The 72,089-nt window shown below is 36.5% G+C and overlaps 2 protein-coding genes across 3 annotated transcripts in view; both read right to left on the bottom strand.

Moving 5' to 3' along the window:
• Nucleotides 1-383, bottom strand: part of ccdc3b (coiled-coil domain containing 3b) — a 24,503-nt gene extending 24,120 nt beyond the window's left edge. The window contains exon 1 of the mRNA XM_048173214.1: nucleotides 1-383. This exon is cut by the window's left edge and continues 399 nt beyond it. The gene's annotated coding sequence lies outside the window, so the exon portion shown is untranslated.
• Nucleotides 384-12,743: 12,360 nt separating this feature from the next.
• si:ch211-236d3.4 (protein FAM107B) lies at nucleotides 12,744-59,910 on the bottom strand. 2 transcript variants are annotated; one of them, XM_048172821.1, is made up of 5 exons: nucleotides 59,769-59,910; nucleotides 36,342-36,399; nucleotides 27,532-27,763; nucleotides 14,396-14,552; nucleotides 12,744-14,179 (listed from the first exon to the last, which is right to left on the bottom strand). In XM_048172821.1, exons 1-5 carry the CDS (start codon nucleotides 59,790-59,792, stop codon nucleotides 14,063-14,065), a joined length of 588 nt encoding a protein of 195 aa, XP_048028778.1. In that variant the 5' UTR covers nucleotides 59,793-59,910; the 3' UTR covers nucleotides 12,744-14,062. The 2 variants fall into 2 exon arrangements, with proteins under 2 accessions (XP_048028778.1, XP_048028779.1); XM_048172822.1 differs by lacking the exons at nucleotides 36,342-36,399; nucleotides 59,769-59,910 and adding an exon at nucleotides 34,307-34,509.
• Nucleotides 59,911-72,089: the final 12,179 nt, after the last annotated feature.

Here is a 72,089-nt window from a genome sequence, read left to right as displayed (position 1 = left end):
AGCAATTCCACGCGGTTCGCTCTGATATCCCTCTAAAACAGACTTATCCAGGTCCGCGTAAAACGCACACCATTAATATCCAAACTCTCAAATGCAGTGAATGATACGCGTTGATATAAACGACCGTTTATCTGCTGTAGGTATAATGCATCTCTGTGGATTTAAACTGACCTATAGGTCTTATCCCTCTCCATTCTTCCCTGTGAGCCGTGTGCATTACGCGCAGCGGTTAGTGGAGAGCCTTTCAGTGACGCTCAGCTCTACTACAGACCTGCAGAAGAAAACAGATCAGTTCAGCTTTCATCTTATGCCTGAGCAACGCGGGCTCCAAGAAAGCAGAGCAAAACAAATTTAAAACATTTTTATTAACAAAGTATAGTCTGCGTTTTCAGTAGGCTACCCTCAGAAACGGCAACATGAACTGCTGATGTCACTTTGTTATTAATATACATAACGCTAGGCAAGACTAAAAAGTCTGAAAATGTATTCCAAATTGTTCAATATGTTAATTTCAGTGATTTGGGAACTGAAAAGTAATTCCAAGAAATGTCATGAAACCATTCATATAAATATTAAAGCAATTATAAAATGTTACCAGACTAAACAAATTCGCTGCCCGTATGTCATGAATATGAGGTTGCCACATCTTTAACTCGTTTTGTTTCCAGTTTGGATTTGCTGTGAGGAAACAAAGAGTGACAGACTCATATGTCTGCCAGACCAATAATCCTCCAATAGTTGGCCATTTTTGGATTATCCTCATGGACAAATAATCATGAACGCTTGGATGATTAACAGAAGTGTCAGTTTTCTGTTTCCAAATATTTTTTTTCTTACGACATTACATTGTGTAACATCATACGTCTTATCATATAGGTTATCTGCTTTCTAAGTACTGGCACCTGGCATGTGGACTCCTCATGCAAACATTTGCCAAATGTCCATACACTACAAAAAGTTATTGAGTTTTAAGGTAGTTTTCAGTCTTTTGTAATAAGTATTATCTATAAATAATGAGTAATAAAAATAAACTTTGTTCATGATGTATGTGAAAAGAAGTCCTAACGTAAATTGTGTGTGTGTGTGTGTGTGTGCTCGCATTTTTGTGACATATCAGGACACAAATTTGTATAATGACATGGGTATGACATAGGTATTACAAGGAGAGGGTGACTTTAGAGGACATTACCCCATGTCCCCATTTTTCAAAAGGCTTATAAATTATACAGAATGAGTATTTTTGAGAAAGTAAAAATGTGCACAGTTTCCTGTGATGGTTAGGTGTAGGGGTAGTTGTAGTGTAGGGGGAGAGAAAATACAGTTTGTACAGTACAAAAACCATTACACCTATGGAATGTCCCCACAATTCACAAAAAAAAAAAAAAAAAAAAACGTGTGTGTGTGTGTGTGTGTGTGTGTGTGTGTGTGTGTGTGTGTGTACAGATTAGGATTTGACCAATTAAACAAAAAAAGATATTTCTAAAGCAAATCATTAATGCATAACATGTAATGACGCGCAGAACATTTATCACCCTACAGGACAGCAAACCTAAAGGAATCACATTTCTAATCCCCCCCCCCCCTCTCATTTGCAAGAATGCTGTGAGAAGGTGTTTTAGCTGTTTTAGCTTCTTCCTGCATGCAGAATGTCTTTCTTTCAGACAAGTTCTTCACATTGGTGTCATCATCATCCTGAGTCATTTTTTACTTATTTATATCATGCTTTTAGCAGCCAGTAAGATTGTAGTACTATTAGTTTCATTTAAAGGTGCCGTAGAACGTCTTTTCAAAAGATGTAATATAAGTCTAAGGTGTCCCCTGAATGTGTCTGTGAAGTTTCAGCTCAAAATACCCCATAGATTTTTTTTAAATTATTATTTTTTAACTGCCTATTTTGGGGCATCATTAACTATGCACCGATTCAGGCTGCGCGACCCCTTTAAATCTCTCGCTCCCTGCCCTCCTGAGCTCTTGACTATAAGAGCAGTTATACAGTGCATAAACAAAGTTCACACAGCTAATATAACCCTCAAATGGAACTTTACAAGATGTTCGTCATGCATACTGCATGCATGCATCGATTCCTGTGAGTATAGTATTTATTTGGATGTTTACATTTGATTCTGAATGAGTTTGAGGCTATATGCTCTGTGTCTGACGGGCTAATGCTACACTGTTGGAGAAATTTATAAAGAATGAAGATGTGTTTATGAATTATACAGACTGCAAGTGTTTAAAAATGAAAATAGCGACGGCTCTTGTCTCCGTGAATACAGTAATAAACGATGGTAACTTTAACCACATTTAACAGTACATTAGCAACATGCTAACGAAACATTTAGAAAGACAATTTACAAATATCACTAAAAATATCATGTAATCATGGATAATATCAGTTATTATTGCTCCATCTGCCATTTTTCGCTACAGCTGTTGATTCAGCTGTGCACAGATCCAGATGTTAATACTGGCTTGTGTAATGCCTTGAACATGGGCTGGCATATGCAAATATTGGGGTCATATGTATTAATGATCCCGACTCTTACGTAACAGTCGGTGTTATGTTGAGATTCGTCTGTTTTCCGGAGGTCTTTTAAACAAATGAGATTTATATAAGAAGGAGGAAACAATGGAGTTTGAAACTCAACGTATTTCTTTTCCATGTACTGAACTCTTGTTATTCAACTATGCCAAGGTAAATTACATTTTTGATTCTAGGGCACCTTTAACACATTTTACCAAATTTAAATCCATTACAATGAATTCAGATTCCAGATTATCACCCTAAATAGGAGGCTTTAACCCTAATGCACATAGCTCGCTAATGATTCAATACTCGCTTAAGATTGAATAAAAATCACAAAAAATAACACATTCAAAAACTGAATGAAATTATGCATTTTAGTTAACTAGCCAAACATCTTTCTGTTACTATACCTGCAGGATGGACAGGATTGATACTATAGCGATAGAATGACTCATTTAAAAAGGATGCATTTGATTTTGCCACAAATTTTGGTCAAAATAAGATGTTCTTGCAGTGACACACCTACAGTATGATGTCAAGGCAGGCTGCTCTGAGTCACAATAACTTGAACTGTAATGTAACATGTTTTGCAAGATGACCATCAGTGTTTTGACTGACTTTCTTGCATCTTTAAATAAAATAAGTTTCACTGGAAAGAAATCTTTGTGCCAAAAATAAAAAATTGAGCATAAAACCTAGGACAAATAACAGTTTTTGGATAATCCACTGTTAACTCTTATGTCAAGATGGTAAAATCCATCGTTTGTTCATGTCTAATCCAGTCTGCGCTGGCTTCAAAGAGATTTAGATTCCTGAAGCTCAGATCTAACGCACAAAATAGACTTTCACGCTGGACCAAGATACCCGGACTTTGATCAGCCACGCGGCTCATTGATTGGATCTAGCTGCAGATACACACACTGCTGTGAAGCTTTTATTTCTGGCTGAAGGCACAGTCTAATTCCAGACTGAAGCGATCAATGTCATCTCAAATTATTTGCACAAAATATCAGCACATTTGTTTTCAATTGCAAAGAGATCTAATATAGAAAACGACTCATTGCATCTAAGACAGTGGACTACAGAGTGTGAAATTGTTATTCTGAGCTTTACTGCCACCTCTAGGTGTGTCACCATTATGCACACTTGAAATATCAAAATGTAAATGAAGCAAACAAATATCAGTATAAAAGTAACACATGTTATATTTCATAAATGCTTTTTTATTCCAACTAAAAGTCTTATTTGTTAAATTGCATTTGTTCATCAAAATAGCAGTAGCTGCTGTGTTCGAAATGGAATACTAGCATTCTGTTTACTGCATGCTGCACAGTATGTACTGTTTACTAACATAGGCTGTAAAAAAAGATGGATGACGCATCTTCTCTTCCATTGTAGTAAGTGAAGGTGCCAGTGTGCCAATATGGTGCTGACATCTTGAATCTTGAGTCTGCACAGTAGTGAGTGCAAAGTGGAGCCGCGATATCCCATCCACACTCCCGCAGAATCGGTTAATACTGCAGAACAACTCATTAATTAAAATGAGTTTAAGAAATTAAAGTTAAAGCTCCAATATTCTCCTGAAGATCCAGAAAAAAAGTCAGTTGATGCTTCAGTGAGGACTTCACTCAGAGAAGCTGTCAATCTCAGCTGTCAATCATGACATCAAAACACGCATTTTTATTGCATCAAATAACTAACTAAAACCAAGCGTATTTAAAGAATGAACACTTCAGCTAACATCAGTGTGATAAAAACTGCCATCTTTTGACGTGTAATTTGACTGTTTAGTTTGTCTCGTGTCCCATAACATTACATGGTGAGGGCAGGGTTTGTGACCTAACATACAGCCACCTGAGGGCGAACAAGATGCTTTGGCTTCGCTTTTCAGGACTTGATTGGCACATTTGTATACTAACTTTTAAATTAAGAAACTTATTTATAATATAATGTGTCCTGAGTATTGTATTGTATATATGTGTTGTTTTGCTGGTCCTCTCTCTTTCTCTCTCTCTCTTTTTCTTTCATTCTTTCTTTCTCTCTTTCTCTTGTCCTGTCCTTCCTTTAACAGGATTGGATTCTACCAAAGTGATCTCCGGATCTGATTGGTGCGAATGGGACCAGGGAGCAGCAATAAAAGGATCTGGAAGGCCTGAAGAGGGAGCTCTGCTCAATTTGTGATTTCCTTTTGTTCAGTTGCACATGCTATTGTGTGTTTGCTGTGGCGTGTTGTTTCTGTTATCTTGCCTGTTGATCTGCCTGTTGTGTGCAGTGTTATTTTTTTGGGTTTGAGTTGATATGTTGTTGTCAATATCATTTTCTTTTTGTATATTTTGTAAAGTATTGTATATATCTTTTCCACATCTGGGAGCTATAGGGGGTGAGTGCCATTTCTTTTGTAAATACTCTTTTCTCCTGTTTTTCATTAGATAGGGAGATTTATTAATTTATTATTAAGTAATTTATTTTATTTTCTTTTGGTTTTTCTGTTAGGAGTTTGTGTGGTGTTTGTTTGTTGTTTTGGCCTTTGCTCACCCCTGAAGTTGTGTTTTCACTTGTGGTTTTGTAAATAAGTGTACAAAGGATCTTTGATTTCAACTGCAGTTTATGTTGCGGCCTCACCCTAGACGGGGTCGTAACAAGTGGGGGCTCGTCCGGGATCCTGTAAAACTAGATAACTAAATCAGGCCTGAGTCACTGTGTTTGATTAGATATTTTCATTTGGTGTGGAGGTAGGTTAGTAATGGTGTTTGATCTATCTTCATTTCCTCAAAATCCAACTTTGGAAATATGCAGGAAAGATGACCTGTTAAACATTTGCAGATTTCTTTCATGTTTTTGTGTCTCCTAATGCTTCTAAACAACTATTAAAGGCTGAGTTGTACAATAGATTGGTCAACATGCAGATCTTGCCAGCCAAGCCAGTGGACAGAGGTGTTGAAGCGGTGGCTGTAGCATCAATGGTGGCTGATGTGAAGTCTTCCTCTGACTTGAGTCCTTTTGCTGCTTGTTGTGATCTCAATCAGGTTAAAAGAAAGTATGCAAAGATAAACATTTAAAACGGTAGCATACTACATTATTGTCCATTATTGACCACATTGCACGTTTAATTTAGCAAGTGGCATTTCAACGAATATTGAAGTTTGTGTAAAAATGTCTAAACTTTCCAAAATGTCCAAAATTGTACTACATATACAATACTTTTCATTTATAAGAGCAATAAACTAGATGAGGAACAAATGGTACAGTGCTGTTGGTTGAAAACAGACTTGTGTAGAACTAGCCTGCTGGATTTACAAACATCTGTAAAGCATTTTAGTGTGTTTACAGCTGTCTTGGAAAGCTATACCTTCATGGCACATTTATATGAACAAATATCACCCAGCTGGATATTTTTATTTCAGGTTTTGCATTGTCCTTTTTTTTAAAATGTCAGACTATTGCTTTTTGTCTCTTAAAACTACTCTTACAAACCATTTATGTTTCCGTTTCTTCACATAAACCCACATCTGTTATAGTGTTTATACTCAATTTTCCCTTTTAGCCTGTCCTATGTTCAGCATTTGTGTAATTTGGCAGAAGGATAGTATACAGAAACTTCTCTGCAGAGTTTGTATTGCTCATTTTATTGTGGGGCAGGGTGTTCCATTTCCTCCTGAAATTCGTTCATATGGCCCCGGCTTGCCCTCCTGCCTTCTGGTTCCTCAAATCACTGAAGCATTCTGTCTCCCACGGTATAGCTGACACCTCACCATGTTTACATGTCTGGCATCGCCTAGCAACCTGCCACCAGGGACGCCACACACAGTCGCAAGAAGCGGTGTCAGGTGGGCCGAGGTTCTCTGGTGTTCCTGTGAAAAAGCTTTACCTGTCAACATTCTTAAACATTCCTGCACAGGTAGAAGCAGAAAGTGTCCTTATTTGTCCCACAGAGCAGGTATATATATCAAAATTGCAAGTATAGTTTTCCTCTACACAATTTTCACCCTTTTCTCTCCATGTTGCACAACCTATGGAATGCCAAGTGACACTCACTGGTATTGCGGTAGTGCCATATGAATTACGGCCAAGAGGTGGCAGCATAAACACTTTAAAGACCATCTGAAGACAATCAACACCTTGCAAATAGTTTTTCAGCCAAACTGACAGTCAAGGTTAATATTACTGTTAGGCAGCATAAAACACATTTAATATAGTTTTCTCAATAAAATGTTCCAGCAAGAATACAGATAATGCTGTTTATTCGTGTTAGCGTTTCAGCAAACTTTTGAATATAGACATTAAAACCAGAATACAAAGCAGAAAAGGCAAATATGTAATATTTCTAAAGCATTTAATCTTTATTTTTAATTTGCACTGAGAAAAAATCAATAGGAAGCAAGAAAAGAAATGTGGTAAAAATATAGTCTTTGATGATTTTACACTGTAAAGGAAATATAGTATGTCTAATTATAGAGGTTGTATTGTATGTGTTTTGATAAGATGACATAAACAGCAACACAGGCCTAAACATGATAGTATAACATGGCAATACCTTGGTACTTTGACATATACCATGGTACTGAATGATTAGCATATTCATATACCATGGTGTTTAAATTTTATTGTAATGCATTTCAAAGAATATTATTGTATTGCATTTTCCATGACACATTTTTTTTTTTTTTACTACAACCTTTTTGTAAAGTAAATTAAAACATGAATTGATGGTTATGCAGCAGAGATTTCTTTGCATCTGAGTAGGCCTATGCTGAATAGGCTATATTAACACATTTGCCACCAGAAAAAAAAAGTTGTATGTCAGAGATGTAAAGTCCAGGTCCAGAAAGTAAAAGTCCTCCTCAGTATTTTGTTCCAATCACCCGGATTTGCTAATTAGCACAGTTTTTTCAGCCAGGAGGTAGAACTAATTAATGAAATCAGCTGGCTGAGTTCATGGGTTGAATAAACATATGGCAGGACTTTTACTTTCTGACCCCTGGACTTTACACCTCTGTCATATGTAACATGGTAGCACTGAGGTACCTTTTTTTTGTTAGTGAAGTTATATTGTTTTAGATTTATGCATTATATTTGTATAGTATATAAATACTGTCCTCTAGAATGAATAATGTCAATTTAGCACCATGACTATAGTGTCATAACAGGTTGTACAACAGGTAAAGGCTTTCAGCAGCATTCTTTATAAAGCACCAAAGTTGGCATCACCACAGCTATGTTAGAATTACATGAGGAACTTATCCATCTCAGACTGAATAACATTCAAAAACACTTTAGGAGTCTATTCTTATATTTTAAGACGATTCATTCTAAGATGTTATTATAGTATCTGACTTTATTCCACATTGGAAGACCTGTGCTTATATCCAATGATGCAGTATAGAGGAGTTTCCCCCAGGCTTTTTCTGTCTTTCCCACCGTGCGGACACTCACATCCCTGGAGCCATGAGCCGCAGGGCTACATACCTGAGCCCTCTCCCTGTGGCTCACCGTCAGGCCTCTGAGAGTTAGGCAGAGAAAAGGAAGAAGTTCAGCGAAGCCCCAATGGATGGATTGAGTTCCATTCCACTTTACATGTTAATAACTGAGACATTCGAGAAAGCACTGGACATACAGTACAGTTTTTTTTTTTAACCAGGGAACAATATCCATACATAAATTATCCATCCATCCATCCATCCATCCATCCATCCATCCATCCATCCATCCATCCATCCATCCATCCATCCATCCATCCATCCATCCATCCAGTCTTACCATCTGCACCCCTACTTGAGATCCACCATTAAAGAACATCTTTGAGTTGTCCTGCTCCTGATGAGTGAAAATAGATTAGCAGTTTTCATAAGGTGCTTTTCAGTTTCAAAATGAACAAAAACTGATCTTGCATCACATCAAATACATCTTTCAGTAAAACAGAGTTCAGACCCTTAAGATTGGCTCACTAAACCACCAATATTATACAAATAAAGGGTTTGGACTGGGCTGATATTTAATGTGATATGTAAATATTAGTAGCTATAATGTAAAAAAAATAATATAAATAAAAAATAGATGATATTAGCTTCTGTGCGTTTGTAGTCAACTCACGTAATCTGAGTTGGCCTCCAGTAGTTCTTCTGCGTCACTGTCTTCAGAGCTACAGCCTCCGTGTTGACATCTCACTGCACGCTTCTCTCTCCCAGACCTCAGAAAATCCACTGCAGAAGACTTCCGGAGCAGTGCTAAAGCAAAACAACCCAATGAAATGACCAGTTTATCGTAGGAAATCTTATACACTGTAAAAAATCTCAAATTGTCCCGCCCCCCCCCCCCCCCCCCAAAAAATCATAAAAGTTGAGACAACTTTTAAAATTTTGTTAATTCAAATACATTAGTATGGAAGAGGATTAGGGCTAAGAAATAATAAAAAAAAAAATAAAACCATCTCGGGATTAAAGTTGTTAAATTTTGAGAAAAAAGTTGAAATAAAATGTTGAGAATAAAGTCATTAAATTACGAGAAAAAAGTCGCTAGATTATGAGAATAAATTCGTTAAATTATGAGAAAAAAAGTTAAATTTCGAGAAAAAAGTCGAGATAAAATGTTGAGAATAAACTCATTAAATTACGAGAAAAACTTGTTAAATTTCAAGAAAAAAGTCGAGATAAAATGTTGAGAATAAACTCATTAAATTACGAGAAAAAACTTGTTAAATTTCGAGAAAAAAGTCGAGATAAATGTTGAGAATAAAGTCATTAAATTACGAGAAAAAAGTCGCTAGATTATGAGAATAAATTCGTGAAATTATGAGAAAAAAAGTTAAATTTTGAGAAAAAAGTCGAGATAAAATGTTGAGAATAAAGTCATTAAATTACGAGAAAAAACTTGTTAAATTTCGAGAAAAAAGTCGAGATAAAATGTTGAGAATAAACTCATTAAATTACGAGAAAAAACTTGTTAAATTTCGAGAAAAAAGTCGAGATAAAATGTTGAGAATAAAGTCATTAAATTACGAGAAAAAAGTCGCTAGATTATGAGAATAAATTCGTTAAATTATGAGAAAAAAAGTTACATTTTGAGAAAAAAGTCGAGATAAAATGTTGAGAATAAAGTCATTAAATTACGAGAAAAAAGTCATTAAATTACGAGAACAAATTCCTAATTTAACGAATTTATTCTCAATATTTTATCTCGACTTTTTTCTTGAAATGTTAACGAGCTTTTTCTCGTAATTTAATGAGTTTATTCTCAACATTTTATCTAGATTTTTTTCTAGAAATTTAACGAATTTTTTTCTCGAAATTTAACAACTTTAATCTCGAGATGGTTTTATTTTTTTATTATTGCCTGGCCCTAATCCTCTTCCTTACATTGGACAAGTCAAATGGATAAACACCAAATTAAATTTAGTTAGTTTACTAAACTCAAAAATAATTTTTACATATTTGGAGTTCAATTGTATATATATATATTCTGAAACAACTAAATATATCTAAAAATTCTGAAACAACTTGTTCCATGATTATTCTAGGTTACTGATAGTTAAAATATGAATAATTGTGTGTGTTCTTTCCCTGTTAATCATAATGATCACACTTTATAGTAGATTTCTTTAATAAGAATGTACTTGAATGTAAAAAAAAAAATAAATAATTCAAAACACATTTGCATTTCAAAACACATTTTCATTGAGGAGGGATAGGGGTAAGGTTAGGGACAGGTTTGGTGGTATTGATAGGTTTAAGGGTGGGTAATTTTAAATGTAAATAGAGAAATTATTACAGCTGTAATTACATGCAAGGATTTTTTAAATATAAGTACAATGTAAAAACATGTTTGTACACAATAAATGCACTGCACAAATGATTAATTGAAATTAATAAATTAATGTTATTTCAAATACAATAATATATATATATATATATATATATATATATATATATATATATATATATATCATTTATACCTTTATAAATGATAAAAACTGTCAATTCATTATCATAAACAAAGAAAAAGATAAACTAAGAAAAACATAAAAAGGAAAAGTTAGTTTCCCATACCTGCCTCACAGATGTAGGTCACAAACATCAGGACGAGTAGCGTTAATATCACCTGTCTGTGTGGCCCCATGTCTCATCTCAGCTCTGAGTTCAGATTCCTGCTGCTTTGTACCTCACCTGAGACTCAAGTCCCTCCCACAGCAGCCATCTCAGAGGGGTGTGACCTTCAGCATCTGTCCTGACAGATGGAACTAGGACCAAAACAGGAATGTTCATTTACATAAACCAATGCTCAGTTTAGCCAACACTGGGCAAACTACTGCACATCTTAAGATGTTATCAGAAACTATGAGAAGTAAACACTGGTCACAGGGCAAGCCAGCAGCAAGAAACAGACAAGAAGCCATTGTCTTAAGATGTCTTACTGAACGTTATACTACTTACAGTCTTTTTAGATGTGGTGAATCGGGACACATTATGCTAACGTAACATATTTACTTAAAGGATTAGTTCACTTTAAAATGAAAATTACCCCAAGCTTTACTCACCCTCAAGCCATTCTAGGTGTATATGACTTTCTTCTTTTTGACGAACACAATCGAAGATATATTAATAATCACCCTGATGCTCCCGAGTTTTATAATGGCAGTGAATGGAAACCACCTGTTTGAAGTTCAAGAAAGTGCATCCATCCATCATAAACGTACTCCACACGGTGATGCGTTTGAGTAAGAAAAAAATAAATTTTTAACACATTATAAAGTAAAATAACTAGCTTGAAGGTGAGTAAATCAATTTTCATTTTATAGTGAACTAATCCTTTAAAGGTAGGTAGGCAATTTGTGTTATCTTCACATCCTGATAGCCATCAATAAAGTGTACATATATCTTCTGTGGAAAAAAAATGTTTGTGTAAAAGTGACAGAAATGACATTTACATTGTTACAAAAATATCTGTTTCAAAAAATGCTGTTGTTCTGAATTTTCAATTCATCAAAGAATCCTAAAAAAAGTGTCATGGATTCCACAAAAATATTAAAAAGCACAACTGTTGTCAACATTGAATAATAAGAAATACCAGCATATTACAGTGATTTCTGAAGGATCATGTGACACTGAAAACTAGAATAATGGCTGCTGAAATTTCAGCTTTGCCATCACCAAAATAAATGACATTTTAAAATATATTGACATAGAAAAGTTATTTTAAATTGTAAAAATATTGACCATATTTTTGCTCAAATAAATACAGATTTAGTGAGCATAAGAGACTTTCAAAAGCATTAAAAAATCTCACCAACCCCAAACTTTTGAACGGTAGTGTAACTTTAAGGTTTTGTGTAAACATAAACTATCCTTCAAAAATAAAACTTTGAGATGACAGCAAGCTTCTTTTTCCCCCTTTTTACATTTAATCTTAGTAATGTCTGAATGTGCTTCACAACTGATTATCCTTTTTGTGGTTTACATGTCTTGATTCCAATAGATCAATTATTAATTTGGTTTAAAATTAAAATGAATCATATTAATGATTCATAGCAGATGCATCATGTGTTGGCCTGGTAGGGAGCATCTCCCTAAAACACTGTGTTCATGTTCAGGCTGTTGTGTTGCCTGTAGTTCAGGTGTGCCATCGTTCAGTTCAGGTTCACAACTGCCTCACGTCAAACAATTTAGCCCTTGTTTACTAGAGCACAACAAATCGGATCCTGAAGATTCTTAGGGATTAAACAGATTAGAGGCGGATAGCGTGTTTTTGTGGACAAAGGGTCTTGTGATTCGGGATATAGTGTTACCTGTCCCTCTAATTAAGAAGCTATCGAGAAGCTGGATGGAGGGCAAGATGGAGAATTTCCATCAGTGGAAAAAAAAACTCCTCCGAGGACCCATTAATGTGAAACCGAGCATGATAACCCTGAACCGGGCCCTGTGACCTCCTGTAGCATCACGCCACTTCACTTTTAGAACATCTAGTTAAAATTCACAACACACACACACACACACACTATTCTCTACTGTTTCACTAGAGGTTTGTGTTGTGAAATTCCACAAGCGGGGAAGTCTGGATGCTTGGCCCTGCAGACACGGAGCTGGCATTATCTAAATAGAACAGAGCTGAACTTGATAGCTTATTGTTAACGTGTCAGTGCATGTAGATGGTTCAGATTTTTTTCTTTGCAAGTGTGTGTTTTGCAAAAAGCTGATATTTTTTGTATTGTTTTTTTCTTATGAAGCACGTATACTTTTTTCTTTATTGTGTAAGTTCTCTGTTTATTACAATCAAAAGGTCATGACTAAAGCTACAAAAAATATAAGTAGCCTACTCTTATATATATATTTTTATAAGTAAATTAACATTGAATTGTAGTAACAAATTGACTGTTGTATTATCCAATGGCTTTAGACAAGGCAGCAATTACATATTATTTCAATTTTACTTTGTGCTTTAAAAGCCCATACATTCTAAAACAGTTGATTTATTTTATAGCACTTTAAAAATACCTTTCAGTTCTGAAACGGTTTCAGCCATTAGTGCTTTATGCTTCTATTTCTCATTTGTAAATGTTTGTTTAAACAATCATAAATCAAAGCAGCAAATAAGTTGAAAGAAACGTCACTTTTTCTGATACACAACCAACATTTCAACATTTCATGAAGATAAGACTATGAACAAAATTCTCTGCAACATACATTGAACCACATCAACAGTCAGGCAGCCCATACTGTTGCATTACTTAGACAAAGGCACCGGAATAAGCACAAACTAGACAACTTCTCTATTTTTTACACAAGTAAGTGCATTTGATGTGTCGAATTAAATAGTTAACTTCATGTAATGGTGCATCATCATTTTAGCCATCATTGTAGTAATGATCAATGTTTAATGGTTGCTGTTTTTTTTTCTTTCTGAACTTAAAATCAAGGGCGATGAAGGCTGGAAATAATAGTAGTTGTTATATTTTCATTTAAAAGTGACAAGTGCTGATTGTTAAGTATAAGAGACAATATTTAAAATTAGGCAATGAACAAATATTTGGCGATTTGGTAAGCAATAAGCAAAAATGTTGTCTGTAATACTGATATGTTTGTCTAGTTGTCGCCTTATAAATGTTCTGCCTTTCGGTTAGAGAGCAACAGACTGTTTATTCACTCTGAAACTACTCCTTGTACCTTGTTTTCACTTTTTCAGAACCAGAACACAGCTGTCCATCCATGCATACACACAAACAAACTCATAAGCAGCCTGGAAAGTTAAACTTTAACCCAACAGGGCCCATCTGGAGCAGAAAAAACAACACACACTTTCTCTCTGCAGTCTCCTTAAACCTCTTGAGCATCAACCACTTTGTGACGTGAAGGTGTAGCAGAGGCTCTTTGGGTCTTGTCCTTATCTCGGCCCTCTCTGAACCTGCTACAGAGAGCGGTGAAGGTGTTGTTGACGTGAGACAGGAAGTAGAGAAGCTCAGTCATGTGGGTGGTGTTTAGGAGCTGCAGCAGGTCTCTATGTTACTGGCTGTGCACAAATACACACATATGGATCCAGTCTGTGTCCCTACACCTCCTTCTCTCCAGAACTTGTAAACGATGTTCGTCTCAGGTTCTCCTTCACTTTGATGAACTCCGGGGCGCTGCAGTTGCTCTCCTCCAGTCTTGCTTGTTCCTTCTCCAGCTAAAGTACACACACACACACACACACACACAAAACAGATAAGAAGAATAAACAGACATACGTCAGATATTCAGCACATATTTGGTTGGTGGTTTGCAGCTAAATAGGATATACATAAAAACAGATGGTTTAGTATGATAAGACACTAAAAAAGGATATTGACCCTCATTAGTCCATGTCCGTATGAAATATTGTATGATCATATGGTTTCTATACCTCCTCTAGTTTCTGTTGTCTCTTGAGAAGCTCCTGTTCCAGTGGAGATATTTTCCTCCTGGCTTCCTCCTCCTGCTTTCTCTGTTTAATCATCTGCTCTCTCTTCCTTTGCTCCAACACACGCTGCAGTTCTGGCTTATTCTCCACACTAATACCTCTGAGTAGTATATAAAAAAAGAAGAAGAAAAATGGAAAAGAATTAACAAGAAAAATAATTCATAGAACAGAATAGAGCACATTTGAAAACAAAAAATAGAATACAATAGAAATGAGAAGACATTAGATTAGAATAAAAGAATAAAACAAAAATTAGAATTGGAATAGAAATTAAAATTAGAATCAGAATATAATAGAACAGAAAACAATAGACAACAGTAGAATGTAAAAAGCAAAGATTGGACAAATAGCAAAGAATAGAATAGAATAGAATAGAATAGAATAGAATAGAATAGAAAACAGCAAATGAAAATGAAAAGCAAATAAAAGAAGTATCACAATGCAAATACATGTTAAAAACAATAACAAACAATAAAATAGCAGATAGAAAAAGAATATAGAATACAAAACAGAAAACAGAATACAAAACAGAATAGAAAAAGCAGCAATTATCTGTGTTCAGTCGCTTTAAGGCCTTTAATCACATTTGTAAAGAGGTATTTTGTTTCATTTACCAAGCCTATAACCATCTCAATCATAGATGGAAAAGACCATTTACAGCCAACATAGGCAGTTTATCATAGGAATTAAAAAAAAAAAGTTTTTAAAAGCTTTTTAACAGTTATAGCGCCACCTATGGTCCGATCTCCATAAAAGTTGGCATGCTTCGTTAGAGTCATATGCTGCATGCACTCACCTATTTTCGTGAAGTTTTCGTGAGTTTTCGTTTAGGATTTATAGGCTTTTGGTTATATGTTGCCAAACCCTCAACTTTTTGATAATTATTGATCAAGAGGGTCCAGAAAATTGCACTGCACTAGTTTGGTTCTTATCAGGAGAAAAACCTAAGACTGGTTCGCAAAAGTAGGTTTTTTCGACATAATCGCGAATATTTTAATGAACGATTTGATTGACAGTAATGGATCTTGAGGCAAAGTTGTTGGCCGATGGCGGCCATGTTTTTTGAAATACGCCAATGTCCTTATAGACTATCATGGCACCTTGGACCAAGACATTGCATACCAATTTTCAAGTCAATCGGACTAAGGCCCTGACCCAAATGGCGCACTTCATGTGGACTTTCGGTCTTGTGAACTTAAATTGCGCGTGCTCGCCGAGTCTACGAGTCCGTAGGCCGTCCCATTCAGCATTTTAACGCTCTGAAGTGTGCTCAGCAGCACCCCCTTTGCACCCTTGAAGCGGTCTTCCGCGAAGCCCACATAGATGCAGGCTCCGCACACTTTAACTACCCAGGAATCCTTGCGAAATGCCAATCAGACAACAGATGGGAGGAGATTTCGCTCAAGAGCAATTGATGACATGGCTGAGAAGAAAATATTTAAGTGTAGGTTTCATTACGGTTTTTATGACCTAGGTGTACATTTTACCAGTTGTTACCTACAGTTTATACAAACATAATCATCGACTAGTGGTTGATATCTCAAACATAATAATAGCGTGTTGAATAATACGATCGCATTATGATTCATTAAATAAATAGAACCGAATGTCAGGGCTTTACTGAGTCATATGTAAACCTAGTATTTATATTTAAACCTGTAAATTCATCTGAAACTCACGCACATGTTTATTATGTGTTAAAATTGTAATCTTAGTTCAAATGGAACATTATGTATTATTACAACTGTATACATTATTTAAATAAGTATGTATATATTGTCTAATGCCCAGGTGGCATAAGGAAAAGTAGGCTGTGTAGTTGACATGGAGATAATATTTTGCAAAAGAAAATAAACCTGTTCTTGATACTAAATATTATCCCCGAACCTGCAGCTCTTGTCAAAAATCAACCAGACCGTTATTTCCGGCATGACGATCGAGTCTGTCCCAAAAATACCTCTCAATGCGCCCTCGTGGACTTGCGCCAAGGGCCCAATAGGTCTGCACTACATGACGTCACCAAAGTGTGGACTCTGAGGAAGTGCCATTTGGGACAGGACCTAACAGTCAGGTGGTTATAGCCGTTTTCATTTTTTTCCTGTTATAGTGCCACCTAGTGTTCAGTCGATATGATTTTTTTTTATCGTGACCAAAGATTGAGCCCATACACGTGTACCGAGTTTGGAGTTCAAGAGTTATAGTCATTTTAGCAAAAGTGGCTCTGCCCATTTTGAGAGTTTTGGCGCTCCTTAGTGTCCATGAAGCAAAATTTCAACTTTTTTTTTTTTTTTTTTTTTTTGATAAGTATTGATATTCAGACTAGAGAGAATATTTCCGAACTGGTTTGGTTCTGATCGGGCAAAAAAAAAAAAAAAAAAAACTAGGACGCAAAAGTAGGTTTTGGACAAAATCTAAGATGGCAGAATTTTTTTTTTTTATGGCAGAAATGAAATTGGAGATATACATGTTGTTTGTCTTGAGCCAAGGATTCCAATGATATAAGACACTTAAGACATATAAGATACAATCCGCGACAAACAGTCTAGGAGTCATGAGAAGTTTCGCATTTTTGATCACTGTAGCACCACCTATTAGCCAATTTGGACAAGTCTGGGTATCTGAGTAGTATGGAAGCCCGTTTCCGCCACAAAAAAAAAAAAAAAGATGAATTGTGACTTTTTATCTCAGAATTCTGACTTTTTAACTCGCAATTGCGAGTTTATATCTCGCAATTGCGTGATAAAAAGTCAGAATTCTGAGATATAAAGTCGCAATTGCATGATAAAAAGTCAGAATTCTGAGATATAAAGTCGCAATTGCGAGTTATAAAGTCAGAATTCTGAGATATAAAGTTGCAATTGCGTGATAAAAAGTCAGAATTCTGAGATATAAAGTCGCAATTGCGTGATATAAAGTCAGAATTGCGAGATATAAAGTCGCAATTGCGAGTTATAAAGTCAGAATTCTGAGATATAAAGTCGCAATTGCGTGATAAAATGTCAGAATTCTGAGATATAAAGTCGCAATAGCGAGTTATAAAGTCAGAATTCTGAGATATAAAGTCGCAATTGCGTGATATAAAGTCAGAATTGCGAGATATAAAGTCGCAATTGTGTGATATAAAGTCAGAATTGCGAGATATAAAGTCGCAATTGCGAGTTATAAAGTCAGAATTCTGAGATATAAAGTCGCCATTGCGTGATAAAAAGTCAGAATTCTGAGATATAAAGTCACAATTGCGTGATAAAAAGTCAGAATTCTGAGACATAAAGTCGCAATTGCGTGATAAAAAGTCAGAATTCTGAGATATAAAGTCAACAATTGCGAGTTATAAAGTCAGAATTCTGAGACATAAAGTCGCAATTGCGTGATAAAAAGTCAGAATTCTGAGATATAAAGTCACAATTGCGTGATAAAAAGTCAGAATTCTGAGACATAAAGTCGCAATTGCGTGATAAAAAGTCAGAATTCTGAGATATAAAGTCGCAATTGCGAGTCTGAGATATAAAGTCAGAATGCGTCTGAGATATAAAGTCGCAATTGCGTATTCTGATAAAAAGTCAGAATTCTGAGATATAAAGTCACAATTGCGAGTTATAAAGTCAGAATTCTGAGACATAAAGTCGCAATTGCGTGATAAAAAGTCAGAATTCTGAGACATAAAGTCGCAATTGCGTGATAAAAAGTCAGAATTCTGAGATATAAAGTCGCAATTGCGAGTTATAAAGTCAGAATTCTGAGATATAAAGTCGCAATTGCGTAATAAAAAGTCAGAATTCTGAGATATAAAGTCGCAATAGCGAGTTATAAAGTCAGAATTCTGAGATATAAAGTCGCAATTGCGTGATATAAAGTCAGAATTGCGAGATATAAAGTCGCAATTGTGTGATATAAAGTCAGAATTGCGAGATATAAAGTCGCAATTGCGAGTTATAAAGTCAGAATTCTGAGATATAAAGTCGCCATTGCGTGATAAAAAGTCAGAATTCTGAGATATAAAGTCACAATTGCGTGATAAAAAGTCAGAATTCTGAGACATAAAGTCGCAATTGCGTGATAAAAAGTCAGAATTCTGAGAATAAAGTCACAATTGCGAGTTATAAAGAGAATAAAGTCTTGCGAGTTATAAAGTCAGAATTCTGACATAAAGTCGCAATTGCGTGATAAAAAGTCAGAATTCTGAGATATAAAGTCACAATTGCGTGATAAAAAGTCAGAATTCTGAGATATAAAGTCGCCATTGCGTGATAAAAAGTCAGAATTCTGAGATAAAAAGTCGCAATTCTTTTTTTTTTTAAGTGGCTTTTTTTTTTTTTTTTTTTTTTTAGTGGTGGAAACGGGCTTCCATAGAGTAGCAACTACTACCATTTGACAAAGTTTCAAGTCTCTAGTCTAGGCCTTACGGTTTGGTCTGCCCGATCAGTTTTAAGGCAGAAAAAAAATAATAATAGTAAAAATCCTTACAATTACAATAGGGTTTCAGCACTACGTGCTTGAACCCCTAACAAAAATGAGAATAGAATAGAATAGAATAGAATAGAATAGAATAGAATAGAATAGAATAAAATAAAATTGAATGGAAAACTAATTATTAGCTGTTGCAGTCCATAAGTCATCCAGCAGGTGGCAGTGTTGTCATGTTTAATCAGATTAGTGTGCTTTGTAAAACTTATTTGTTTGTTTTTAATAAAAAGAAAAGGTGTGAATGCACACACAAAAAAAATGTATTATTCATATATGGTAATCTGTTATAATGTAGCCTGCTGTGAAAATATGTAGAGATGTTTGACTGTAAAAGATTGTAAAGGCAGAATATCCATTAGTTTCCTGCTGTTCTTTCCCTTCATGTCACTGATGTTGTGACTTTACATCTTAGTCATAGTCAAGGCCAATCCCATTTATAATAGGCTCATTTTGACAGACCTGACATCTGAATTGTGTGCTTGTTTGTCTAAGTGCAGCTTGGCTGAATATATATTTCATCAGTTCTGACCAATGCTGCTTAAGCTCTCACAACAGTTTCTCAAGGTGCCAAGCCGCTGCTAACACACGTGATAATTATTAACTTTAGTGCCAGGATAGACATATGCACACATACATACACACACACACACACACAGACTGATAATTAAATTACGTGTGAGCTTGTTCTCTCCACAGGGAGGTGGTGCCACGGGTGCTGAGAGGAGGGAAAGGAAGTGAGTGTATGTGTGTGTATGGAGTTCAGCAGATTTGGGAGTTCCAATTAGCATCTCTGTTAATTTAGATGGTGTCCTTCAAGCTGAAGAGACAGCCAGACAACAACAAATAAACACAAGGGACATTTAATGAAGATAACAAGAGAGACACCAGGCCCCCGGACAGCTCCTGAAAGCCCTCATAATAATAACATGCTGGTCTTCGGTCCTATCTCAGCTCTCGGCTATGAATAGTCACTTGCTGAACCTTGCTCGGATCATTGGCATCGACCTGTTCCTGAAATGATCCATAGATGGTGTCTTTTTTCCTATCATGGCTAACAGTGACATATGAGCCAAATTTGTCTCTCCCCTTTTAGGTTCTTCTTTTAGCATCACTTCTTCTGGCTGATTTTTTCAGTGTTTAGTTTAACTTTTCGTAAAGAGCTCTTGTGTCATCACTGCCGCATAAAAAGCTTATCTAGAGAAGGCTTGAGAAAAGAGGCACTGTTCTGAAAGTGACCTATTTTCTCTGCCACCCTTGCGTGCACTGTGCCACCTTTGATGCCCGCGCCGTTATCTGTGTGGATGTGAGATCTCCATCCCTATCTCTCTCTTTTAAAGTCCTTTACAGATTGACTGTCTTCTGCAGGTCTCTCAGCACCAAAGAGGCAAAAGTGCCAACAGTAACTAAAAGAGACTTGCTTAATGGCCGACACGGCACTGTGCCAGTAGGCTCTCTGTGGCTTAAAGTGTTTGATAGTGGTAGAGTGCACACACTAACGAATGTATCCACACAAACAGCGATTTCTTCTCTGTAATGAAAGCCTCTAATAAAGAGGCCCTCCATTCATGCTGTTTTTAACTCCATTAGTCTTAGCACATGAGATAGCTGCATTAGTACTGGTACTACATGTTGGTCAAAGTCAAGGGTGTCCAATCCTGCTCCAAGAGGGCCACCTTCCTGAGAATTTTAGCTCTGGCAATTATTATATAGCCTGCAAAGCTACTCATAATTGAAAGTAGCTAAACTAATTTGATGATTCAACCTGCTGGACAGATGACTATACCCCTCCTCTTAAAAATTATGAACATTATCAATCCAAAATCTGACTTGTGATGAGGTTTGGAATCATAAATGACAGCTTTTCTTTCTCCATTTCTGTCGCCTGATGGAGTTTGGGTTGCCACTGTCACCTTTGCTTTGTTTGGGTTTAAAAGATGCTTAATATTCAGTTGTATTGCATTATCAATGTCAGAACACTGACACTATTGGATGAGAGCAAAACTGAGCAGGGGTGCGTTTCCCAAAAGCGTTGTTCTGTCAACGTTCTGTCGTTATCGGCATAGTTCGACAAGTCAGTGTTTCCTGAAACCGTAGTTCCAAAGAACATTTGCAAACAATTTCGCAAAGTTGTGTGGTTGAAACTACAGCTCTCGACCTGTGGTTAGAAGCATAGTTTACTGTTTGCATGACATGTGGACCTAATAAATTCTTATCTTGAGCAAAATAAGCAAACTGACATTCAGTAAAATTTATATCTTTTATTTAGAATATATACAAATTTCATATACGTCTTTCAGTTTGTCAAGAGATATAAAATGCCGTTTGTGAAGAGTGTGCATGTGCAAGAAGGAGCCTATGTTTGAGTATGGAAATAAAGCAAAATAACTGAGAAAAATGAGAATTAGTACTCAGTTAATACTCAATGTTATGTCCGTAATTTATAGCAAAAAATCTGGAAAAGGAAACATCTCAAAATGGATTACTAAGAAGTTATTATTCCAACACTTTTGTGACATCATTAACCAATGTGGTTGAATGACAAATTTGCAACAGTACAGTTTCTGGAAACAGTCATGACTAGCTAGTTGATTTCTTGAATGATGCACAATGAGTTACATCATTATACAGGAAAGACTTGCTCCCCTGGAAGATGACACTACTGCTTTACAGCTGAATCAACTTTATTTCATAATTGAAAAATTTGACACTGTTACTGAATTGAATTGAATCAACATTGAACTGAAGTGAGCTGAATAACGACACTATTGTATTCTGCAGAGCTGCTTTACAGCATTTTTTTTTGCATATTTGATGAAGTTTGCTTCATTGTTTGATTGCTATTTCCTGTTCTTGAGCAAGACTTGGGAAATTCTCCTCTACCTAAAGTGTTGAGCCCACATGGATGATGCATCAGAACTATCACCAAACATCAGTGAAGATGAGACAGAGGCCCTGTCCCAAATGGCACAGTTCATGTGCCCTTGCATCCTTGCAGACTTACAATGGCTGCAGCATGTGTGTTAAGTCCACAAGACCGTAGGACAGGGTTTTTAAATTCTTAAATAAACACATCAGAACCAGCTAATCAAGGTCTTTAGGATTACGATTATTACAGTCAGGTGTGTTTGTTTTAGGATTCAACTCTGCAGGTCATGGCCCTCCAGAAACAGAACTGAAAAGCCCAGAAACACCCCGTTTATCATTTTAGGTTTCAGAAGGATGCTCACGAGTGGCCCCTTTGCAGTTGCTATCCGCCCTCAATGCATACTCCACAGTCAAAGCAGCTTTAACAAAAGTATAGAGGAAGACCATGAGGGCTTAGGGTGCTGTTTGGGACTGGAACACTGTGATTTAGCTGATCTATATGTACATGGAAATGATTAGGAAGCCATGATAATAGAGATGCCCAGTGGGCAAATTTTTCCAGGAAGAAGATCGAGAAACAACCTATACATTGACATTTTTACAATATTTGCCCTGGTTTCACAGAGAGGGCTTAAGCCTAGTCCCAGGCTAAAATGTAACAGTAATACTTTTTTTTTTTGCTAAGGCATTTTTATAAAAGCTACTTAAATGGCCTACTCCTGGCTTAATCTAAGCCCTGTCTGTGAAACCAGGCCAAAATATCTCCTTTGCTAAGAGGTCTCCCATCCATGAAATGACCAGGCTGAATCCTGCTTAGCTTCATTTGGAAACCACCTGGGAACTGCATGAGGATATGCCACATTTAAGCCTACCTGGAAAGGTCCTGTATGATATTTAACTATGACATGGCAGGCATTCAGGTGATTTTGGACAAGAGATAAAATGGATTTGCTGGAAAACTTTATATTCATCTTCACTTCCTGATAAATACAGGAAGCGTATTTTGCTAATGCAATGGAAATAAGAAAAAAAAAAGATGCATATTATTAATTGATGCTTTATATCTGTATTTTATCATTTTTGTGTTGTCACTGAGAATAATGGAAAATGTAATTTATTTACATTTGTTTCCTCATAAACCAACTGAACGAGCTCTGGCTAGTTTTAACTGAGCTACAAACTAAATGGTCACATCAACATTATAATTAGAATTCATTATGACAACTCAAACAAATAATTATTTGTTGTTACCAATAGCATCTAGCAAAAAAAGTATTTAGCTACACTGCAAGAATGCTAAAATTAATCCGAATGTCCATTTGCCCAATTCTGAATGTGATGTTTTATTGCAATACAAATTAGCGATGCTACTTTTAAGGCTACATACTGCCATGCATTTACCACTTGCATGATTAACCAAAATCTGTGTACAGAACTAGATTAAGGGGTGTGACAACAGTATGTAACCACAATATGTAAGTCTTAAGCCAGGTTTGCACTGTGCGATTTATAATAGCCCTTTAGGATTGTTGCTTGTCAGACTGTACGAACATCATTCCTCATATCACACTTTGGGATCTCAGCCATCAACGACAGTCAAGACGCATTAAAAACGGATGCGAGCATGAAAACTCGTCCAGAAGTTTTACATCATCAACACATGCATATTCGGTGACTGAGAGCTGCTGCATTACACGTGGGACTGAAATGGTGGCTAACAAAGACATCTCTAGAGTTAATTTTGATCACGGCTTGTCTTGAAAATGAAGACAATTTGACGTTTGTCGCAGGAGAAGTCACACTGCAGGACTGTGTGCCAAATATCCTGGCACTGCCAGAATTTCGTCTGAGGTAAATATTTGATCGCAACGTTCATTAATCGGCTGTCGGTGAACGTCAAACTAGCGATCAAAGACTACAGATTTTAGCCTAGGATTATAGAAATCTTTAAGGATTCTCAAAATTTGTCTCAGACGACCAAATTGCGGCCAAAATTGCACAGTGTGCAACCAGCCTTTAGTTAATTACTCTCCAGCACTGATGACAACGCACTCATGAGCACTCTTAAGTTCTTGGGTTTGCTGTGTCACAGGATCTGGGGCATAAACAGCAAAGCTATATTGATGGTCACTTTAGATAAGTGCTCATATTCCTTGTGTGAAAACACAATGCAGACCTGCGTGGGATGTGAACACTATATCTCTAATTGGTTGAGCCTTGCATTTTTTTAAATCTTAAACATTCTAAAGTATCTAGGAAAGAGAGGAATGGAAAGAGAGGCTCTGTTGCCCAATCCTGAGGGCTTTAGACCCCTCTGCTCAGACAGAGAGAGTGTGTTCACCTTTACCACATTTACTGGTATTATAGAAGTGGGGGGTGGCATTGTAGTGTGCTGCTACCAAGCAACTGAGCAATGCTAATCAAAGTGTTAGCACAGACAGCATGGAATCTGAGAAAAAAATAAATAAATAAAAACTGAAGGCCCTTTGATTCAGTACTTGGAGAATTCGGTTGATTTTTTACTTACTCATTTATTCTTACTGAAAACTTTTTAGATGCACAATTGTATGTTAGAAGTTAAAAGTATTATTAAATTATTAAGTCATATGCTCCAAATAATTTTTTAAAGACATTTAGTAAGTTTGAAATTATTTAGTAAGGGTTGTTCAAAATAACAAAAATGTTCAAAATATCAACCAAAACCTGCCCAGATGTACTGAGAAAGTAAATAGCCAACTGTTGACCATCATTCCAGCACATGTTTGCCCTGTCCAAAAACACAGTCCTAAGCATATCCTTAAACTGTTAGTTCACCCAAAAATGATTATTCTGTCATCATTTACTCACCTTTGTGTCATTTCAAACCCATAAGACTTTCATTCATCTTTGGAACACAAATGAAGATATTTTTAATGAAATCTAAAAGATTTCTGTATGTCCATTGACAGCTACACAACTACCACTTTGAAGCTTCAAACAGTTCATAAATAGATTGTAAAACTAATCCATATGAATTGAGTGGTTTAGTCCAAATCTTCTGGAGACACAATGCTTTATATGATGAACAGATTTAATTTCAGGCTCTTATTGACATATAAACATTCATCAATTCACACATCAGTTATGGTAAACGGAAGCTCAAACATGTTCGCTTGACGTGCGAGAACCAATGAGGTTCATTCTCATGTGTTACGCAGCACGTTTGAGCTTCAGAAATACCTCAATAGCAAGTATGACTGAGTTTCTGTTTGCTGATCAAGGTTTATATGTGAATAAAAGCCTAAATTAAATCTGTTCATCATATAAAGCGATCGAGTCTCAGAAAATTTGGACCAAACCACTCATCGGATTAGTTTTACGATCCCTTTATAAACTTTTATAGACGTCAAAGTCATAGTGGAGGGACAGAAATCTCTTAGATTTCATTAAAAATGTCTTCATTTGTGTTCTGAAGATGAAAGAAATTCTTACAAGTTTGGAATGACATGAGGGTGAGTAAATGATGACAAAATTTTCATTTTTTGGTGAACCCTTTAATTGCAAAACCTTAAAATCGGAGGAAAAATAAGGTTGATACAATTGTTGTCCCAAACTCCTGTGGTATCTCTAAACTTAAACCGTTAAAGGGTTAGTTCACCCAAAAATGAAAATTCCGTCATTAATATTTTTTTTTGTGCCAAAAAATCTAAATAACGACTTTATTCAACAATATCTAGTGATGAGCGATTTCAAAACACTGGTTCATGAAGCTTTACGAACCTTATGTTTCGAATCAGTGGTTCGGAGCGTGTATCAAACTACCAAAGTCACGTGAACCATTGAAATTTCGAAATGTTTCGAAACACTTATGACATAACGAAAGCCTCGTTTACTGAAATCACGTGACTTTGCCATGAGTGCCACACCAGTCTCGAGTCTCGTAGGAGCTCTGGAAGGATAAAAGGAGGAATGACGACAGTGAAGGATAGGATCAGGCCTGGACTTTACTGTATATTGTTGTTTTGTTTCCGTTTATATATGGCAGTCGTCCATGAGGGGCTGCCGCATATAAACAAAAACAACAACAGAAAGTCCAGGCCCGTTCCCCTCTCGTCCTTCACTGTCGTCATTCTTCCTTTTATCCTTCTGGAGCTCCTGGATGTGGGACCTGGAATGGAAGCTTTTTAAGGAGGGGCAGCTGCCATCCATGAGGGCAGGGGCGCTGTTGGCACGGGGGACAGGGGGGTCAGGACCCCCACAGTTTTGAAAAGATAGTAAGTCGACCCCGCACTTAAATGATAAGGGCTGCTTACGTAATCAGATCACACTATATCATCTTTTAGCTTAGAGATATTTATACTGAGACTACAGTTTTCACGTTTCTGTGAGCTTCCGTTCGTAAATAATCAGCTGTTTTGTCGTGGATGTGAACAGGAAATGCACTGTAAAAAAATCCCAGTTTTTTTTAAATTTATAGTTTTTTCAAAAAACGGCAGCTGTGGTTGCCAGAACTTTACCGTAAAAAATACATCAGCAACGTAAAAAAAAATCTGTTAAATTTACGGTAAAGTAACGTATTTCATTAACTGATATAATGTTAATTTACCAACCTATGCGCTCTCGAACGGAGAAACACACGATCTCCAAACCATCGATCAAAGCGTGCTAACGTTTTTTATTCAGTGTGGTACTATCAGCAAACACTAACAGGTACATTAGTGTTAGTAATTTTGAAGTATCATACATTGCACTTTAAAACCGAAAATTTGACACTTTAAGGTGAGGCTGATCTTCAGGTTGACGTGCGAGCTAGATTATAAAGTTTTTGTGAGAATATATATTTATGGACTTTGTTGATCTGTCGGTAATAGTACATCTAGATTATCCTACAGTATGTGTGACATCAAATAAGGGTTAGCACAAAAGTAATCTAAATGTAATCCAAAAGTAGTCAGATTACATTACTAAAAAAGTGCAGGATCTAAGAGATTATATTACTTATTACAAATTTTGTCATGTGTATACTGTAATCAGTAACTGATTACAATTCATAAGTAATCTATCCAGCTCTGCATGTATAGCCAAGTATGAATACTCTGAATTTTTGCTCTGCATTTCACCTATCCAAGTGCGTGCACACACACAGCAGTGAGTACACACCTGAAGCAGTGGGCAGCCATTTTTTGCTACGGCACCCGGGGAGCGATTGAGGGTTAGGTCCCTTGCTCAGTTGTGGGTAATGAGAGTGGAAGAGAGCACTGTTCATTCACTCTCCCCACCTACATTTCCTGCCAATACAGAGACTCAAACCCACAGAGGAGCGTCCAGTACCATCGCACGGCACCGTGAGTGAAAGCCTCTCTGCTGGCTGAACGCAGAGTCACGGTGTGGTCGGGGAACTAAACCAAGATTTTTTTCTCTCTCTTTTCCTCTCTCGATACTCTAAACCCCATGTTTGATTTAAACTGAGAAAGACCAAAAAAAAGTGTTAGGTTGTGCCCCACTCTGCTCTACATCACCTACCCACAGAAGATGCTTCCTCACTCTGTATGTAATGAGTATTACTTGCAATTTAGCAGATTATTTCACCCAAAGGGACTTTAAAGTATGCTATTTTCACAGGAATGTGCACAGGAAAAAGCCAATCAGTCCATTTTTGGCTTATTATCAGATTGCAAAGTATGATCACAGAAGCCATCCTGGACAATTTGCACAGGATTTGTCATCCATGCAAGAGTGTGTGTGTACTGTACACTTGTGTATCCTCATACCGTTTTTGGTTCATAAGCAACTCCCGATGAAGCTCCTGGTGGCTTTTAGAGGCTTTCACTGGATTAATCAGCTTTTTGGGCTTGATGAGATCATCATCTCCTGTCATATAATCAGGTTGAGGAGCGTAACTGGCCAATGGGGGGATCTCGCGATGAGGGTAACCAAATGGATCCCTGTCCGGGTTTCTCGGCTGATGAGGCTGTTCCCATTGAATATCGGCATATGCTGAGGCTGAGGACAGAGAGAAAACAATGTGAGAGGAAGGGTTTTGTTGAAAGGAAATCACTTTTTTCCTTCCTGACTTCTTTTTACTGGGTGCAGAAAGCTAGAGACTGATGCAAAAGAATAACATAAACAGCAGTAAGTGGGATGGTGCAGCATAAAGCCTACATTAGAGAGCCAGCACTTACATACAACACTACAAACAGCCTTGTCTCTGCTCCAGTTTAAATGATTCCATGTAAGCTGAAGCAGGATTCCTGAAAGTAGCAGGTGGACATTCAGGGTGTTTACATTCCTCTGGGTTTGGGAGAAAATTCCTTTCCTTCATTTCCTTCTGCTGAGTGCAGCTATTTGGAGACCACAGACCTCTAACAAACCATCACACACAGACGGAGCACTGATGTGAATTATCTTGACTACCTATATCTGACCCCTAAGATAATTCACTTTAACTATTTTTTTGTAAAACATTTTTGCACTTTCCCTAGAATTTAATAAATAACACCCTCTGGCATATTTCACTCTAAAAATCAAAAGAAAGAAAGATATATTTTGCTTGAAAATGTATATTTTAGAACCATTACGATTTTTTTTTTCTTTTTGTGGGGTGGATTATAATTAATAATTGTCATTATCATAATGCAAAAATGTATCTGAGTTTGTTGTGAAATATTATGTAGTACAATATTTTTGTGAAAAGTCGCCAAAATGCAAATGAGTTTCCTTGTGATAAATTGTGAAAATGCAGAGGTTATTAAATAGTACTGGTTTTTCAGACAAGCTTGTAATTCATCACCACAAAAGGACAAATGTGTATCCAGATTCATAATGCAAGACAGCCCAACTGCATCATGGGTAGAGACACTCCTCTCAGGATAGGACAGATTAAAAGTGCAGTGATCCATGCTAAAGTGACAGCAGATCAGGTGTCATATGCATTGAAGCTTGCTCCGAACAATGCTATGCTTGGAGGAGGAACCAGAGACAGTCTCCACCATTCAATATTAAAAAAGCTGAGCTCAATTCTTAGCACTTCTCAATCAGAGTGCACGAGAAGAGGACAAGGATGAAATGATGTTGATGATGACAGGTAAGATGATGAAGGGAATTCATGCATGTGAAAGTATTTGTGGCCCAGGGTTTGGTATCAGAGGTTAGCAAGTTTACAACCAAGTTTTTTTTTTTTTTTTTCGTTCAAACATGTAAATAAAACCTTTTTCCTTTTTTAAAACCTATATTCTAAGTATTTAATTGCATAAATTAAAGAAAGACTCTTTTGTGCTAAATCCATTTTTTTTAGTTCTTATATTCTCAGTTTATTCTGTTTTACCCAGGTGAAAAAAAGTACATTTCTATAAAGTGCTCTATTTTCACACACTAATTTTGTACTTAATATGCTAAAGATTCTTCTTTAGTACTTCTTAAGATAATCTTAAGAACATCTAAGTGTACTCAACTGTGCTATTTTGAGACACCATGAAATATGAACTAAAATGTGCTTTTAATATACTACCTCTGTATTTAAAAAATGTATTTAGTTACCATTTGTAGTAAACTCTGGGTTTAAATGTACTATAAGTGGTAACTAAACACATTTTTTAAATACAGAGATAGTATATTAAAAGCACATTTTAGTTCATATTTCATGGTGTTTCAAAATAGCGCAGTTGAGTACACTTAGATGTTCTTAAGATTATCTTAATTAGTACTAAAGAAGAATTATTAGTATATTAAGTACAAAATTAGTGCATGAAAATAGAGCACTTTAAGTATATTATAGAAGTGTACTTGTTTCACCTGGGTACCCTATTACAGTATTATTGCTCATACTTTGTAAGGGTAAGGGAACAAACCATTCAAGTACTATACTTTGGCCTGCACTTCGTGCTGCAGATATGAATGATATACCTCAAATGCTTGTTGTGAAGAGGTGTGATTGGATTTATGATGATATTTGTCACCTGGCAGATGATTAAGGCAATAAAATACCTAGAGTATTACATCAGAATATCATAGAGACTTGGTGGTGGGTTCTTTTGACTTTTGACTAGCAACCACCTACAGCAGCAACCATCCAGAAGACCTCAGCAACCACCTAGCAACATGCTGCTCAGCATGTAACCAACAGTACATTGTGGCAGCGCATTTGATACGTATAATATAAATATCTTTCTAAATTCTTTCAGAAAATGTAAAAATCTCATTTTAGATATACAGTAGTTTTAAATTTTGCATAGTTGACAACTGTACTCAAAATTGTTATTTTCACTTCCCCTAGAAACAGTTTCCACAATCATGAAAATGTCATATGCATCAGGAAAATAAAGCTAAAAGCAAATATCTCACAGTCCATTGGACTAATATCACTGATATGACCTTTTTGGTTTATATTAAATGCTGTTAATCCGTTAAAAGAGATATTTCATGTTTGTAAGGATTATGAATCCATAATCACTGGTTGGACAGAGAGTGTGTTGGCACAAGGGAGTCAGAGAGTCTACACAGTATGTGGGCTTATGTAGCTATGGAATAATAAAATAAATATTATATAAAATATAAAGATTCACATTATATTATTATTAAAAAAAAAAAAACTAAAAATAAGTATCTTTACAAGATAAACAATAGAGTCTACATATCTCTTGTTCAGCGGACACCATAGTAACATCACCAGAATACAGTGGGTACGGAAAGTATTCAGACCCCCTTAAATTTTTCACTCTTTGTTATATTGCAGCCATTTGCTAAAATCATTTAAGTTCATTTTTTTCCCTCATTAATGTACACACAGCACCCCATATTGACAGAAAAACACAGAATTGTTGACCTTTTTGCAGATTTATTAAAAAAGAAAAACTGAAATATCACATGGTCCTAAGCATTCAGACCCTTTGCTCAGTATTTAGTAGAAGCACCCTTTTGATCTAATACAGCCATGAGTCTTTTTGGGAAAGATGCAACAAGTTTTTCACACCTGGATTTGGGGATCCTCTGCCATTCCTCCTTGCAGATCCTCTCCAGTTCTGTCAGGTTGGATGGTAAACGTTGGTGGACAGCCATTTTTAGGTCTCTCCAGAGATGCTCAATTGGGTTTAAGTCAGGGCTCTGGCTGGGCCATTCAAGAACAGTCACAGAGTTGTTGTGAAGCCACTCCTTCGTTATTTTAACCTTGGCCAGATCTGTGCCTTGCCACAATTCTGTCTCTGAGCTCTTCAGGCAGTTCCTTTGACCTCATGATTCTCATTTGCTCTGACATGCACTGTGAGCTGTAAGGTCTTATATAGACAGGTGTGTGGCTTTCCTAATCAAGTCCAATCAGTATAATCAAACACAGCTGGACTCAAATGAAGGTGTAGAACCATCTCAAGGATGATCAGAAGAAATGGACAGCACCTGAGTTAAATATATGAGTGTCACAGCAAAGGGTCTGAATACTTATGACCATGTGATATTTCAGAAATATCAACAATTCTGTGTTTTTCTGTCAATATGGGGTGCTGTGTGTACATTAATGAGGAAAAAAAAAATAACTTAAATAATTTTACCAAATGGCTGCAATATAACAAAGTGTGAAACATTTAAGGGGGTCTGAATACTTTCCGTACCCACTGTATGTTTCATTTTGTTTCCTTTCATGCTTGTTCATGCAAATATTGTTTCTTTTAAACAGTGATGGCAAATGAATGTGCTGCAATATCTGTTTGCTGTTAACTGAGTAAACTGTGTGAGCATATATGTGGCAAAGATCAATGTTATGTGCAGGGGGAATGTTGCATCATGGTTATGAAATACAAAAGATTTCTGTGTATTTATTCAGAGCTTCCAGATCCAGCTTCCAGTTCAGTGTGGGATAAAAGTACTTACACATACACATATACATATACACAAGCGCTACAATATGTTTTGTATTGCTACATAATCTGGGGCTCTGGAAGCCTGTCCTTGATCTCATCGATTAGGGATCAGTAACATGGTGAAGAGCAGCAGAGGGTGGACTGTGTCTGCTCTGAAAGTGAATATCCCTCTATTATGGGCATAATGTATTTATCAACATCCTCCGCAAACCCAGGAGTCACACAGACAGGAAAGTCATGGGCTTCTGCTGATCACATCTGAGTCTATTTCCAAGAATCGCAGATGATACATCGTGGGGTTAATTCGATTTTGGGTGTGGCTACAGCAGGTGTTTCCTTATATACCCAGCATAACCGAAAGTGATTCAGTATGGCCTACTATAATTAAAAGCGTGCTAATATGCTAACCCATTCAAGAAATGCTTCAGTAGATGGTAACAGATGGTATTACCATGGCACTTTGAAATACAATGGTCCTAAAAAGTATTTGGAGACTTAAGTCACACTTAAAATGTAACAATTTCATTTCTTTAGATTACAAAACACCATATGAAGTGATGCTCTAAGAACTTCACTTTTCTTTGATATTTAGTGGATGTATGAGGTAATTTCCCCTCAGAATCACAAAGGTCTCCTGAAACTTATTTTTGATGTTTAAAATAGGCTGAATTAATTAATAAACAAACAAATAATTAATTAATTAATTAATAAATGAATAAATAAATAAATAGTTAAGGCAATACTATCACAGTTTAGATTCCTCTGCATGACACCAAATACATATTGTCCTGTTGATCACCAGGAATTCAGCATTAAAAAGACCATTTTTGGAAAAAAAACAAAACAAACAAAAACAAAACAAAACCCTCTGTTACATAAGAAGTTTGTTCCCACATTGGATTGTATACAAATAGAATGCTGACAGTTGTCATGGCGACATCAGCATTCTCAGAGGATGCCCTGGGATCCCATTCTCCCATGGATGTGTGTGTTTGTGTGTGTGGAAGTGTGGTGCTATTTCCCATAATCCCCACTGAATACTGGTCCTTGGCAAGCCATAAAATTTAGGCACAGCTCTCAGACAGGGAATTAGCATTATAAAGGTGCCCAGCAAGAAACAACACAGCAGCCTCTATGGACAATAACACCATGTAACCTATTTCAAGCATCTACATCTAGACTAGAAGATTAGTTTTTATGATGAACACATAGCTTAAAAAAATCTTTTTTTTGCATTATCTTTAGATTGTGTAACTTGGATCATTTTCTTTTTCCTAAGCTATTTTTGTTAGTATAATTACAAAATAGAATATAATAGAATAACAAGAGAACAACAGAAGAGAACATAAGAGACAGACTTAAAGGGATAGTTCACTCAAAATTTTAGCTCCAAACCAGCATGCATGTCTTTATTCTGAAGAAAACACAAAAAATATATATTTTGAAAAATGGAAATATTATATTTGGAATTTTGGAATGAAAGTCATTGGGGTGCATTGATGTTTTGGGCATCACTGACCTCCATAAATATATTCTTTTGTGTTTTACACAAGAAAGAAAGTCGGTAAAACTTAATTTTAAGGTGACTTTGTTACATTGTTCTTACTCAAATAATTACTGATTGATATTAATTAACTGCATGAGTTTGGTTTTGGTTTAGTTACTTGTAGTTAGGGATAATTTACTGCAATTACTGTAGTAATGTGTCACCTTAAAATAAAGTGTTACCAGAAAGTCATACAGGTTTGGCACAACATGATGCTGAGTAAAAGATTACATTTTTTTTTTTTTTTTGGGTGACTGTCTCTTTAAGGTTTATTTCACATACTGTAGAAATTGCTTAATAGACTTCCAAGATATGTTGGTGAAAGGTGTGTTTGTTTAAAAGCTGGCCATTGTGAGATGGATGATTTAAGATAACTGTTCAAATACACAAAGCAGGGTTTATTGGTGTCGATCGTGGTCAGGCAGAAATACATTGTGGACCTTGTGCTTTTCGGCTAAAACAAACATAAAGCAAGATACTGCTGGTAAAACATTACAACAACAAAATTGTGAAAGATGATCCTTCTTGTCACTAAGATGCAGGGATATTGATTTAGCCTATGTTACTGACACCTACAAATTTCCAGATGCTTACCTCCAGCTGACAAAAATACATGCAGAAAATGTCAAATGGTGCATTTCTAATGGCTACCGAAAGAGTTTTTGAAGTCTGTTGCCTCACTGTGCAGCAAAACACCATGAGGAACAAGTTGGGCACTGTGCCCAGAGAAAGCATGGCTCCCTGTTTCTCAGCGAACTGATTTCTTTAAGTGACTTTTATGTCATTCTTTTGCCTTCTTAGTTTTTCTTTCATATACCACAACTTGTTTTCAAAAACATTATACATTTAACCCTGAAAACAGGTTTTTTTTTTTGCATGTGCAAACAAATGCATCAGTGTGAATGTATCTTGATACTAAATATAAAACAGTTATTTATCTGTAATTACTACATTGTAACTGAGTTGTTACATAGTAATAATACTTTGAAACTCAATGAATACTACAACTCTATAAATTCCTTTTATGATAAGAGTGAAAAATGTTCCTATCATTGGTATTCAAATACAGACCCCTGGTAAAGTTTTACTGCACAATACAGCATCATCAGTTCAGCATCCTGTAATCTCAGCCGCAGTCTGTATCTGTCTTACCTGACTTAACAAGCACATCTCTGGGTCTGCTGGGCTGGCCTTCAGGGGGATACAAACTGTGTCCAACTCTCTGGTCCATCCTGCTGTTGTCTGTGTGTGCGTATGTGTGTGTGAGATATCCTACATGTTTATGTGAGGGCCGTTTCTCCTGAGTTTCTGCTGTTCTTCACACACATGCCTCCTCTCTCACAGTGTAAACAGTCATGTGACCACTGGGCATCAAGGCTACGCCCCTCCTGCTCCTCCCAACTTTATTTTTCACACACACACTCTTTCTCAGGAGTCTGATAGGATTAGTGGAGGGCTTAATACCTCCCTCTCTCCCTCTTCTGCTAAATCTCACATTAACCATTAGTCTACCAAGAAGCTTTCATCCTTCACAAACTCATACACTGGGCAATTTAAAATAAATACACATACAGAGAGCACGCAATGTTTATGTTTACATTCAAGATTACATGAAACAACATCTCTGGATATGACCATCAGGTCAGGCTCATCTTAACTTGATAATCCATGGAGTGATTTTTTTTTTCCCCACTGGAAATAGGGCTTCTGTGGGAGATTTGTTAGTTATATAAGAAAAAAATTCAATATTAAAACTATATGAATATGTTAGGGTTGGATGATAGTAACAAAAATGTATACCATGGTATGAGGAAATTCATATTGTAACAGTATATAACAATATAGTTGTTTTTGTCAGAAAAAAAAAAAAAAAATCTATTTTATATATGCTATTAAATAACAATGTGTTATTGGTGCAAACCAAAATTTAAAGCAATCACAATTTCTATTTTGCGATTGATTGTCCCTGATTTTTTTTTTTTTTTTTTTCATTAAAGATAAAAGACTCAAAACTAATATTATAGAAACAGATACTGTAGTTCTGACTCTAAATTCTGTTTGGATGAGAGTTCGAAGTTGTTCAGATATAAGATACATATCAGATATAAGGACACCTGTGATCTGATTATTTAACAAATTAATAATTAATAACAAATTATACAACTGCTATAAGTATGTCCAACCTTACCTGCATACATACAGTACACTCATGTTAAGTGGTATGTAGCTGACTATATAGCAAGTCTCAAATGCTTGATTGTTATAATGTCGAAAAACGTACGTATTAAATGTTCTATAGATAGTACATCCTTATCTGCATATATAGACTATATAGCACTATATAGCAAATCTCGGCAGTGTGATTTTTTATATCGTCACAAAAATATAAACTGTATTATCGCACAGCTTTCTATATAAAGTTGGATTAAACTTTATTCACTTAAATAGAGTGCACATACATATTCACACACATATGTAAAGCGATATATATATATATATATATATATATATATATATATATATATATATATATATATATATATATATAACATATCTTAAATTGCATGATTATTTTATTGCACCATAACATATAACTATATTATCACCCAGGTCTTTGTATATATAAGTTTTGCATACATATAGTATACTCACATAGGGCAATATATACTAGCCTATATAGCTCAACTGCGTCGCAAAATGTAATATTATCGGCCAGCTCTAATCTGCTAAATGTAACTACAGTATAAGGCAGGAAGATATTATAAACATTGACATCATGATTTTCTGTAAAGCTGCTTTGAAACAATGTGTATTGTGAAAATTGCTATATAAATAAATTTGACTTGATCGTAATTCTATATTAAGTGTGCAAGTTTAATGTTTCTTGCCAAACAACTAATCTTTGCATTATGCCTAACATCTGTTAAAAACGGGTTCTTTCTTGTCTTTGCTCCTAGATCAAACGAAGAAGTTTTCAAGGCCAGCGGCACGTGACACATTTAAAAGCCTTTATTATTATTTTACGTCAGGAAGCATGGCAGGAACTTCGGAAGTTTTTTTGACCCAGCCGTGACGTGTCAAGAAACAAGGTCAAAGACAGAAGGAGCCGTAGCAACATTGCATTGTTCCTCTGCAGGGCTGTTGGCCAGCTTTCATTGTTCTCAAGGACGCGTAAGTGTAGACTTACCCGCTCCATTCAGGTGTTTTCCGTTTTTCACACTCTGCTGCTCAATGTTGTATCCCTTCTGATGCGTGCGAGAGAGAGAGACAGAAAAGAGAGAAAAAAGAGGCTTATCAGCTTACAAATATTCACATCACTCTCATCAATCACAGCATTACTGACTTTCTGTCTGCTTGCTCCTTTCTCCAATTGATTTAGGATGTATTATGAGAGACTTCAGTTGTCATGGATCCAGGAAAGGTGGAGGCACATTAACTATGCTTCTGCTGCTGTAACATGAAACCAGCTGTTCCATTGCTTTTCTCTTGCCATGCAATTCTAGGAGTAGCATTTCTATGCTCTAGAAAATAAAGGCACAATCTTAGGCTCAGCAAAGAACCTTCTAAGAACCATTTTTCACAGGTTTTTGAGTTTAATACAGTATATGGTTCTTTAGATAGTTTATAGTTGGATCGTTCTTGAATAGCTCATCCAAAAATCATTTACTCATCATCATGTCATTCCAAACTGTATGTTTTTTCTTTCTTCTGTAGAATACAATATGAGATGTTTAGCAGAATGTTAATGCTGCATTTTGATGTACAACAATTGCAAACAGTAACCAGGGGCTGTCCATCTCCAAAAATGGACCAAAACAACATAATAATAAAAGGCAACGTAAAAGTAGTCTGCATGACTCATGCGCTATATTATTATTATTATTATTATTACAAACCCGATTCCAAAAAAGTTGGGGCACTGTACAAATTGTGAATAAAAACAGGATGCAATGATGTGGAAGTTTCAAATTTCAATATTTTATTCAGAATACAACATAGATGACATATCAAATGTTTAAACTGAGAAAATGTATCATTTTAAGGGAAAAATAAGTTGATATTAAATTTCATGGCATCAACACATCTCAAAAGTTTACCACTGTGTGGCACCCCCTCTTCTTTTTATAACAGTCTGCAAACGTCTGGGGACTGAGGAGACAAGTTGCTCAAGTTTAGGAATAGGAATATTGTCCCATTCTTGTCTAATACAGGCTTCTAGTTGCTCAACTGTCTTAGGTCTTCTTTGTCTTCAATGTTTTCTATGGGTGAAAGATAATTTCAGTACCCGGATGCTTCTTCTACGCAGCCATGATGTTGTAATTGATGCGGTATGTGGTCTGGCATTGTCATGTTGGAAAATGCAAGGTCTTCCTTGAAAGAGATGACGTCTGGATGGGAGCATATGTTGTTCTAGAACTTGGATATACCTTTCAGCATTGATGGTGCCTTTCCAGATGTGTAAGCTGCCCATGCCACACGCACTCATGCAACCCCATACCATCAGAGATGCAGGCTTCTGAACTGAGCGCTGATAACAACTTGGGTTGTCCTTGTCCTCTTTAGTCCAGATGACATGGCGTCCCATTTTTCCAAAAAGAACTTCAAATTCTGATTCGTCTGACCACAGAACAGTTTTCCACTTTGCCACAGTCCATTTTATGAGTGTCAGCCCAGAAAAAATGCCTGCGCTTCTGGATCGTGTTTAGATATGGCTTCTTTTTTGACCTATAGAGTTTTAGCCGGCAACGGCGAATGGCACGGTGGATTGTGTTCACCGACAATGTTTTCTGGAAGTATTCCTGAGCCCATGTTGTGATTTTACAGTAGCATTCCTGTATGTGATGCAGTGCCGTCTAATGGCCCGAAGATCACGGGCATCCAGTATGGTTTTCCGGCCTTGACCCTTATGCACAGAGATTGTTCCAGATTCTCTGAATCTTTGGATGATATTATGCACTGTAGATGATGATAACTTCAAACCTTTTGCAATTTTCTCTGAGAAACTGCTTTCTGATATTGCTCCACTATTTTTCACCACAGCATTGGAGGAATTGGTGATCCTCTGCCCATCTTGACTTCTGAGAGACACTGCCACTCTGAGAGGCTCTTTTTATACCCAGTCATGTTGCCAATTGACCTAATAAGTTGCAGATTGGTCCTCCAGCTGTTCCTTATACATATGTACATTTAACTTTTCCGGCTTCTTATTGCTACCTGTCCAAACTTTTTTGGAATGTGTAGCTCTCATGAAATCCAAAATGAGCCAATATTTGGCATGACATTTCAAAATGTCTCACTTTCAACATTTGATATGTTATCTATGTTCTATTGTGAATAAAATATAAGTTTATGAGATTTGTAAATGATTGCATTCCTTTTTTATTCACAATTTGTACAGTGTCCCAACTTTTTTGGTTTGTATTATTTGTTTGTGTAAAGAAAACCAATATTTGTTTGTGAGTTTTTTTTTCTAATTCTCACATCTCATTCAAATTTGGTGTCATTAGATGCACCAGAATTTAATGATACCATTTGATATTATTGATGCCACACCTATGTTCATGTAACGTTACACAGCTTTTAAATGCCAAGAGGGTGAGTAAATGAACAAATTTAAAGTTTTAAAATTTAAACTTTCATTTTTGTGAGATCAGCATATTGGTTTCTAAGTGTTCTTTCTTAGGTTTTCCTGTTGTATAATTCCATAAAATGTCTTATGTATGTATCTTTGAGAAAGGAAACAAGATGCTATGTCAGTTTCTGACACTATGGGAATGCATCTTTGTGGAACCCAGTGTCTGAGGCACTTGTAAAATCATGCCAATCATTGGCTGACACAGTGCAATGACATCACAAGGTGCTATGCTGACACTAATATCAACTACACCATGCCTGCCTTCTTGTGGTTCGAACCAATTTAAAAACCTAGGCAGTAAAACTAAATAATGTGTCAGTGGGCAAGTGGAACACATCTTGCACAACATTGCTCCCAGTTACTAGTATAACAATGTTAGGAAAAGCCCTGAAGCTTCTATGCTCAAATGAAAATCTCAAACTAATCTGAGCCATGTTCCAAGAGAGTCTAGAGCTGCACGAGTCATAAGCTCCAATTGCTCATCATCAGATCTGATATCCCCATGATCTCAGTCAGTGCGCTGCAGCTGTGGGGCCAAAACTGCTGGGCTGAGAAGCTTGGCTCCCTTCACTCGTGAGCTTTCTCGATGAGAAATTAACTCACACTGCTTTTTACACAAACAAGCGGCTTCCTGGAGAAAAAGAAGTTGATGACGAGTTTTCAGGTGCCCTTCTCATGTGCTGGGGTGCTCCCTGCAATGTCATCGCACAGTGTTGACCAATGATTGGCAGGACTTTACACGTGCCTCAGACACCGGGTTCTGCGAGGACGCATCCCCATAACATCAGCAACTGATGCAGAGTAGAGTTCCCTCAAAAGGGAAGTGACTGAACATTTAAAAAGAGTCTTAAGAGACTGTCAGGGTAATGTTTAGTTTCTAGGGGTGTGATGAGATTAAAATGTGACAAGATTTCTCATCCAGGTGAAAGGCTGTCTCGCGATATTGCATGACGGAGTGTGAGGGTGAAATTAGGATAGAATATGCAACTGCTATGTTTACATTATGCCTCCGTTGTCATTTTAGTTTTTATGGAAATAAAAACCATTTAATTAAGTTGGATAACGGTTGCTTCAATTCCATCCAGCTCATAAAACACGAGCTGCAGAGTCATACATAATGCAGCAGGAATCAGAGTTCACTGATCACGTGATGAGAGTAAGTGAAGATGACTGACAAGACCATGGCGGAGGATTTGTTGCACAACAGAGCCTAAGCGTCTGACAAATGTCTTATCTTATAAAATGCGAGCTCAGCACCGCCGCTCCCTATTCACAGAGTACGCGCAATTGCGTTAGTGAAAGTAAAACGCGGGTGCGCGTTCAAACATGATTTTAATACCCCACATTTTGAAACCGGCTCCTTGATGCATGCAAATATTTCACAATATGAAAGCTATCTTAGGCTGGGCTGTGTAGTTGTAACCATCTCTTAGTTCTGTATCATGAATCTTTGCACTTTGAATATTGAGAGGGTACTTTGATTATGGTTGCACTTATTGTTTGCACTTAATAAGACTAAGAGAAAACTGCTATTCATTTTTATTTATACTGTTTTTATTTTTATGATGAATTTGTGGAAAGGAGTTCAGTTAGTAGGTCAAAAGTTCTTTATGAAATCATACAGGAGAGAAGCCAGTCAGCTGAGATTGAGAACCTTTTATAGTGCTTGAGTATTGTTGTCTTTTACTGCATATGATAATTCATACACAGAAAGGAGAACTGAAATGACATTCATTACAAGATGATTAGTTCAAACATTTCAAATGCACCTGCAGACAATTTTTCTAGTCATGTATTGTGTCATTGAGGATTTCTTGAAAACACTGTGTAAAAATCTTGTCTTGTTCTCGTAAACTCAATTTCGTGTCTCATCTCATGAGCTGTCTTGTCACACCCCTAATATGAAGATATTTTAATGACACCTGAGATGTTTCTGCCCCTCCACCAAAAGCTCATTCCAGCATTGATGCTTCAAAACGTTAATAAAGACATCGAAACATAATCCAAATGTATCAAGTAGTTTAATCCAAGTCTTCAAAAGAGACTGTCAGGGTTATGTTTAGTTTCATTGTCATATATATCATATGTGTCATATACTTTTTGAAGTGTACAATTTCAGAAGGGAATGGAATTTCAATGGAGGGACAGAAATCTTCTATATTTCATTTAAAATTTTTTAATTTGAAGATTTTGAAGATGAACAAAATTCTTATGGGTTTGGAATTACATGAGGGTAAATGATGACATAATAACCTTTTTTTTTTCACAAGCATTAAGATTTCACTTAAAGGTGCCATCCAACGTTTTTTTACAAGATGTAATATAAGTCTAAGGTGTCCCCTGAATGTGTCTGTAAAGTTTCAGCTCAAAATACCCCATAGATTTTTTTTAATACATTTTTTTAACTGCCTATTTTGGGGCAGCATTAAATATGAGCTGATTTATGTTGCTGCCCCTTTAATTCTCGTGCTCCCCGCCCACGGAGCTCGCGCTTGCCTTAAACAGTGCATAAACAAAGTTTACACAGCTAATATAACCCTCAAATGGATCTTTACAAAGTGTTCGTCATGCGTGCGGCATGCATGCATCGGATTATGAGTATGTATACTGTTATATTGTTTACATGTGATTCTTAATGAATTTGAGGCTGTGCTCCGTGGCTAACGGCTAATGCTACACTGTTGGAGAGATTTATAAAGAATGAAGTTGTGTTCATGAATTATACAGACTGCAAGTGTTTAAAAATGAAAATAGCGACAGCTCTTGTCTCCGTGAATACAGTAAGAAACGATGGTAACTTTAACCACATTTAACAGTACATTAGCAACATGCTAACGAAACATTTAGAAAGACAATTTACAAATATCACTAAAAATATCATGTTATCATGGATAATGTCAGTTATTATTGCTCCATCTGCCATTTTTTGCTATTGTTCTTGCTTGCTTACCTAGTCTGATGATTCAGCTGTGCTGCTCCAGACGTTAATACTGGCTGCCCTTGTCTAATGCCTTTCATAATGTTGGGAACATGGGCTGGCATATGCAAAAATTGGGGGCGTACACCCCGACTGTTACGTAACTGTCATGGCTGGGTTGCAAATAAAGTTGAAAGCAGGATCTATTAGCAGCAGTAATGGTTTTATTTAGCATAGAACTCGGGAGTCATGGAAAAAGAACAACTCAACTTAACATAACGTAGAATGGACAACTGAACAAAGGAAACTGAGGACTTGAAATACACAGAGGTAAATGAGGGAACTAAATGAACCACAGGTGAACGTAGTTAACTGGCACACAAGAGGAAACTAGGTCAACTTATAATGGCAAGGAACACAGGCAAACAGAACAGAACCAAAACATATTTATATTGAACCCCAGTATTTACACTCAGTGAACCACTTGGTCTCAGATGTAAAAGTTTTGAGATCCAGCAGTGGGAGCACGCACCCCCTCTCCTTTTGAGTGGACCTCACATCCCCCAGTTTTTACAAATTACAAATTAATGCCTGAGGACTCTTTTCCAGCTCTTTCCTGAGCTATATTCAATGCAGAACACTCCAGTGAATGGATACCGTTGCTGCAGTTGCTAGGAGAAGCCTGCTCAGGCTTGGTGTCGTCACAAGGGCCTCACTGTCTTATCATTCACAGTAAGCACATGGAAAATGGGATATAAAAGAGAGAGACATTCTGAGGAAAGAACAAATGTCTTTAATTTCAGGCTTATATAGACCTCTTACAACCTAGAGGCAAAATTCAGTGGGTGCAATAATTTCTGTTTAGTTGTCCTTTTCACGCCCTTTGCAAACAAAACCAACATAGGATTTTTATTCACCTGCACAAATATCAATGTTTTCCCTCTGAGCGAGCTCTCAGGCCTGACATAAAAAGGAAGCTTTATTGAGATGTAATTAATTTGCTTGTATTTAAAGGGGATTTGTGTCCTCTCATTGGGAGACAGGCTTTAAACAGTATTATAATCAACAAAGACTTACTAAGAGGCTGAAAGATGCAAAGCCTCCTCAAGTAACAATGGAATCAGGTTGAAATAAGCTTATGCTCACTAAGAGCCAATCCATATTTGGAGCAGCGTTCCGTGAATGGTAGAATGGTGTTTAATAGTATGAATGAGATCTGAATTAGGATTTATTCATCACTGAATGCTCTCCTTTAATTATGGAATGACTCTCAGTACATTAAGGGTGGATTTGGGCTTCATATAGCTTGATTCTCTGGTGAAATGTTTCTTAAGACAGTCAATATGTGTCAGTATGACTGTGATTATTCAGACAACACAGACACAAATGAACCTGTCACAAATTCCCTGTGTTTGGATTCATGGACCGTTTGCTCCACACCCGAATGTTACAGAACCAATTAAATGTTAAACAATACAGGCAATCTCTAAAATTGTGAATGAACAAATAGCATACTGTAAAGTACAGTATAGCATAGTATTGGTAGATTAGGGCAGTGCAGTCAATAGACATTCAGTGTTCAGCGTAAATGAGTACACCCCATTTGAAAAGTAATAAACAAGAGATAAACAATATCTCAATGAACACAAAAACAATTTCCAAAATGTTGACAAGACTAAGTTAACTTATAACATGAAAGTAAGGTTAATAATATAACTTAGAGAACACAATGTTCAGTTTTACTCAAATTAGGGTGGTGCAAAAATGAGTACACCCCACTGAAAGTCTCTGAAGCAAAGCTAAATTTTAGACTACAAATGTCTAATTTAACAAGAATTCAACCACAGGTGAGTCTAATTATTCATTACACAGGTGTCCAGCAGACAGTTGACTATAAAAGGGTGTTAAAACCCCTTCCCATTTCATGCTGTCAGCAATGGCACCACACGGAAGAGAAATGTCACAAGACCTGAGAAAGAAAATCATTTCTTTACACCAGAAAGGTGAAGGCTACAAGAAGATCAGCAAAGCTTTATTTATCAGTCAGAATACTGTAGCAAAAGTAGTACAAAAATTGAAAAGAGATGGAACTGCAACCACAGAGATGTCCAGGTCGTCCATGGAAGTTAACACCTCGACAGGAGCGTCTTCTGATGAGAAGGGTTGAAGAAAATCAGCATGCAAGTTCACTGCAGTTATCTATAGAAGTAGAAAGCCAAACTGGGCTGAGTATTTCTCGTGACACAATACGGCATACACTGCAGAGGAATGGCATGCATGGGTGCCGTCCACGAAAGAAGCCTCTCCGAAAGCCCAGGCACAAAAAAGCCCACCTAGAGTTTGCCAGGGCCCATGCTGACAAAGATGAAGACTACCGGGACTCTATACTCTGGAATGATGAGACCGAGATAAACGTTTTTGGAACTGATGGCTTCAAAACTGTATGGAGTCGCAAAGGTGAGAAATACAAAGAAAAATGTGTGGTGCCTACAGTGAAACATGGTGGTGGCAGTGTCCTTATGTGGGGCTGCATGAGTGCTGCTGGTGTCGGGAGCTGCATTTCATTGATGGCATCATGAATTCACAGATGTTTTGTTTTAAGTATTGTTGCATTTTATGTTGTTTAGTTTTAGTTTGTATTGTTTCTATCCACTTGTATTATTATGGTGGCTATCAGTACATATTAAAGTAAAAAGCAGATTTTGATAGTTTTAGTATTGGTATATTAATATTATATCTGTTAAGATTCCTGTTTCGTGTTTCCGTTTTGTGTCTTAGGACTCTTATTTTAAAGGATTAGTTCACTTCAGAATTCAAATTTCCTGATAATTTACTCACCCCCATGTCATCCAAAATGTTTATGTCTTTCTTTCTTCAGTCGAAAAGAAATTAAAGTTTTTGAGGATAACATTCCGGGATTTTTAGTGAACTTCAACAGTTACCAACAGATTGAAGGTCCAAACTGCAGTTTCAGTGCAGCTTCAAAAGGCTCTACACAATCCCAGATGAAGAAAAAAAAAAAAAAAAAAGTAACCACAAATGCTCATCTTGCACTAGTTCTGCGATACGCCACGCATTACGTAATCATGTTGGAAAGGTCACTTGTGACATAGGAAGACATGCTGTGACATGGAAGTAGTGAGCAAGTTTCAAAGCAAACGTGCAAAGACTAAGCCTGCATCTTAATGTGCATATGCACATTGAGATGCAGGGCAAGTCAAACGGCCTTTACAAAAAAAAAAAAAAAGTAAAAAAAACAAACAAACAATGTTAGACGTTTTTGAAGTTGGAGGATGTTTAGAGAAATTTTCGCCTTACCGTGGTACTTCCACCTACATCATGCGTGACCTTTTCAACGTTTTTACGTAATGTGTGGTGCATCGCATAGCAGAGCAAGATGAGCATTTGTGGTTATAAAGTATATCATTTTTATTTATTTTTTTAGAAAATGACCAATCATTTCACTAGATAAGACCCTTATTCCTCATCTGGGATCGTGAAGAGCTCTTTGAAGCTGCACTGAAACTGAAATTTGGACCTTCAACCCCGTTGATAGCCGTTGAAGTCCACTATATGGAGAAAAAAAAGAAAGACATAAACATCTTGGATGACATTGGGGTGAATAAATGATCAGGAAATTTGAATTCTGAATTAATCCTTTAATATGTAGTTTGGGTTCTCATGGTCCCTGTGTTTGCCTTGTTTCCTTAGTTTCACTTTCACCTGTTCCTTTTTTCACCTATTTCCCACATTCTTTGCCTTTGTAACATGTGCATGTTTGTTTCAGTTCTGGTTTAGCTTGTGTCTGGAATATTCTGTTTCTGCCTGGATTTACCCTTGTTGTGTTTGTTTAATTAAATCTGTCTCCTGGACTTAGCTCAAATTCTCCTTTGTAAATTATAGCACTCTCTTTTTCTAAATTGTAAATATACAGGCACCAGTGCCATCCCGTGAAGTCAGAAGCCATAAAATGAATAGATTTCTGGCGCATCTCTAGCAACTATCTATCTGCCTTTTTTTTTTTTAAATATAAATATAATGGGACTTTTTTACAAGGATGGCATAATGAAGTGTATTATGATACAGTACTATAGTTTCATCTAGTGCAGTATAATGCAGTAGCCTAATGTAGAATCCATCAACCTCTCTGAAATCAAAGTTATCCTCTCGTCTATCACAAGGGACAGAATATAGGCCACAGCCAAAGCAATCTGGCATCACTAAACCTTGAGGAGAGCCAAGCGTGACCTCCTCTAGAATGCACCATTGTCCTCCAAGATGGGCTGAATGCCACAACGCCTCACTTGTAGTGTCCAGTTACTGGCCGAAGTGATCGTTTGACCTTTCCGCTTGTGGCCCGTTCTGATCTCTCATGTTTTATTTACGCTGTTCAGAACATGTCTCTGTACCCATATACTGCAAAGTGATATTGCATCCTCACGCATAAGACACAAACAAAAAGGGTGTTTTTAATAGATTTTGGCCCTGCTTTGCTGCTCTGGTTTCAAGCTGAGGGTTCTCAGGTTTCCTAGACAACACAAACAATTAGCGGAGGCCACGGAGGGGAGAGGCAGCCTGCTAATTATCCACGGAACCTACTAGAGAACATGGGCACGGATCAACGCTCCAGTCTTCTGCAGGGACCTGCTGCGGCACCCGGACAAAAGCGGATAAGGAATGATTTTATGTACGATAAAATATTGTTTAATACTTTATCATCCTGTTCATTACACGTGACACCGTTCTGCAGATTCCCATGGTCCTGATCCACTGCCTGGGCCTGAATGTGAATCTAAATGTTGCAATAAAACAGACATTTAGAGACCCCTAAAGGCTTCTTTCCTTACACAGTTAAACATTTTCCATTCCCCTAATGGTCATTATGTGTTTTAATGGCAGCAAAGACCTGGTAAACTACACAAGATCAGAGCCCATCTTCTGGTTTCCTGTTGAGATGAAAGTAAGTGGAAATGGTGATAAATCTTGGGCTGCTTGGAGCCATTCTATTAAACATTTGTACATGTGTGTAGTCAAGTGCGTGCGCAACTAGCATATGTTGTGCAAATCAACACGTCCCCAAGCAGGTACAAGTATATCTTATCTGCTTGAATATGGAAAGACTAAAATCTACATCCCAAACAAGTCATGTATTTTTCAGGCTTGTCCAGCTAATGCACATGCATGTTCTGAACAAGTGTTTGGGTTTTTTAACTGTAATGTGGGAATTTTATTCATCACAACTTCAAATGCGACTCAACTAACAGAGAACATATCTGTACTAGTCCAACAACAGACTAGTTCAATGAGTGAGTTTTTTTTTTTTTTTTTTGGAAATAATATATATATATATATATATATATATATATATATATATATATATATATATATATATATATATATATATATATGTGTGTTTGACTGTGCCTAAAAGGGGGTGAATTTAGAGATGTAACTTCTTAGAGGGGGCTTTAGGGTGCTGCGCTTCAGCAGGCTATCAGTTATGACTGTTGTTATACTATAAACAAGTTAAAACTATAAAAAAGTTAAAAATTCTTTTTAAATTCTTAAAAAGAATTTTAGAGAATTTACATCTTTAAATTCTTCCCTTCCAGTATAAATTAAGCAAATAAATAAAGTAAATAAAATAAATTAATGAATAAACACTCATCCATCCATCCATCCATCCATCCATTCATTCTCCAAACCAGCTGTCCAATGGGTCGTGGTTGAATAAACATTAAATTGATTAAACATTAAAGAAGAAAAAAGAAGATTTTTTTTTTTTTTTTTTTTCATACAATGGAAGTCAATGTGGTCCATGAACTCTGTGCTTAACCATAAACTGTGCTTAACCATATTCTTCAAAATATCTTATTCTGTGTTCAGCAGAAGAAAGGAATTCATACAGGATTGGAACAAATTGAGGGTGAGTAAATGATGACAATTTTCATTTTTGGGTGAACTGTTCCTTTAAGATAGTCAAATACTCTGACAGACAACTCTGCAGTCAACTACACTTTTAAGGCCAGAACACACCAAGCCGACGCCAATGAACTAGTGGCGACGAAAGCAGACTGTGGGGTTGGCTCACGTCGGCAGCGTCTGTGTCCAAAGTTGCCCTGCCACACCAAACCGACGCTTAAACAGCCGACGGTCAAGCAGCACGTCCGTTCTGCGCCTGCGTGAGATGAAATGCCTTTCCGAACCAGCAGGTGGCAGTAGCTGAACAGCCAATCAGGGGTGCGTTTCCCGAAAGCATCGTTGGTGAACCATGGTCGTAAGTCCCATTGAACTCTATTGGTAACGACGGAACTTGCGACCATAGTTCGCTTTGGGAAACGCACCCCAGAATGATCAGATGGCCCGACGGACCGACAAGCTCCAACGCCGATTCAACATTCAGCCGACGGTGCGGAACACACTGACGCTGCATTCACACGGGGCGCCGACGTTAACGCTTCTCGTTTACTTTGAATGGGTGACGCCATGCGTTGCCGAACTGAATTGTGGGTTCCGTCGCGTCGCTTCACTCGCGTTGCAAGCGGCAGAAGTTGAAGATTTCTCAACTTTTCAAGCGCCAATGCAGGCGTCATCCAATCAGATCGCCCTATGCAAATACCTTAGAGCAGTCGCAGCCAACTGCGTTCGTGCAACACCGGAAAGTAATGTGATTGGCTGTAATCACTATAACGGTCGCGTCAACACAAGCTTCAGACACGCCCTCCGTCAAGCGTTGACGCTGACGCCCCGTGTGAATGCAGCGTGAGAAAACTTAGTCGGCCGACGAAGAAAAACTGCCCGATGGCCGACCGTCGGCTTGGTGTGTTCCTGCCTTTAGACAACTCACAAATTAAACGCATTTCTCTCACTTGATCATAAGGCGTGTTAATATATTTGTACATTTGTAAAATTAGCACCAGTGATGTTTAACATCATTCTGTAGGAGACAGAGCCTAAAATATACTTTATGCTGTCTGCATGGTTTTTAAATAAAAATACAGCTTACTGTAGATAGGATTTAATTTCTTGAAATATGGAGAAGTTAAAGGTGTAGCATGCAGTTTTTCGTCTACTAGAGGTCACTTATTCAAAACAAAGGCGTAGCTTGATGACGCCAAATTTGAGCACGGAATCTTGGGACATGTGGTCATCACCTCACAGCCGACGGAAAAGAATCGGTATAAGACTCAGGCAGAAATCATGTTCATGGATGAGATTATTGTAGTATGAAGCAGAGCAGGACTGAGTGTTGTGGGAGCTGAACGAGGCCGCAGGAGCGATTGGTAATGAAGAGACGAACGCAACACACGCCTCGCGAGCAGCTCGGAACTTTTATTATGACACAGTCGTTTCTGCTTTTCTGGTCAAGCGTACGAGGTAACACAGCTCTGTTTATCATATTAGATACATTTTACTGTGTTGAAAATTATGATGTTATAATGCTACTCTGTGCATTCGCTTGGCGGCTGCTGTGAGACACTTGTTGCACACTGCAGTAAGATAGATCGATTTTAGAATATCATTAATAAATGCTGGATGGCTTGTGTTGATAAATGGCATGCGATTAATTTTAAAACGTATTGTATGATGGAGAAAATGCTGTATTACTGTTACTAAAAATAAAGCTGCATCTGATTATGCTATGTTAGCTACTTCACAAAATAGTGTGTTTCTCTGAGGCGTGGTAAAGCATGGTACTCGCAAAAAAAATCAAGAAAATTAGATTTATTTTAATAAATAAGACTAAATGTGTTGAGCTATATAATAATTATTATTTTTCTGTCTATAAATGTATCCAAACAGTTGTTCCCTTGTCTATTAAAACATGTAATGTATTAAAGCGTCTTTGGTGTTTCCATGGTTTCTACAAAATAAAACCGGAAACCGAGGGTTAACGCGGGTATGACGCAATTGACAGGCGACTCCTCACACGTCCCAGGAGCCTTGGTGAACATAGCAATTTTCTCACGATTTACAAATAGTTGGAAACATTTGGGATATTTTAAGTACTCAAGTGAACAAAATATATAACACTGGACTAGTGGTTTTTGGATATTTTACTGCAAAAAACATTTTGAGTTGTAAGATATTTGCCTTATGTTGTTGTTACTCAAAATTGTTTTATAGACACAGTTTTTAAAAACGATTAAGATGTCTGTTTCCTGAATGCAATATGCTGATAATACTCAAAAGGCATTTTAACATTTGGAGCGATTGTGCCACCTGGTGGGGAATACAGTACTACAAATAGAGCAGTACATATCCACACATTCTCAGTTTACTGAATATCATGACCCAAACGGATTCATTCACTGCTGTACCTGTTAAAAATGTTGTAAAAACAGTTATAAATATAACCTGAACTGCGTCAAACGTCATCAAATATTTTTATACAACACATATCTTGTTGTGCCAAAGCCGGACAAATCAGTCACTTGCAGCTGTGCTTATTAAGCTCTCAATAAAATCACAACGTTTCAGTTACAAAGCTCTGGGGATTTTTCAGTAAAGACAATTAATGAGCTTTAGACTACTCATTAACTTGCAATGCATGCAATCCTGCATCAACGGCTGTGGGTCAATTGCATAAGCGATTTGTTTCTACTAAATAAGAAAAATATCCTTCAAAAAACAATATTTGAAACCCAATTTTTCTGATGCAAACATACAATGTGTTGTCAATATCTAGGCTTCATTTGCATGTTTACGTTTGTGTTTAAGGCCTGTAGTAAACTGCGTGGGAGGAAAACATTAGTGTTATTTAAGGTCAAACCAAAAATAATGAAAGAGAAAATTGATTTGTAGGCTGGAATTATTTACTTGCAGGCACACATGCTCCTTATCAGTACAGATTTAGATGGTCACAACAATTTTGATATCTTATAGAATTCAACAAATCATTTTGACCACAATAAAAAGTCATAAAGATCATATGCTAAGTTATATTCATAAATCCATGCTTATAAACCATATATTGCTGTTGATGTTCTGCAATATTTCATATGTTATGTAAACAGTGTGCCACACTATTCATAAGCTGATTATTTTTTTTATTTTTTTTTTTATTTACTTATTTAGGTATCTTGCTCCTTGGTTTTCTGTGCTTATTCATGGGTCTTTTAAATCATCAGATCAGAAGCCATGTATGTAATTTTCCCTTCTGATTATTTCAAATTAAGCCACTTCCAGTTCCTGTGACCCACTGAATTCCTCTAGTTCAATAGAATGACAAGAATCCTCAGGATTTATATTGGGTGGTGAACCTTTTTCCTCACTATTTCGTATTTGTATAAATTCAATCATTGAGTTTTATGTTGAAATGCTTGGTTATTCGTTCTTACATCATTTTCAAGAACATACAGCAGAAAGAAGGTATTTAAAATTATTTAAATTTTACATAGCTTAAAACTAAGGAAAACTAAAACTAATTTACTGAAACGAATATCTAATATAAAGTGAAACATCCAAGCAGTCATTTTGTGACTTCAACATTCCAGAGTCTCAGATTAACCTCTATCTCTGCCTGCACCCCACAATTTAGCCTTCAAATTAAAGTGTTGTTTCTTATTTCAGAGAGTTTTTTTCTCTTAATGGAGTGAAATGAGACCCGTGCTAATGCTGAAAGAGAGAGACAGTGAGAGAGAGAGAAAGAGAAAGGGATTTCTGCTTTAAGAGTCCTGTGTAAAGTCCATTGATCAGAGACTCATTTGTTGCAGAGGCTGAAGTACACCACGGACAGGTTCAGTTACTCGTCTCCAGGGTTCTTATACATTCTGGTGTCTGGACCCATCTTACTTTGAATCTGACCCACTTTTTCTCATACACATTCACCGTCCGACATCAGCCAACCAGAAGCTGGTTAACTTTAGATTTGTATAAATTCAGCACAGTTAACTATTTAGGTTTCAACTTTTTAATTATTTTTTTTTTTTATAACAAAATCAATACAGGAGTCATTCCACGCAACAGGTATGATTTGAGTCCCTCTGACCTTTTTCAATGTATTTTATCTACTGGGTCACCAAAATATTTTTTTAAAAGCTTTTTGTATTAATTGAAATGTCTCCTTATATAATGTTTAAAAACATGACACACTTTTATCTTCATATTAGAAATTATTATTATTTTTTTTTCAGTTGACACCACCTATTTTGTCATGTCGCTCAAGGCCTTACTTGGGATATGAATAATAAAAGTCCATTCATTTTGCCATTCCCATAAATATCCATCTGTGCTTTTTTGCTGGTAATGTTTTTTTCTATTCATTAAAATCACATCATTTAATTCCGTACCTCAGTAACCCCTCAACCCCGTTACACAAACCATTCTCCCCCTATAAAAATAATGGACTGATACTTATGTGACATCATTAATAGGAAGTGACATCATAGAAGTCTTCTGAACAACATTGTGAGCAGACACAGGCAAGTTACCACCTTCTTTAATAATTATAACTAAAATATGTTGTGAAACTGTGTTTGTCAAGCTTAACGACTCAACCCCGTTACATCAATTAAAGACAGAAAACTATTTCTTGTGAAAATGATCTTTGTTATTTCAACATTATTCATGATTTCTTAATATCATGCATGTCATGTGCTCTCCATTTATTCACTAGATTTAGAGCAGTGGCCAATTTGGGCAAAAAATCACAACCCCGTCACACCTACATTTTTATTATTATTATTGTTTTTTGTTAAGTTTATGAAAAAGTTATTTCAAGTTAGTTGAATTCTGTCTGAAATGTTTAGAGCAATCATAAGAATACTGATTTTAGTTCAAATTCTGAAGTTCTGAAGCCTTTGATAAATAATGATGAGGTTGCTGTCACAAAAAGTGCCCATTTCAGGCTTTAGTATAGCAAAATTGTGAGATTTTATGTTACTTTTATATTTGCAATTACTGAATTAGTGTGAGGGACATCTGATTAATGGGAAAATGTTGATTTTATCACAAATACATTTTATAATAATATTCAGAGAGCTCCCATAGTGTCCATAACTTAAAATAATGACCAATAATAATAGGGATTTGATGTCTGAGATGGGAAAATATGTTTTTCTGGAAGTTAAATATGTCATTAATGTTGTGGGGTGTTTAGAAAAGTAATACATTTTGGTAAAATATCTACAAATGTGCAAGTCCAAATTGTACTGGTTTCCTGGAATGACTCACAGATGTTCAAACTGTTAAAAAACAAATGTGATCAAATTAACATTACATTAAAACAGCTAATACTAATGTATATAATATAATATATTCTTTATATAGTTAATTAAAACTAGTTAATTATAAAATCAACCCAGTGTAACTTAAAGATGCACTAAGTAAGATTCAAAGACCAGTCATATCAGTAGCCTAAAAAAGTATTACATAATGCAGGTTGCCTCATCATGGTGACTGTTACTTTTAATTGTGGAATAAATGAATCATGGGTGGCCAATACGGCCGTCATTGTATTACAGTGGCAGTGGAAACTGAAAACTTGGATAAACTTTTTTTTTGTGTGATGCTTCATCCACACCACTAGATGTCAGTATGTAGTCTAATATCACAGATGACTAATAAATAAATAAATAAATATAAATAAATCAATATTTTGTGCACCTTTAAAATATAAAGGCAGTAACACACCAAGCCTCATTGATGATCGAGTTCGACACATGCACAGTACAATTTTTTTCTATGTTCTTTAACAGACATTGTGTCATCAATGGGACATTCGTTGGGCAGGATCGGAGAAGAAAAATAGTGCATCCACCATTGCAACATAGTTCAGAAGATACACCAAGAGAACAGGAATCAAAAATGATTGAGAAGCATGGTTCTGAGTTTACTCGCCTTTACACACCCTACTTCGACGACCGCACACTGTGCTCAGTACTGTGGAGCTCGTCGGTCCGTCGGACCATCTGATCATTCTGATTGGCTGTTCAGCTACTGCCACCTGCTGGTACGGAAAGGCATTTCATCTTACGCAGGCGCAGAACGGACATGCTACTTGGCCGCCGGGTGTCGAGCGTCGATTTGGTGTGTCAGGGCAACTTTGGACCCAGACGCTGCCGACATGAGCTAACCCTGCAGTCTGCTTTCATCGCCACTAGTTCGTCGGCGTCGGCTTGGTGTGTTCCTGCCTTAAGGCTACTCAGTCCATTGATTAAAAAACAAAAAAGCAAAAATGGAAATAAAGCTTTGAACATATTAGACATTTGTGCTGTCTCAGGTAACTTTTATATAAATCAGGAACTGTCAATGTGTTGGCGTCATCAAAACCTGATCTTTCAGAGTTAAACTCCTTCCCAGAGCGTGTAATTATTTTTAGCTTGACTGTTGGATCATTTAGAAAGGATTTTGTCTGATTGGTCTAATCTTCCTCAGTAGGTCTCTGGCACAGGAGGCATTAGCACAACTTGACATCCCATTTAGCAGTAGGGCAATCACATGCAAGTGCTCTGCTCAGGAGTTGGCTGATGTAGCCTTATTAATCCTGATCCTAGACCAGCTTTGTTGTTACTCGTTATAATTTAGGAGCAGAGATGCTCATCCAAGATCAGCTTGAGCTTTATTGTTCCTAAATAGTTTCCACCCAAAGCACGTACAATGCCAGAACAGAAGCTATGTTTGGAATGGAAACCGAGTATGCTGTTTACTGCATAATGCTCAATATACAATAACAGTGTGCAATTTAGAATAAAGGCCCGTTCACGTCAAGAACAATAACTACAAATGCACACCAATGTAAGTGTTTATTTTAAGTGCGCTCTGCAGTTATGTCGGCTCAAGCTCTTTAAAGTCGAGGGGATTCTCATTAGTTGTCAATATTTTTATTGTACATCAGCCGGGAGAAAATACATTCTGAAAGTTATTCCAACTATATCGTTCCTCTGTGTCATTATCATTATAGTTGGTGTGGACTTCCCTATAGAATTAGAATGTTCCTTGGGCTTTAATCATTTTAATCTTAGAAAACATTTCATTGTTCCAAATAAATAGCAAGTCACTGCACTGGAATGCTGAGTGTTCTTTGTTGAATACTGCACAGTTTGGAAAATGAAATGGGTAACCAGATTTTCTATGCATAAATACACATAAATTTGCGGCATACGGAAGAAATACTAGCGCTATTAGTGTGGCCGGGGAAGCAGAGATTTCATTAGCTTGGATTACGAACCAGTTTCCCAATTGTTCCATATTCACTCGTGATGGAGTGAGCTTTGTGCAGGTGCGTCTCATTTCACCCATGCATGAAATGCCACAGCAGAGATACATGCTCCAGTGGAATAAAGCTTGTAACAGGATGAACACAGAACAAAGTTTTAATTAAATCAACCGAGTTAACCAGACACAACAAAACAGAGCATGTCGCCGCATTAGGTTATATTAATAATCGCAAACATTTGCATGATCTCTCTTACAGTTAAGCCTCAGTTTGAAAAAGGGAAAGAGGGGTCTTGTAATGTGAGGGTCTATAGCTGCGAGGTCCTGTCGAGGTATTCAGCTCATGCCAAGTGGCCCGGAAGCTGGCAGAGAGGGTGAAATTACAGCTCTGACAAGCTGACATTTTCAGCTCTCACTGAGCACTGGTTTCTCTGCTGCACCTTAGACGTTACTGAAGAACTCGCATTCCAATAACTGCTGGACTATCAAAACAACAATCTGCTCAAGGGGGGGCTATCATTCTTGTCTTATGTCCGATATACTGTAAGTTTTGAAGGACAGGCTGTATGATCCACAATGCTGGCTGAACATAATGAGATGGCTGTGTGTGAGATTTAATTCAATATTTTGGGTGATTATGGGATGCTGAATTGGTCTGGCACCAATTTGCATATGGGACTTTCCTTGACCTGAGAGGAATTTACATGTTTATTGCTAAACTATTATTGGCTGATTTCTGGTAGTGTGTTTTAAATCAGCATTACTTTAGGCCACATCCACACAAAGCCAAAGCTTTCCCTATCCGACCTTTTTTTCCCCTCGTTCTAAACGGCGTCATCTCAAGAAATATCTGCGTACACACAAAACCACTGAAACGGACTCAAAACGATGTAGTATGCATGCCAGACCAGTATGTGGTGCTGTAATTCTGCTACAGAGATACACTAAATATGGAGAAGAAGACTTGGGCTGCGTTCCAGTTCATTTTTTTATGCCCTTCCCTTGCTAATTTCACTCAGTCTCGTTGACTCAGGATGTACGTCATTGCTTAAGTTGCATGAGTGCCCACTACTGGCGGAACCCAATGGGCTGAACTGGAACGTCCTAAGCCCTTGATCACTTGGAATCCGCTATGGAGTTGATTATTAATTCATTTTTTTCCTTACAAAATTGTTTAATGCAGCATTCTATATGTATGTATGTGTGTTTTAAATATTTAAAGGTCCCGTTCTTCGTGATCCCATGTTTCAAACTTTAGTTAGTGTGTAATGTTGTTGTTAGAGTATAAATAAAATCTGTAAAATTTTAAAGCTCAAAGTTCAATGCCAAGCAAGATATTTTATTTAACAGAAGTCGCCTACATCGAACGGCCAGTTTGGACTACATCCCTCTACTTCCTTCTTTAATGACGTCACTAAAACAGTTTTTTGACTAACCTCCGCCCACAGGAATACACAAGAGTGTAACGCTGTTATTTTCATCCCGAAGTCCAATCACCCGGTCTGATTCCGGCTCAAATTGATAGGGTAAAATTAAAGACATGTTTACAATAACACTGAGCGCGTGCATCTCCACGTTATGGTAAGAGGCGTGACCTTTCCGGGCAAGATGCGCTAAACTGCTGTCGAATCACAACACAGGAACCGCTGGCACAATCAGAACTCGTTACGTATTTCTGAAGGAGGGACTTCATAGAACAAGGAAGTCATCAGCCCGTTTTTACGACAGTGGAAACAGCGGTATACAGATAAGTAAATTATGTGAAAAATACTGTGTTTTTTTACACGCGAAACATGAACACATGTTATATTGCACACTATAAACACAATCAAAGCTTCAAAAAACCACGAAAAACGGGACCTTAAAAAATAATTAATATATCATAGTGTTGTTTGTGTTGGGGTAAATTAAACGTGATACGCGGTGACGTCACAGTTGTACTGCATTGTGGGATATGGAGCTGCCTGAAGTGTACATATGAAGTAGACTCACTCCCTCAGTCAAAATCGAGGGAGCGAGGGTCTATCCATATAAACTTCCCTCGTCCACTTCACGAAGTGGAACGCACTTCAAAATGGTGGCAGGGAGTGCTCAGGGAAGTTCACGAGTGCATGTCCAAAAGTGGAATGGAATGCCTCCTTGAAGCATGTGAGTCGAGACGTGAGGTGATGACATTGTTTCAAAAAATATACGGATTGGCTGTACACACGAAAACGCAAGGGTGTCTTTTTCAGATTTATCCACTCTGGGACCCGGTTTAAAAAAATAGCAGGCTCCCAAAATGCCGGATCCGTCTGGACGAAACGCAAACGCCGGTACGATACGCGTCTCCGTGTGGATGGGTTCTTAGTTTCTTTTAAAGTATAAACTTTTTGGAAGACTTCTGTCACTCTGAATCTGTCAGTTTATTATGATTAGTATTGTTATTATTGTGAAAGTTATAAACACATTCATCACGGTGTCATTTCCACCTCATATTATGTATTTTCATACATAATATGAAATATACAAATTACATTTTAACATTTTAAAATCTCCACCCCATGCTAGGGCTAACTTCATAGCTAGCATTTTTATGTAACCTAAATGCACAAAATTTCACATTATTTTCACACTTTTTGCCAAATGTGCCTAAATTAATTATTTTCTTTGTTTGTTTTTTTCCACACGTCATATTCTTCATATTTCATCTCAATTTTCATATTTCACATCATCATTTTAAACGTTTAATAATCCATATTTCATGATGCCTTTTTTAATCATTTAAGACTGAAAGTCTGGGGCTGCAACACGGGCAAAAACAAGTCTATACATAAAAAGCATATGATAAGTACGGAAGAGGATTAGGGCCAAGCAATAATAAAAAAATAAAACCATCTCGAGATTAAAGTTGTTAAATTTCGAGAAAAAACTTGTTAAATTTCGAGAAAAAAGTCAAAATAAAATGTTGAGAATAAACTTGTTAAATTACGAGAAAAAACTCATTAAATTTCAAGAAAAAAGTTTTTTCGAGATAAAATGTTAACGAGTTTATTCTCAACATTTTATCTAGACTTTTTTCTCGAAATTTAACGACATTTTTCCTCATAATTTAACGAATTTGTTTTTGTAATTTAACGACTTTTTTCTCTTAATTTAATGACTTTATTCTCAACATTTTATCTCGACTTTTTTCTCGAAATTTAACAACATTTTTCTCATAATTTAACGAATTTGTTTTTGTAATTTAACAACTTTTTTCTCGTAATTTAATGACTTTATTCTCAACATTTTATCTCGACTTTTTTCTCGAAATTTAACAACATTTTTCTCATAATTTAACGAATTTGTTTTTGTAATTTAACGACTTTTTTCTCGTAATTTAATGACTTTATTCTCAACATTTTATCTCGACTTTTTTCTCGAAATTTAACAACATTTTTCTCATAATTTAACGAATTTGTTTTTGTAATTTAACAACTTTTTTCTCGTAATTTAATGACTTTATTCTCAACATTTTATCTCGACTTTTTTCTCGAAATTTAACAACTTTTTTTCTTGTAAACTAACGAGTTTATTCTCAACATTTTATCTCGACTTTTTTCTCGAAATTTAACACGTTTTTTCTCATAATTTAACGAGTTTATTCTAAACATTTTATTTCGATTTTTTTTCTCAAAATTTAACGAGTTTTTTCTCGAAATTTAACAACTTTAATCTCAAGATGGTTTTATTTTTTTTATTATTGCTTGGCCCTAATCCTCTTCCGTAGATAAGCAGCACAAATCAATGATAAAGTTACTTTTGATTCTCATATAACCAAAAAATAAAAATAAATAATAATTATATATATATATATATAATATATATGAAATACTTTCTTTTCAGTGAAAATAAACTCCTGGTCACATAAAAGTGCTTAAAGATATAGAGACACAATACAGCAACTGTTTTCACAATTAGACAACTGGTAGTTGTCTCGTATAACCATTGCCACCAATGGTCTCTATGATCAACTTAGCTCACATTTCTTTTGAGAAACATCCCTGGTCTGGATGAAGATTGGTCACTAATCTGCTAATTTACAAAACATTTAGCTACATGCCTATTTAATACAGCACAATCCCTTATCCATGACATGTATCAATATTTATTTAATTCTGACTGTGACTCTTCACCCTAATGAAATCTGACACATGATTGTACAGTCAAATGACTCAGACATAGGTACTCAGAAGAGGCTCTTATATCCTATAATCCTCTAGTAACCCTCTCTACAGCAGCTGTCAGCTGTCACTTGCAGCACTGAGCAATGAGTCGACTTCAGTCACCACCACACCCTCCATCCACACCTTCCCAGAATGCAGCACTCCCCATAGCTCAAATATTTGTCAGTGCTTTCTACTCCAAAACTTCACTGGAAATGACCCAAACATTCAAAACACCAACAATGGGCTCTTGAGTTCAATCCGAAACTCGTGGAAATGAGAGCAATTCCGTTTTATATCGGGCCAAAAAACTACTATGCAATGTCAACAGCATTTACCAAATGCATATAATGCAATAAATGATCATCATTTAGACGTTTTTAAACAAGTGTTCATTTGAAAATATCAAAGCATTATCATGAATGTTGACTTCTATAACAAAATAACTCTAAAATCAGCACTCACAATTAAGTATATCTTTTAGAAGACTAAATTTAATAATAAAAAAGGCATTACTTTAGATATTACAATTGCTCAATATAAATAAAGACACAGTAGCAGTGCCTTGAATGCTTGGTGATGATTCTTATTTAAACAAACCATAAGACTCTCTTAAGACACATCAAGTGTTCAAAACAAGCCATGGCCTGTGTCATCCACTCACCAGTACCTCAGTTACCCTAAACTAATTAACAAAAATTGCAACGCAATACTTACTTTTTTGCCATAGGACGCCCCCATGCTGAGACTTTGGGGTGGGTTAAGGTTGCTGTCTGTCCGCTAGGCCCAGATTTCAGAGATTTCCTCGTGATTCCAAACTCTACTCCTCTCCTCGATTTGATCCGTGTCCACTTCGGCTCCACCAAGGGAGGGAAGGAGGAAGGGAGGGGGTGCAGACAGAAAAGCCCTCTCGCTCTCCCTGGCACCTCAGCAGTGGGGTAGTCTGGCAAAAGTGACTAGTTGGGTTAGATTAAAATGACTAAGTCTCTCTGACATTCTTTGGCTTGAGAAAAAGGAGCAGCTTGTAAGCTGAGGTAGCTATTTTGTCATCTTGGGTTTCTTAGCTTTAAACAAACTGGAATCAAACTGAGCGCGAGTCAGAGAGTAAACCAGACCATCCGTGGCACCTGTTACTCCGCTTTCCTTACGGGACTTATCCACTGCACCAAGATTATGCTAATTGGCAGTGACAGAGAAGGAAGTCTTGAGGAAGGCTCATGGTGGGATGGACTCAGAATAACTGTCAGAATTCAGGGATAGGGGGTTTGATTTTTGCTGGGATTATCAAGGCATGGGTGGTCTTTTTTAGTTTTGTATTTACATATTGAGAAATGTTAAATCTCCCCTACTTTGGAAATCCAGCCATGGCCCATAAGTGACCCAGTCTAATCACAAAGGCATTTTGAGCTGATCATTAATGTCAGGTGGTAAAATACAATTTTATATGAGCTCTGTTGTTTTCATTTACTGTGAAAATGTATGATTATAATCTGGGATATGCCATATTACATTTTAAAAGGCCGATTTGTGACTTTGCTATGCAATAAACATTAACAACACCAAAATTAAACATACTTAATTTTATAATATTGCTATCTAATTTTAGACACAAGACTGACACTTGCAAGTGTGATAATGGCCTTCTGAAGCGAAACAATCTGTTTGTGTAAAAATATATCCATATTTAACAAGTTATGAAGTCAAATATGTAGCTTCCACCAGACAGCCTTCCGTATTCTACTTACGAAGAAAGTATAAAACTCTAGCAGTTCATAAAGCTTACGCTATGTCCTACGCCTTCCCTATTCAACTTACGGAACTGACGCAATGCCAGTTCCGTTTTTTTTCCCGATAATTTGTAATATGGAAGGTGGTCTGGCGGAAGCTAGACATTTTACTTCATAAATTGTTATTTTTAATTTTTTTTTTAAAAAACGCATCGCTTCGGTTCAAAAGGCCTTTATTAACCCCCCCCGGAGCCGTGTGGAATATGTTTATAATGGATAGATGTGGATGGAGACACTGATGTGTTCATCAGAAAGAAGAAAGGCATATACACCTAGGATGGCTTTAGTGGTGAGTAAAGCTTAGGGTAATTTTCATTTAAAAAGTGAACTAATCCTTTAACAGTTTAATAATCAAGTAGAGGTAGACAGAGTTATTAAATATTATTATTTCTTTTTGCTGTCCTTCACAAATACTAACAAGAATAATCTATCTATCTATCTATCTATCTATCTATCTATCTATGCAAAGGGTAAATGCTAGTTTGACCCTTTACAAAAGCAAACAGAGCTGTACTGCCATCTGCTGGGGATGCATTTTTTTTTTTTTTTTAAGAGCCAAAGATGGACAGTCTTGCTTCTGGAGATCAACCTACCTGTGCAGAGTTTATACACCCTAATCAAACACAGCAAAAACTGGCTAATTAAGATCTAAGTGATTTAAAAATTAGAGGCAGGTGTGTAAGAGTAGGACTGAGCATCTTACATAGTGAATTTATATGAGGGGCATATTCACTTTCTAACAGGCTAATTAAATATAATAAAACATTTTTAATTTATTGAAATAAGAACTTTTTAGGGAGCGAATGTTTCAGTGCCCTGGAAGGTTTTGCAATTGAGACAGCCCATAAAACGGCCAGCTCCCTGATCAGTGCCCTGAGTAGGCTACTGAACTAGGGAGCTGATTGAGACGCACCTCATGTTTTCCTCTGATGAGGAAGTAATGCTCCTCACTGTAAGTTTAAAGGGTTAGTTAGTTCACCCAAAAATGAAAATTCTGTCATTTATTACTCACCCTCATGCCGTTCCACACCCGTAAGACCTTCGTTCATCTTCGGAACACAAATTAAGATATTTTTGTTGAAATCCGATGGCTCCGTGAGGCCTCCATAGGCAGCAATGACAGTTCCTCTTTCAAGATCCATAAAGGTACTAAAAACATATTTAAATCAGTTCATGTGAGTACAGTGGTTTAATATTAATATTATAAAGCGATGAGAATATTTTTGGTGCGCCAAAAAAAAAGCAAAATAACGACTTATTTAGTGATGGCCGATTTCAAAACACTGCTTCAGGAAGCATCGGAGCATTAAATGAATCAGTGTATCGAATCTGCTGTTCAGGAGCGCCAAAGCAGTTTGACACGCGATCTGAATCATGATTCGACACACTGATTCATTTTTGCTCCGATGCTTCATGAAGCAGTGTTTTGAAATCGGCCATCACTAAATAAGTCGTTATTTGGTTTTTTTTGGTGCACCAAAAATATACTCGTCACTTTATAATATTAATATTGAACCACTGTACTCACATGAACTGATTTAAATATGTTTTTAGCACCTTTATGGATCTTGAGAGAGGAAGTGTCAATTGCTGCCTATGCAAGGCCTCACGGAGCCATCGGATTTCAACAAAAATATCTTATTTTGTGTTACGAAGATTAACGAAGGTCTTACGGGTGTGGAACGGCATGAGGGTGAGTAATAAATGACAGAATTTTCATTTTTGGGTGAACTAACCTTTAATAGGAATCAAGATATGCCAAATATTTTCATTGTATTTCTTTATTATAACCAAGACTGTCTATACAGAAGTCTATACAGAAACTGACTTTCAGAAATAAATCAGAGAAATATTCATTGGAATTAAAAGTGTGACAAACCCTGGTCTCTCCTATAGTACACCTTTTATTATCACTTTAATGGACTGAGAAAATTATCACTTTAAATGGACTGCTTCACTGAGAAAATATGAAGCAAGCAGGAAAATGGCACCTTTTTTAAAGCACACATATTGTAACTTGCACTCATTTGCAGTGAATTTCCCCCCAGTTTTTTCCTCCATCTACTTTAAATAACAGACTTAAGAAATAGTGTTGGTAAAGGTGGTAATTCATTCTCACAACAAAATATAATTCAACTTTTATTTTTCGAAGATTTCTGCAAAATTGATTTTATTATATACTGAGTGAAATTAAGACCGCTTTACTAATGTTAAAGGTCATGATACATGAGCTTGTGTTGAACGTTGAAAAAATAACAACAATTCATTATTAACAATTTGTGCACCTGCCAGTCCATTCTGTACTCAATCATTTATAGTGCCTATTTACCTTGAGAGCTTCATTAAAAAGTCATTTTTCTTTCTGATAGCATTCACCTCTAAAACACTGTTTTACTCCTTAAATAGAATGACATTAAGAGAAAAACATGTTTACTTGAGACAGACCAGTACAAACAGAGTACTGAGATAAAAACAACTAAGTGTGGGGGGTTTCTTCACATGTCAACACCATCAGAAATATTTACAAATCTATCATTTGCTTGAATGCATTGAGACTGATTTCAAACTGGGACTGATTTTCAGCTCCATCTTTTGAACTTTCACCAAAGTATATGGTTTTGCTTACTTAAAATAAGAGGAAAAAATCTATAATAATAATGATTTACAATACACTGATATATCGGGTTGGGAAACAAAACGAGCAAAAATAATTCAACAAATACATTGTGAATTGATTATTGATTAATGTCAAAGTGGAAATGTTGCTGTTTCCAAAACTGATGGCAGGTAAAACTTTGGGACATGTTTTGTCAAAATCAGTTGCAGGTTTAAGCCTATTAGAGCACCTTGGCTTTTAGTAGATTTTAAGTCACCTTTTTTCTCCTCTGTTCTTGCATCCCTTCTGCTTCTCGGATGTATTTACAAAGCGACACAGTCTATAATTGGCTCTAACGTGCCTTTGCATTACTGATGAGGACAAAAACCGTGTTCTTGCCTTTTCTTTGCACTTGTGCTTGTGTTAAGAGACCTCTTTTGTTTTGTCCTTCGGGGAAGAAGGTTTTAAGAACACACTGTTATTTTTTATTTATTTATTTTTCTTACCAAACCAAACTACTTAACTGAATCATGGAAAAAAGCAAAGCAAATGCACATGCATTGAGTCTGTCTTTGCCAGTGAAAATGACACAAATGCTATTTTTTCTCCCTACTGCAGTTATTCATACAAGCTGCTCTTGGGATGGAAATCTAGCTAATTTATCACTCAGGGAAAAACCTAAGAATATGAAATACACTAAGAACATGAACATTTTAAAAAATTTAAAGGCCACGCGGAACATCATTCATTAATCTGTAATAAATGTGAATCCTTCAGCCACATTACACAGTCTGTCTTTCAGTTTAAACACATGTTGGCACATCTCACCATAATAAAGATAGTTCATATCATTTTGTTTTGCACTGAAATTAGTCAATATAGACGTTAATCTTGTCAGACATTTCATCTGGAGGCTGTTGCTTTCTTTCTTTCAGAACAAATGTAAAAAATGTGACTGCTTATTACAAGTAAACTCTGTTCACTTCACGGACTTCGTTCGAGATTTTTAGCAGAAGGACAAGAAACTATCTTTAACTTCAGGGCCGGAGTGGGACTCATTTTCAGCCCTGGAGTTTCATGCCTTAAACCGGCCCACTTTAATTCAAGACTGACTATATTAAAATAATGTAATTAAAACCTCAGTATATAAGTCTGCAATAGAGCACTGTTCTCTACAGCCTTGTAAATAATTTTGTATTTTTCCAGTAGATGGAAGCAATCATCCACTAAACCCAGGCACATTTTTCATGTCTATCACTATGAATGAAATTAAGAAATGTAGATCTTTTTTTAAAGTGGATTTAACATAAAATTTTGCTATTTTATATGAATGTATATACTTACAATTATTACAAACTGAGGCAAATAAATAACAAAAAAAATACCATAAATCCTCCAAACCTGCACAACTTTACAGTAAAATATTAAAGTGAGCTATATTACGTTTGTTTATAAGAAGTTACATTATGTTACAAAATCACATTTTACTGTCTGGTTATGTAAGCTAGTTGTACAGAAAAATGAATATTGTTGCCCAATGTGTAATAGCATAGCAAGCAACATAACATAAGTGATAGGCCCTATTTATTATTTGCCTACTATTATGCCTACAGTACTTGCATGCCTTTATCTTTTGCACGTTTCCCCTCTTCCTTTGTATTTATTTACGTTACCTAAATCGGCCTCCGGTGGCTTAGACCTTTTGTCCTTACCATAATTTAGTGTTGATTTAGAACTTGTCCCGCTGTCCCTACAGACGTCACCTCATCCCTTCTTCTCGTATACTTTTGTGTGAGTTGTCTTCTCCGGGCGCACATTCCGAGTCCCTCCCGACCAGGTTAATTTACTCACAGAATGACATGATATCATTGACGTTATGTGCAAATGAGCAGTAAAAACCCGATCACGCATTCGTTTTTTTTTTTTTTCTTGCGCGAGTGGCCCCTGCCGGCCCCAGCAAGATGCCGCACTGGGCCGTTGCCCATGCCCTCCATGCCTAAATCCTAAAAAGGTGTCGTGTTAGTGGATTCATTATGTCGGACTCACCGCAGGTAACTCATAATCTGCAGTTGTTATTCCTGTCTCCTGACAAAAACATTGCATGCGGCGCCTGTGGAGTGTGGAAAGTTACTGGAGCGCGCAGCCGCGCACGTCTCTCACAAGGAACGTCATGGCAGTGATTGACAAGCCAGAGGGCCAATTGTTTACGCGATGATCGTGTAAACGATTGGCTGATGTTTTTAAGGCCTTATCTCGTGCACAGTTGATGTATATTAACCCTTAAATGCATGACTGTTTCGCCAGTCATTCTTACATATTCGGGTCTTTATCGACCCGGATCTATATCTAACACGGAAGGATCTCTACCTGTCGCGATAATATAAAACTCCTCTGATATTAGAGGAACAATTACAGAAGAATAAAATAAATCGTATTTTGTTACCTTTTGGAGCTTGAAAGGGCTCGGTTTGAGCAGATGTTTATTGCCATCATCACTGTCCTCGTCAGAGCTCATTTCCCAGTAAATTCAGCAAATAATGGGCTAGTTTTATGTTTGAGGTCACGAATATGAGCCCATTCGCGATCTCAAATATATTCTCAGAACTATATAATTTTCAACATCTTCAAAATCAATATTTTGATCGCTAACAGCTTCACCAGATCAATCCAATAACAGTTACAGTCATATTTGATTGCGGTCAGTACTTGCTCTGCAGTAAATTGCTGAGCCATTTCATGTTTCTCTTATTATTTCGTTTTCTGTCTAAATGAGTCGTCACTTCAGACATTGCCACCTTGTGGAATAAAGGTGAATTGAACTTATTCTGTCATCTAAGATTCAATTATTGTTGTGCAGAAAAAATGTATGTACACTCATACACACCTCGGGTCATTTGCGACCCTATACAATTTTTACAAAAAATGAATACAAAAATAGGCATTCTTTTATAATTTTATGATTTTTTCTTGTTATATTCTTTATAATGAATTGATTGAGGAATACCAAGAAGGTTGATGTCTAACTTTAAAAAATGAACGAGGAGTAGGGTAGTGAATGACGTCCCGGGTCACTAAAGACCCGAGGTATGCATTTAAGGGTTAATATTATTCCTTTCTGTGCACCTAATAATTATTCTTTTATCAGTTAGTAAAGACAGTTTCAAGTAATATTGCAAAAATGTATAAAACAAAACATCCTCTGTAGCACCTTTAAGGCATTTAATTAGCTTTTATAAATGTTCTCTAGAAAAAAAACAAAAAAACATCACTGGTGTGCATCTTAAGACAAAACAATGGCACTGACATATTTTAAGATCTGTCAGTAGAAGTTACGTTCAGATAAAACAGCTCAAACATGCATTTTAGTCTAGGACTAGCTTAAGCCTTGTCTGTGAAACCAGGGGTAAAGGTTTCAGCAGTCATCAGCATATATATTACACCGAATAGTGAAACACTTGGACGTAAATTTTAGGTACTATGCCTCATCAAATCTAAGTACATTATTAGCTATTCAGTCTAGCTGTCTTTTTGAATTTGCCTGAGAATATCTGTAGTGAAACCCTTTTCTCTGTTGACTTTCTGAAATAATCAGTTCCCCTGGTACCAGTGGTGTCAGACCCACCTGCCCCTATGAGACCATCTTAAACCTTGTACCACTAGCAAGGCTATTTTTAACCCACTAGATAAATTCTCCTTCAGGGCTTTAAGGAAAGACCTTGTACACTCAGTAGCCAAACAATACAATAAAACACAGACTTTCATTTTGTTTCCTACAGCACTTTTTCTGTCGGTCAGACAAATGAGCACATGCACTCTAGTTAATGCGAGATATTGTATGAGCATGAGCTTGTGGACACTTAAAAATGGAAGGTTATTGCATTAGATAATAAAATATCAAAACAAATGTCATTTAAATAAATATCACAAGCACAATTTTCAAGCACAATTTCACAAATAGACGTTTGTTAGGTTTTAGATTAGGCTACTGTTCAAAATAAGAAAAAAAAAACATTAACAGTAAACATTAACTGCCATTCAAAATTTATTTTTATTTTTATAATGTTACATTTTCAAATGAAAAAGAACGAAAACATAGGGCAGGACTAGATTTTATTAATTGGGAATTGACTGAATGGTCAAAATTGAGCCACAATAAATGTGAAATTGTTACAGTGGCAGCTAAATGACATCAATGGAAAGTTATTATATTTTGAAAAAAGAACAAACCGACGAACAAAAACTTTTTTTTTCTTTGGTGTATATTGATGAATTGTGCACAATAAGACCAGGAACGTGCATCAAGAATGTGATTTTAGAAGATATCTTCAGTGGTTTCAAAAGCAGAGGTGAAGAAATCAGGTTCTTGTCTAAAGCATCCAAATATGACTTTTTAATAGAACCCTGCAGTCATACACATACACTACTTTGATTCAGTTCATGTTCGGAAGATCTCTAGAGATCTGTGTCGCCTTCACAACTAGTTTAACAGGGTATACTGCAGATCAGGCCAGTGCCTTGGGTCCATCACAGTACACAGAGTGAGTCAGATCTCAGTAAAAATTCATTTACTTTACAAGTCAGTGTGTTCTTAGAAATAGCTATATATCCTAGTCTTGCTGTAAAGAACAATCTGTATTGTTTTCCCTCTCAGTCTCAGTGGTGCCTTGCTTTGATCAAAGACACGGGACTGATGAAACACTATTACATTCTTTTAGCTCTTTCAGTACAGACATCAAAACATATTGTTCACCCCAAAATTATAATTCTCACACTTATATAATTCCAAACCTTGTAAGACTTTCTTTCTTCCGTAAAAGAGAAAAGTAGTTATTTTGAAGAATGTCTGAGCCACTCATTTCCATGCAATGCAAGTGAATGGGGACTAGGGATGTCATTGGATATCGTATTTAAAAACGTATTGTGAAATATGACTATTGTGCAAGCTTATGAAGCTATATAATAGCTTTACATGAGAAAAACAATTACATTTATTTTCAATTCTCATTCATGTTTGTGTTCAATTGAATATGGTGCATCAAGACAGGCCTATATTAAAGGTGCCCTAGGATTAAATATTGAATTTATATTGGCATAGTTGAATAACAAGAGTTCAGTACATGGAAAAGACATACACTGAGTTTCAAACTCCATTGTTTCCTCCTTCTTATATAAATCTCATCTGTTTAAAAGACCTCTGAAGAACAGGCGAATCTCAACATAACACTGACTGTTACGTAACAGACGGGATCATTAATATGTACGCCCCCAATATTTGCATATGCCAGCTCATGTTCAAGGCATTAGACAAGGGCAGCCAGTATTAACGTCTGGATCTGTGCACAGCTGAATCATCAGACTAGGTAATCAAGCAAGAACAACAGCGAAAAATGGCAGATGGAGCAATAATAACTGACATGATCCATGATTACATGATATTTTTAGTGATATTTGTGAATTGTCTTTCTAAATGTTTCGTTAGCATGTTGCTAATGTACTGTTAAATGTGGTTAAAGTTACCATCGTTTCTTACTGTATTCACGGAGACAAGAGCCGTCGCTATTTTCATTTTTAAACACTTGCAGTCTGTATAATGCATAAACACAACTTCATTCTTTATAAATCTCTCAAACAGTGTGTAATGTTAGCTTTAGCTACGCAGCATAGCCTCAAACTCATTCAGAATCAAATGTAAACATCCAAATAAATACTATACTCACATGATCCGATCCATGCACGCAGCATGCATAACGAACATCTTGTAAAGATCCATTTTGAGGGTTATATTAGCTGTGTGAACTTTGTGTTTGCTGTTTAAGGCAAGCGCGAGCTCCGTGGGCGGGGGAGCACGAGATTTAAAGGGGCCGCAACCTATATATCGGTGCATAGTTAATGATGCCCCAAAATAGGCAGTTAAAAGAATTAATTAAAAAAAACATCTATGGGGTATTTTGAGCTGAAACTTCACGGACACATTCAGGGGACACCTTAGACTTATATTACATCTTTTAAAAAGAAGTTCTAGGGCACCTTTAAATATTACTTTAACTTTAAAATTAAAACTTTAATTAAAACTTTTTTTTTTTTTCCTGTGGTATAATGTATGCTGATGACGACAAAGGTGAATATGGAGGAGAAAAAAAAGGAAAGAAAAAAAAAGGGAAAAATTTTACTCAAAACTGTAAAAAAATATTGTAAGTTTAAATGGTAAAAGACTGTAAAAATGCTATGGTAAACACCTGTTATAAATTAGTAATTACTTCAGCTTGTGGAAAAGCTATTTGTGATGAACTTTGATTCAGACTGTGGTATTTGGTGGTTGCCAGTGTGTTAACATATTTTAGTACTTCAGAAGGTTGGTATTTTAACATTATATGAGTTAATGACATATGTTTTATATACTGTAAATTTATCTGGCTACCATATTTTGTACGGTAAACGTCTGGCAACCACAGCTGCCCTTTTCTATAGTGCTCTCTCATCTGGCAACCCTGTTAGCTTTTCCCCTTCGCTCACTACAACCTCAACCCTGGACCCTCAGTACACCCCATCAAGTCGAATAATCCATTTTGCAAAGAAAAAGGGATTCAGTTAAAGTGAAAAGCTGGGATAATTGACAGGAGAATAGGATAGGGGAAGTTTCAGAGTACACCAAGCCATAAATAGCCTATAAACAAGAAGGTTTTGATGGATGCTCTCCAGATGTAATGGAAACATCCAATCTCAAGAGGAAATAAAGCAATGAGAAACACTGTGATATGTAATTCAACTAACAAAGGCCCTTTGCCAAAGCTAACGTGAGAGACAGATATGACACACACGAGAACAATGTGATCTTAACACATTTCCCTGAACTATCCCTTTTGTAGCATGAGAATCAAAAAGAAGGAGAAATCAGGTGAGGGTTACTGGGTTCAATGTGAAATCCAATGAAAATGTAAACGGATAATTTAAGGGCACTAACCTGCCCTGCCAAGCATTGTGTGCTGAATGACTTATCAGCTGGCTTGAAATGTTTGACTGAAAATGGTCCTCAGTATTTTTGCTCAGAGCTGGACACGGGCCCAATTTAATCTAGCGTATACCCACAGTAATTACGTGAAGATCCTCTTAGGACTCATGCATATGTGTGTGTGTGCTGGTATAATGGATGGACCCTCATCACACAGGCAGTGTGGGTAAATTAGACCATTCCCATCACACTCTCTTTCTCTTCACAGAGAGAAAAAAAAAACATTTTGTCAGTGTTTGCTAAATGTGCATTATAGTTCCTAGAACAGGAATATTTTGACAAGTCCGCAGCTTTGCTGTGCAAATCTCACTGAATCAATACTCTCCATCAACAGGCAAGGTCCAGAAGATCCTGATATTAACCTAAAGTGACAGGAAACTGATATGAGGACAGCAGGATCCCAAGGTCATTACTTTACCACTTCCTTCTTCAGAGAGCTGACATATGTTTTGAGGTCAGCCTTTCAGAAAGAAAAATTGCAAGTGAGAACTGATGCACTCTCACTTGATTTGACATGAATAGAGAACATCTCACATTTTCAGGAGACAGAATATCATAATATGATTGGATTATAGTACTGCAAGAACAAATACAGCCCTAGCCACTTTTTCATCACACACGTACATAACGTATTTTAAAATGTAATTTATTCCATTAGCCATTATTCCAGTCTTCAGTGTCACATGGTCCTTCAGAAATCATTCAAATGCTGATTTGGTCCGCCAAGAAACATTTCTATGCTGACAACAGTTGTGCTACTTAATATTTTTGTGGATTTATTTCAAGATTCTTTAATAAATACATCATTAAAAAGAACAGAATTTATTTAATATTCTGTAGCATTCTTTGCTGTCACTTTTGTGTATTATGTATCCTTGCTGAATATAAATTTCTTTAAAAAAAAATGAACTGACAGAAATACATATTATAACTCTGATATATTATATATGAACCTTGATAGTTTCTTTAATAAAGAATGCGCACTCACTTTTTTGCAACCACGACAGACTATTCAGTAAGTAAGATCTATTCAAATCTATCAAAAATGTGTTCTTTCCGCATTGAATAAAGTCAGAACTATGCTAGACTTTGTAAAGTTTTTAATCTGTTGCATTGGAGAAGTTTAGTCTTCAGATGATGAATAAGTATACAGTAAAGTAATAAATAATAAAAATAAATGACAACGCAAAATGAAAACATCTGCTGTAGAGACAGACTCTCTCATTTTTCCTTTGTTGTTGTATCATGGCCCTTTGCCGTCGCTGAATGACTACACAAGAAAAAAAAAGAAAGAAAAAGAAATGACATAACCTCTCACTCTCCTAAGTTGAATCTTTAGATAGACCTTCAGATTAATACAGAAAGAACTAACCTTTTGTTTTCAAAAGCACATTGTGTGGGAAGCTTGGCACATGGTCTGTGTAATTGCACCGATTTCAGTTTTCAGAAGCTGGCTGAAGTTCACTTGCTTTCAGAGATAGCGATTATCAGATATTTCTCATGTGCCTGGAGCTCAGAGTGGCGGCTCCCAGCAATATCCTCTTTGCTTTGATGTGAAGGTTGTTCTTTCTCCATCTCCTCAGTATGCATTTCAGTCCCTGTATCCAACATCTGAAAACATGTTAAATACGCGCATGCCTATGGGC

Source organism: Megalobrama amblycephala, linkage group LG21, assembly GCF_018812025.1.
Source record: "Megalobrama amblycephala isolate DHTTF-2021 linkage group LG21, ASM1881202v1, whole genome shotgun sequence".
NCBI lineage: Eukaryota > Metazoa > Chordata > Actinopteri > Cypriniformes > Xenocyprididae > Megalobrama > Megalobrama amblycephala.
Note: the sequence above shows the minus strand (reverse complement) of the source record. Positions and strands in the feature narration are given on the sequence as shown.

Coding starts and splice junctions, on each gene's coding strand:
- si:ch211-236d3.4 (XM_048172821.1), bottom strand. CDS start 59,792: ATGGGGGCGTCCTATGGCAAAAAA. Junction 36,400..59,768: donor GGGCGTCCTATGGCAAAAAA/GTAAGTATTGCG, acceptor CGCACGCATCAG/AAGGGATACAACATTGAGCA. Junction 27,764..36,341: donor AAAACACCTGAATGGAGCGG/GTAAGTCTACAC, acceptor CTCTGTCCTCAG/CCTCAGCATATGCCGATATT.